The sequence below is a fragment of the Benincasa hispida genome, chromosome 11 (assembly GCF_027475165.1).
Source record: "Benincasa hispida cultivar pf3 chromosome 11, pf3_genome.v1.1, whole genome shotgun sequence".
In the NCBI taxonomy this organism is placed as follows: Eukaryota; Viridiplantae; Streptophyta; class Magnoliopsida; order Cucurbitales; family Cucurbitaceae; genus Benincasa; species Benincasa hispida.
The window spans coordinates 3,473,380-3,536,598 of NC_143488.1; the positions used below are offsets into that span (position 1 = coordinate 3,473,380).

Consider the following 63,219-nt stretch of genomic DNA (forward strand, 5'->3'; position numbering starts at 1 on the left):
GTTTCCATCTTTGAAATTATTTTGTTTCTATAAAATAAATGAAATTGGGATCCAATCATCCTTCTGTAGGGTTTTCACAAACACTCAAGGATAACTTTTTGGGGTATCTTGCCTGTAAACTTTGATCTCTTGCCATCAATTTGCTAGCTTAGACTAGCTTCGACTTATTTCTCTATTTTGGTCTTCTTTTGTGTCCCACGTCAGTTTTGATATAAGAGCAAAGAGTTAGCTCGGTGTAGATGGTTGGTGCTAGTAATCCACATAAAAAAGTTGAGTCTGAGAAAATTATTCCTACTATATGGGTGGCAATTAGCAACCTAGAGCAAACAAAGGGAAGAAATGTTAGAATCGCTTACTCAAGAAATTACACAAATGTTATCTAATATTGGACGGTCAATAAGTCCACTGAAAGTAAACCCATTGTTAGGTGCTCGAGGTGAAGCCTCATTCCAACGAGATCACCAGGGGAATAGAAAAAAATGCAAGAATAATTCAATAATTAAGTCTCTAGAATTTAGAAAAGAAAATGTTCCATTTTAATCCCTTATTTAAATTTTAATTAATTAAATTCATTCGAATTAATTAATAGTCATTGATCCTCAGGATCAAAATGTAGTATCTAGTAAATATGAAAGTCAGTATAATTTTTAAATTGTGACATTAAATGGAAATAAAACTAAAATTCAAGAATAAAAATATATCATTTGAATCAAAATCTAATGTTCAAATAAAAAATAGACTCAAAATCTTCGAACTAAAAAAGAGTATTTTCTTTAGAATTCAAGAATGTTGCAATAAAATACATAATACTCTACAAAAAAAAAAAATAATAATAATTAGATATAAAATCTCTATTAGAAAAGATTTTTACATAAAAAGTCATCTTGAGTCATATATTTCATGAGAATCTTTACATTTGAATTTTTCAAAGGAGACTCTTAGGGTTAATTTCGGACAATTCTGCCATTTTTTCATTTATTTATATTCGTTTGTTAATATTCTTTTTCATATGTGTCAAGCTCACTTAATGTTGGGGAAAGATTATGCATTTATTATGGAGAGAGAAAATATATTTTATATAATTTTTCTCATTTTCAATTGAAGAAAGAAAAGACAGTTAATATGATTTATTTCTATTTTAAATTGGAAAGAGAAAATGTTTTATTATAATTTTATTTTCCATTTCGTTTTTCATATTTGATTTTTTATATTATGCGATATATTTTGTTGTTTGTTTTGAGTATTATTTGTTTTCGTGTAATATATTCTATTGTTTATTTGGTGTATATATTTAGATATTCTGATATGTATGCATTTCTAATTAGGTATTGCTTGTGTGTGTAATATGTTCCTTTGGTGTTCTTATATGTTTGACAATATATTCCATTGTTTACTTTGTGTATATATCCCAAGTATTCTGATATTTATGCACTGTTTGTGCCTATATTATATCCTCCGATGTTCTGATATGTATGTCAATACACCTTAGAATATTGTCTTAGATGTGTATATTTCAATCAAAATATGAAATATACAGGTAAGATTGACTACACGTTCAACACAAATTACCGTATATATTATAAATTCCATTTATATGATAATATATATAAGTGTATATATCATTAATCAGGAAATCTAAATATATAAGTGAATATATATATCGCAACATGTATCGATAAATTGAAGAAGACTATGTATATCATCAAACCAAACCAAAGTGGTCTTACTGGACCGACCAAACCACGACGACGAGATCTGAAAAAGAAACCCACAACAACAAGATCTGAGGAAGAAATTTCTTTTTTTTTTTAAAAAAAAAAAGAGAAAAAATGGATAGAGGTTGCTCCTGACGCCGTTTCTTACCAAGACCTGTCGGTTGGTGGATGATCCTGCCACCGATGAACGTGTGTCGTGTGGCCACTGGTGTAGACAGGAACAATGGCGAGATTTGGGTGAGATTAAAATGACTACGAGATCAATGGTAAGATTAGTGCGGGAACGATGACGAGATATGGCTTTGGCCGGAAAGATGAGAGAGGGAGTTGAGAGAGAGGGTTTTGAGAGAGATTGAAGAAGAAGATGGAAGAGCCTAGGGTTTTGAGAGAGAGAATGAACATTATTGTACAGAGCCCTAAGCTATGTATGAGGGAGAGATACACAAAATCTAGGTATTTTTTCTAACATTTTATTTTACAAAAATCATGGATGAGACTTTAACGGTAAATAGACACTAACATTAGTAAAAATTTATAGTGGATTGAGCTATTTTTTAAATAAATCGAAGGTATAAGATAATAATATAATATAGGCCTGTAAAAACAAATGCTTTGGGCTGGGCTAACCCATTACCTTCAAAAGCCCACAAATCTTCCACTTCGCTCCTCTATCTTCGGCTTCTTCGTTTCAGATTATCGCTCTGCTTCAAGGTTTTCCAGCCATGGAGGTCGCCACCACTGCCTCCAGCTTCGCGCTTACCAAGCGAATATCGCCATTAATTACTTCTTCCCATGATAGAAAATCGAACCGGGCCTTGTCCTTGTCGTCCTCCTCTCTCAGAACGCCTCCGCTTTCCACTAATTTTCTCATCCCATTCGCCGGTGGCAGCGTCTCCGGGGACTTTTCCGGCGTGAAACTCCGGCCGTCATCGCTTAATACGGATTCTTCCCCTGGATCCAAGGGCAAACGGGGTGTTGTTACTATGGTAAATGCCTGAACTTTTCTGCTCTTCCGGTGTTATTGGAATATTGGTTTGAAGTTTTGTTGCTAGTTGTTCTTTCAAGTACTTGGGTTAACTAAATTGTAATTTTTGAGTCTTCTTAGGTGAAATATTGCGGATATTAGTTTGAAATTTTGCTGCTTATTTGTTCATAAAAAATATATTTAAAAAAAAAAAAAAAAAAAAAACTCTCAAAGTGGTTCACTTATAATGTACATCTCTTTATATATGTCTTGGTGCACATGAATCTTCGTAACTCTTTTGATTTGGGCATATGCCCTTCTTTTGTAAATTCATACATCACTTAAATTTGTTTCTTATAAAAAAAAATTGTTGCTTATTTGTTCTTTTACTACTTTGGTTCACTATATTGTAGTTTCATAGTCCTATTTTGGAGAATTTGTGCTATGCTTTGTGGAAACGTGATAGCTGTTTACTTAGTGGTGTGCTTAAATACTTACAAATGAAAGACTCTCAATCTCAAATAGGCCGGGAGTTTATAATGGAGTCTAAAAAGCAGACCCTTTTGGGAAAATTAATTTGTGACTTCAGCTACCTACAAAGTATATGTGGGCTTGAATGAGCTTACTCCTTTTTAAATTTAAGCGATGTTTCTTACAGTTAACGGCCTCCCTTTAACTTTATATGTTCTTTTTCAGAACCACTCCCCTTTCCTGCTCGCCTCCTGTGTCTTATCTACCTGATTTCTTTCAACAGGTTATTCCATTTTCAAGGGGAAGTGCATGGGAGCAACCTCCTCCAGATTTGGCATCTTATTTATACAAGAATCGAATTGTATACTTGGGCATGTCTCTTGTCCCTTCTGTCACAGAGTTGATACTTGCTGAATTTCTTTACCTTCAGTATGAGGATGAAGCAAAGCCTATTTATCTTTACATTAACTCCACGGGGACAACAAAGGTTAACTGTGTTTTAAAGTTTTATGTAGATTAACGTCGTTTTGCTCTCTCATTTTATATAGCTTGAACTTTAAGGCGGTTTTTTAATGATCGCGATGTCAACAACTGGCAGAGGCCTTTGTTGTGTTAATCACTTGTGTTAACTGTCTATTGTGATGAAAATAACATAAGGAGTAGGAAAAGTTACAATTTTTCATAGCCATTCTAATAGTAAAGCAGCGCCTCAGCTTTTTTCTTGACCCGGAAAAAAAAGAAAAAGAAAGAAAGAAAGAGAAAACACCCATAGTCTCTTCATCCTCCCCTTCCTCTTTTCTATTTTCTTATTAAAAATAAAACATCTAAAATTCGATGTAGCATGCCATTTTGAAGGAAAATGTTTGTCGACTTCAACATGCAGAAAAATGATTATTAACCTTGTGACCTTTTCCATGTGATGGTAGATCATAATGAAGTGCTTGCATTTTCCAGGGTGGCGAGAAGTTGGGCTATGAGACTGAAGCATTTGCTATATATGATGTTATGAGGTTGTGATGTGGATGTTTATTTATAATTGGTTTGGTGTTCTGTTCTTTAGAATCTCATTCTTTTGTTGTGCATTCAAGAGATGTTGAGGACTTGTTTAATGTTCATCACTTTGTATTCTTTTCGACTGCAGGTATGTTAAACCTCCTATATTCACATTATGCGTTGGTAACGCTTGGGGAGAAGCAGCACTTCTTTTGGCAGCTGGTGCTCAGGGAAACCGTTCTGCATTGCCCTCATCAACAATAATGATAAAGCAGGTATTCTATCATCAACAGATATCTTTACAATTTTTTTCCTCGTTATTCTTCTACTCATTTCCTAAACTTCAGAAAGTTATTTGTGTCTTGCGTAGATTTGTCTCACTACATGTAAGGTGGCTTTTTGTTACTTTTATGGAGTTATAGAAATTTTTTGTTTTTTTATCTTTCGATCTGCAGCCAATTGCAAGGTTTCAGGGTCAAGCGACAGACATTGAGCTTGCTAGAAAAGAAGTACGGAATGTGAAGGCAGAACTGGTAAGATCATGATTGAAATTTGTCTACTGGATTTGCCTTCTCTTCATTCCCGTACTCGTCTTTGTTTTCTTCCTTCCTGAAATGAGAGGTAGGGAAGTGCATTTGCTATTGTACACTGGAGTTCTCAAATGGCTGGGATTTATTTTTGATAAGGAACCAAAACCATGTACAAAATAAAGATAGAGCTGATAACCACTTTGGTTCAAGCTATGGTGGCAGTCTACCCACGAGTTATCTTAGTAACTAGACATAGAGCTGGGCAAGTCTTGTGAGAATTATTGAGGTGCGTGTGAGCTGGCTCAAGCCCTTGTTCATATAGAAATTTTAAAGTAAATAAATAAAGATGAGACTATAGAAAGGGGAAGGATAGGGAGGTGTCTTTCTAGTTCAAATTAGGATTTACAGGCAGAAAGTTTCCCTATTTAGATTGCCAAGAAAAGGTAGTTACAAAAATGCTGTCAGGAGATGCAAGAAGAATTGGCTACAAAAATTGAACAAACCAAAAAATCCTCTCAACTTCTAGATTAGTGTTGAAAAGTAATACATATTTCTAGCATAAATTCCATGACAAGCTCACATTCCACCAAAGAACAGACAGCATGGTTTCAGGAGTGTACCATCAATGCCTTCGAAATTTGAAAAGAAGTAATTATTGGTGTATTTGAAATTTTACATTGTTCTCTCGAGGTAACTGAACTCATAGTTCTTTACTTTTTAAAATCGATATTGAAGGTCAAGCTTTATGCCAAGCATATTGGAAAGTCGACTGAGGAGATTGAAGCTGATATCAGGCGGCCAAAATATTTTAGTCCCAGCGAAGCAGTTGAATATGGTATCATAGATAAGGTACCTGAATTTCAAACTGTATTAACTTATCATATGTTATTGTGGCTATGCATTAAACTGAATTTCATTTACTTTCATCAGGTACTATACAATGAAAGAACAACCGAAGACCGAGGAGTTGTATCTGACCTGAAAAAGGCACAACTTATTTAGTGTAGAAAAATGTGGGTTGGTAGAATATTACCAAGGTAAAGTTCAATTACAAGACATTGCCGATATATACCAGAAGTACTTCTACTTAATTAGTGATTATGCACTGCTTGTTCTGCTTGTTTATGTGCTGGTAAACATTAACTGTCAGTGGACTTGTTATTTGAGGACATGAACACCAAATCTTATAAATAAACCAAATCATCTAAAGAAACATTAACTACTCTCTCCTGTTCTAGCTTTTCTGTTGTAAAATTGTTAAAATCTTCATCTGGGAGTTTCATAGCCATCTATCTAATACATTGTTCTTACTTTCTCAGATTGAAGTTTGTGCAAATACTGGAATCTGAGAACTGAAATCTGGAATCCTCAAGCAGTATTAGTCGCGGACAGGAAAGTGATCTGTGAGTTTATTGCAAGCGTATCAACTACCAGTATTTGAGGAACTTCCTGAATTATATTACAACTTTAGAACAATGTTACAAAAAGGAAAACTGATAACATTGTTGATGTTCAACTTCATTCTGTTTTGCTCTCTTCAACCAGGAAACTCTAAAATTTCCCCAATGTGCAGTGAAAATTCTTCCTTCTTGTGTAGAGGAACAATCTTTTCAAATTTATTAACTTGAACACATGGTTTATACAATGAATTTATTCAGTCATTTCTAAAATGTTGAGATCTCAATTTTACAAAAATGTTAGATAAGATTATCAATAAAATGTCTAATGGATGTGTAGAAAAATTTTAAAAACGAAATATTCTATGCTTTTATAAGCAAGTTAAAAGTTAAAAGGTTTATTATTTTATTATAGTTTTCTTTATATGGTTGCAATTTTCAAAGTAAGTTATATTGAAATAAAATCAACTTGCCATTTTCCCGATCAAGGTCTTAAATTCAGGAACAATAACTAAATTAACAACTAAACATTTGTTTTTTTATTAATAGTATCACATTAATTAATTTAATGACAATTACTAGCATTTTATATATTTCCATGGTATTATGATATTAAAAAGAAATATCCACACTTTTTTTTTTAAGTATCTTGTTTCTTAGCTTATTAATATACATGCCAAAGGTATACATGTTACCTTTTATAATAGTACTGATATATCATAATAAGCATAACTCAATTAACTTTTCATCTCCTTAATATGTGAAGTTAGAAAATTGAACATCTGACTTCAAAGTTGATAGTGTAACTTGCACTAGAGAAAAATTATCATATAAAGGCCAAGGTACCTAAAGGCTCAAGGTCAAAATCCTTCCCAGTATTTTTCATTAAACAGAAAATTCAACTCATACTTTGCAACTCCAAAATTGTTACATGGCAATGCAAATCTGTGTAATTCCAAACTAAAATCTTTGAAAACAGATGAGTTAGATACATCCTCAATGACATCGGAGCTCCACCCTCTCGTCGCAGTCATGCCTGCCTGCAACTTCAACTCAAAATGGCACAGGCTGGCAACTCCTGCCTCTTAAGACATCTCTATTCTGTCGTCAAAAGCAGGCTGAAGCAACAGCTACTCATCAAAAAATAGCAAGCTTCCAAACAATTCTTCTACCTGTGGAGAGAATATCACATCTCGGTCATCACATGGAGGTTCATGCACAATAACATCCCGTAGGTGAACAAGGACAAAATCACTATTAATTTGTTTGTGTGCATATTTTGACTTATTATGAACATTCAATGCTTTTAACGTAAATTTCTACCCTAGACATCAAAAGAATATTCGATATAATTCATTAAAAGAACAAGAGACGAAAAGATGAAAACTGAGAAACAATAAGCCTAGAAAATTAAGAGACTGTAAAAGGCAGATGCCGCAAAGTGCCGGTGCTCGATGCATGCAAACCAGTGAGGAATCGGCTTTTCTCATAGAGGTAGCTGAGAAATCCTGATATTGAAGCTGGATGGATTTTGCTGAAAAACTCTAATGTTTGAAGGGGCCAAAATACTGTATTGGGATTGACTTACCCAATAGGTCAAAAAGGATGATAGATTATATGGGCTAGGGAAAGATGTAATTTGCATCAAGTCATAGCAAGAAATATAATATGATAATATATATATATATATATATATATCAAAAGTGCTTCCCTTGTTGAAGAGGCGATTGTTTTATTCATTCTAAATGTTCAATAAAAAAACCTTCATAAGGTGCATCCACATTGATCTTTTAACATCGGTGAGTGGGTGGCTTGTGAGGGTGTATGTAGGAGGTTGATAATCTTGTTAAAAATCTATCAGCAAAATGGCATCTGATAAACAAATGGCTTGGTGTTTCATGGGCGGTCGTACATGAAGTGGAACAATGGGGGAAAGGATCATGTGGGAAGAAACACTGAACCTTATCACAAGTACTAATAGCTCCGTGACTAATTTCTCAAAGGAAAATTTTGGCTTTTCCGGGATAAAGGTAAGTCTAAATCTCCTTGTGTAGAGGGGTAATATGATCCACAATGGTTGGGCTCATAACAAGGGCAAGAATCTTGGTGGAAAATATACCCTTTGGATCTAGTTTCCAAATTCGACAGTCTTTGTGAGATGTTAAATGAATCCCATCAATGCTATCCATGTGATTAATCCATTCTTCGACCTCAATGTCATTAAAATTTCTTCTAAAACGGAAAATCCAGCCCTGTTAGTCATCCCAGGAATCTGTATGGACGAATTTTTGTTAACAGCCAGTGCATAAAGGCAAGGGAATTGTTAAGCAAGAGAAGTCCCCCTCAGCCACCGGTCATGCCCAAAGTGAGTGTGGGCTACATTCCCATCTTTAAAAGTAAATCTATCATGAATAAGGTTCAAGTGCATCAATATGGCTCGCCACGAGCATCTTATATGGTTAGGATTAGGAAAGGTGCTATTCGGTCATGCTTATTGTGTCTACTTTTTCAGTTAAAGCCTTCACCTTTTGGCAATTTGATTACTTCTCGACTCTTCCATGGATTCGTCACAATAAGGAAGTGTTGGGAGATTGTCCTTGGGGTGGGAATTTCAACCCCTTCGTCAGTTTCAGTTGTGTTATTATTGGAAGCATACACAGTTTTTTTGCCGAGCCATTTCAAATTCTCTCGTCGAGAGCTTTGATACACGATACCAAAACTGTAGCCAAGTTTTGGTGATTTCTTGAAATGAATCTTTATTCGATGTTTTGTTAATTACAACTTAGGGATTTCTATTTAAAGGCTCTTTGAACATCTAAACAACTTGAGGTGAACTTGTTTTAACGGTAACAATTAAAAGGACTGCAGTAAAGTAAAAAACTTAAAAATGAAAGCTGAGGCAAAACTTAAAATAACACCACCAATACTCTTACAAAACTAGACGTGGTCCATTAGGATGTATGGTCATTTGTTAGGTTTGTCTCTTTGAACTTGGAGGCTTTTTGCAACTATCCTAATTTTTTTTTTCCTTGATTGGAGCCCCTTTATATTTTAGTTTTCCTCGTTTTCAATTGAGGTCTTATTTTTGCATGTCATTGTATTCTTTCATTTATTCTTAGTGACCATTCACAAGTGTGAAATTTGTATATTATTGAATAGGAACCCTTGTATTCGGTTCAAGCAATAAATATTTTCAAAAATGTCTCTCTCCCCTCCCGTCCAACCCAGCCTCTTATCCCCTCCTCTTTCCATCCCGCCGGAACTCACCCTGCCTCCTCACCTTAATCGTGTCTCTCCCTCCCGCTTCCCCCTCCTCCTCCCGATCACCCTCCGGCTCTTTTCCTCCCTTCGGCTCTCATTGCCTTTTTTGTACGTTTCTCTGTCATGGAGCTTAAAAGCTGTAGCATTCTCGACCACTTCTTCTGTATGTGGCAAGAAGGTTCGGGTTTCTTTTTAGAAGACCTAAAGAGAGGTCAATCCATTTTCCTATCCTTGACATCAACCCAATGGCTTCAAGAGAGCTTCCATAGACTATTGATTGGTTCAACTTTTGAATTTTTCTTACTAAAGGAATGAGTGGATCAGAGCTTCAGAATGTGCTGTTTCGAGCAAAAGATGTGTGGTTTGTAGAATGTGCTATTTGGCCACTCTCTGGAGGAAGGAAGAACATTCACATTCCATTTGGTGATGATAAATCAGGATGGCAAGAATTCAAGGACATGATTGATGTCTGCATACACAACTTCAAAGAGCCCCCTGTTCAACAGGTTTGTCCTCCTTCAAAAAACCTTCCCCCAAACAGGCTCTGGCCAGTAACTTTAGTTTTGTACTTCTACCTCGTGATTCTCATGAAAAAAGTTTTCCAGTGTTAAAAGCCCCTAAGCCCCATATTTTCAATACCCTACCTCACCCACTGTCCCCTGATCCAAACTTGAAAAAACAGAGTAAGCATTCTTTCTGGATTCAGAAGAATCATGAAGTTTTTAATGAAGATTTTAGTAAATTATGGATCATTTCAAGATTGTTAGTCTCAAATGGGTGGAAGGAAATTGCTCGAGAACTTAGTAAGGCATTCAACACCAACGTTATTATCAATCCCCTGTTTGCAGAAAAGGCTTTAATCAAAGGTTAGTCAAGGTGATTTAAAACGATTGGGTGTTAACTCAGGGCAAATGGAAGCTATATGGCCTTTATCATCTGTTATTCGAAAAATGGAATCCCTTTAGACATGGCAGGCCATCAGTAATGAAAGGTTTTGGGGGCTGGGTGTCAATCACGAGCCTACTCCACCCTTCCCCTGCCTCTCCACGAGTAATCCGTCTTCCCCTGTTTCGCCAAAACAGTTGGCTCCTCTGCCACTGTTAGTCTCAGTGCCGAATTCGAGCAACCCTACCCCCTCTCTCGTGCCTTCCCCTCCCCCCTGCTTTAAACCAATACCTAGACCCTGCCCAGAGCACGTCACTCCTCATGCCTCTTTAAATCATTCCCGAAGCACTTCATTAGAAGAAAATATCTGAAGGAGCATTCTAAGAGCACTTGCCTCAGAACAAAGACAGTGGTTGTTCATATTCCAGACTTTATTGAGGCTAGAAGCACTTCATCCCAAAAACAGCCTCATTTTAACATTCAAGATCTCTATTAGACCATTTCTTTATATCTAAAGCATGGGATGAGTTGTTTGAAAATTCTAGAGCAAATAGACAAGCCTGAATCTTCTCAGATCATTATCCAATACTACTAGAAGCCGGTTCCTTAGCTGGTGTCCCTCCCCCTTCAAGTTTTGCAACAATTGGCTGCTCAACAAAGAATGTGTTCAAATCCTTGAGACAGCCTGGCTAAATAGCAAGGTTCATGGTTGGGCTGGTTTTGCCCTTAGTCAGAAGTTAAAATAAGTCAAAACAGCAGTCAAAAAGTGGCATTCTAAATTCAACGAAGACCAAAAAAAGAAGGAAGAGAGGCTGCTAGAAGAAATTGAAAAGTGGGATGCCCTTGCCGATATTTCCCCCCTCTTTAACAGTGAATATTCAATTAGATCCTCTCTGAAATCAGATTTAATGTAGAAAAGTAAGTTAAATTGGCTTAAGCTGGAAGATGAGAACACAAGTTTCTTCCATAGATTCTTAGCAGCAAAAAAGAGAGGAAATTTCATAAATGAGTTAGTTGACGAGCAAGGGGTGTCAACTAAGTCTAGTTCAGAAATTGAAGACCTAATCCTCAACTTCTACAGCAACTTATTTTTAAATCCCTAAGGAGGAGACACATCCCTCTAAATTTAGATTGGCCATGCATCAACCAAATCAGAATTTGTCCTTACAAGCCAAGTTTTCAGCTACAGAAATTTATTTAGCTATAAAAAAACCTTGGCAAAAGTAAAGCCCCAGGCCCTGATGGTTTCACAATAGAGTTTTCGTTGAAATTTTGGAACCTTCTCAAATCAAACTTTCAAGACACCTTTGAGGAATTCTACAAGAATGGTAAGCTCAACGCTTGTTTAAAAGAAAACTTCATCTGCTTAAATCAAAAGAAGAAATTAGCAACAAAGGTCAGTGGCTTTAGGCAAATCAGCTTAACTTCCTTAATATATAAAGTCATTGCAATGGTGTTGGCCGAGAGACTGAAATTGGTAATGCCTAGTATCATTGCTCCTTCCCAAAGTGCTTTCACAGAAGGAAGACAAATTTTAGATCCCATTCTTATTGCCAACGAAGCAGTAGAAGATTATCGTGTGAAAAAGAAAAAAGGGTGGATCCTTAAGCTCGACATGGAAAAGGCTTTCAACCGTGTTGACTGGGATTTTTTAGAAAAGGTGTTAAGAAACAAGAACTTCAGCCAGAAATTGATAGAATGGATTATGGGATGTGTCAAAAACCCAATGTTTTCAGTCTTCATTGTAGACCAAGGGGGAGAGTGGCTGCTACAAGAGGCATAAGACAAGGTGACCCCCTTTCTCCTTTCCTTTTCCTTCTTGTCAGTGAAGTGTTAAGTGCGCTGATTTCCAAACTTATCCAATCCGGCATTGTTGAAGGATTTTTAGTTGGCAAAGAAAACATTCAAGTCTCCATACTCCAATTTGCGGATGATACTTTATTATTTTGTAAGTATGACAACTCCATGCTTGCAAAACTTAAACAAACAGTGGAGTTCTTTGAATGGTGTTCAAAGCAGAAAGTTAACTCAGAAAAATCGGTCCTTTATGGTATCAAGATGGACGAAAATGAATTGTTTTACACAGCAGCCTCTCTGAATTGTGAGGCTAACCGCCTCCCCTTCTCTTATCTAGGGTTGCCGCTAGGTGGCTATCCGAAAAGTGCTTCCTTTTGGCAGCCGGTTTTAGAAAAATTTCAAGCTAAACTAGATAAATGGAAAAGATTCAACCTCTCTAGAGGGGGAAGAGCCACCTTATGCTAGTCAATTCTTTCAAATCTTCCAACTCATTATTCGTCCATCTTCCTCATGCCCGAAGGAGTAATCTCTAGAATGGAAAGGATAACAAGAAACTTCTTTTGGGAAGGACACTCCGTCAGCAAGTTGAATCACTTGGCAAAATGGGATTTGGTTCAAAAAACCCTAGCAGATGGAGGCCTTGGCCTTGGTGGCTTCAGATCAATGAATGTAGCACTCCTAGCTAAATGGGGGTGGAGATACTTTAATGAGGATGATTCCTTCTGGGACAAAGTAATCAGAAGTATACATGGCAAAGACTCTTTTGATTGGCACACAATAGGGAAAGGTGGTAGAAGTTTGAGAAGCCCTCGGGTTAGCATCTCGAAGACTTGGCTTAAGGTTGAATCTTTGGCCAAATTCAAGCTTGGTAATGGTTGCCGGATTGATTTTTGGTTAGATCCTTGGGAAGGAATGACCCCCTTTAGTAGCCTGTTTCCATGTCTTTTCAGATATCACCTTGCTCCCAAATGGTTCAGTTGCTAATCATTGGGACACCCGCTTAGCTTCTTGGTCAATTTCCTTCCGTAGATTGCTTAAAGATGAAGAGGTGTTGGTTTTCCAAGAGCTATTGGGGAAAATTGCAGCAAGAAGCTTAATTGAGTCTTTTGATAAAAGGGTGTGGTCTATTTCAGCCTCCGGTTCTTACATGGTCAACTCCCTTAGAATCCACCTTTCCCCTTTTTCCCCTTTGGATAAGTCTCTATATTCGACCCTTTGGAAGACAAAAAGCCCTCGAAGAGTTAACATTCTCATTTGGATAATGTTAACCGGTCAGCTGAATGTAGCCTCGGTTCTACCAAGAAAACAGCCTTCCAAATCCCTTTCCCCCTCAGTCTGCTTGTTGTGCCTCCACCATAGCAAGGATTCACTTCACCTCTTCTTTACATACCCCTATTCAGTTTGGTGTTGGGAAAAACTGTTGTTCTTCAACTTCTCATGGGTTATGTGCAATGACTTTAAAGGAAATGTGCTGCAGCTTCTTGCTGGAAAAAATCTCCATAATCCCAGCCGTCTTCTTTGGTGTAATGCAGTTAAAGCTCTCTTGGCAGACCTATGGTTTGAAAGGAATCAAAGAGTTCTCTTGGGTGTCAAGATCGCCTCGATTCTGCCCGTCGTCAAGCTTCTTCATGGAGTATCCTCTCTAAACTATTCAATGGTTATAGCCTAATGGATTTCAACCTCAATTGGGAAGCTATCATCTCCACTCCCATTGGTGGATAGTAGTCTTTGTTTCTTCATTATCTAGTTTAGTTAGTCTTCTCTAAATGTCTCCCCCCCCCCCCCCTTTTATTCGGCCATTGTTTGAGCTTAGTAACTTTGTTTTGTCCCATGCTTTGTTTTTTTCTTTATTATTTCTCTCTATATTTTGTTCCCTTGGATGTGATGAGGGTGCTAAGGGGGTGTCAACCTAGTTGAGATGCTCGAGTGCGCCTACTGACTTAAACTTAATCTTTGCTTTGCTCATTGTATAACCCTCTTGTACTTTGGGGTTTAGCTCATTTCTCTATAATATAATAAATCATTTCTTTTTCAAATAAAAAAACTATATTATTAAATAAATCAGAGGATAATTTAGAGCACATAATCAACCTTCTACAAGGTGAATAAATAGACATAAAAAAACCGACAAAAGAAAATACATTAATTGCTGGAAAGATTTCCTTAATTGCTTCTACACCTCTTGGGTCTTCGATAATTCTTTTAGAAGCAATGTGCAACAACTACTTTCCAGTCCATCTCTAAAGAAATACTCTAATTTACTATGGATTAATGGGGTGAAAGTAATGCTAGTTGAAATCTGGTTTGAAAGAAACCATAGAGTGTTCAATGGGAAGGAAACTCCTTGGTTTGCTCGTTTTGAGGCGACAAAACTCAACGCTTCTCTTTGGTGCTCCCTTTCTAAATGTTTTGAAGCCTATTCCTTGCAAGACATAAGCTTAAATTGGCAGGCGACTTGCAATTGGAAGCTTAGTTGAAGATCCGCTGGAAGTGGCAGCAGCTTATTTTTCCTTTGTATTCTCAACTGTTTTAATTTCCTTAATGTATTTTAGCTCTTTGTAGCTTAGTTCGTTGCAACTTCTGTTTGTGAAGCTTTTCCTTGTCTTTTCTCATTAGTATTATCTTTTTGCTAGCCTTTAAAGGCTATTCATTTTTGTTGGATGTGATGAGGGTGCTATGGGGGTGTCAACCTAATTGAGATGCCCGGGTGCGCCTACTGATCCTTTGGTTTCTTGCTTGGTTCTTTGTATTCGCCTTTATTTTCAAGTACACATCTCTTGTACTAAATCTTATTGATTAATAAAGGTCGTTTCCTGTTCAAAAAAAAGAAAAATACCAAAAAGGAAATAATAATTAAGAATAACGAATTTAGTAATAGATCCTAATTTCCTTTTAACGCCCTCCCTCAAACTCAAGGTGGTAGATTGATGAACAACTTGAGTTTGCAAAGATGACTTCCGAAACAAATCAACAAATCTGGGATGGAAACAGAAACCCATGAAGAACCAAAACATGAAGAACTTCTAGGCTAAAACAGAAACCCACGAAGAGAGAACCAAGAACCTTCAGGGCTAGAAATATAGATCCTCGTATAGAGATCTATAACAAAACCTACGAAGAACGAACAAGAACTTCTGGGTTTAAACAAAGATCCTCACGAAAATCTTCAACAAAATCCACGAACAGCCGAATTGAAAATGGAACAAAGACCTTTATGCAAAAGAAGATTTTCCATAATCGCAAATAAACCAAATTGAACCAACTTAAATCACACCAAACTGAGTGAACCAAAACTAATAAAATTGAACCGAACCAAGCTTAATTAACTAAACCAAAATATGCATACTGAACCAAACCCATTGATTAAAATTGAACCAGCCTTACTGAATCGAACCGGGTTGGCTGAAACTAAATCGGTCTATGTGTGAAAAAATCACACCTTCACGAATGATACCCATCCTTTGCAAAATGGTCTGAGGCGACATATTCAAAACTGGTCTGAGGAGCAACACACAGGACTGATCTGGGCAACACAAGTTCTAAACAACGATTCTAAGAAATAGGAGCGTCAGATCTACAGACGGAAGTAGGAGCAAATGTAGCAGATCTGAAACGATAACTGGACTGACAAATCTGAAACGACAAGTCTGTGCGCGACAGAGATGGTTTCACAATCAATTGGACTATGGCAAGTGAGGAAGTGCATCTGGACTAACAGAGGACTCACGAACAATTTCAGAGACCTACGAACTGAGATAGATCTAACATTTAGAGACGACAAAATTGTGGAGATGCTGAGGTGAGCGACAATGCGGACTGGTCAACTGCAGGGGAGTGTTTGACTCAAACGGATGAACATGTTGCAGCAAAGCTTGGCGAAGCGAGTCTGAGCGGATCTTCAACGGGGACGAAGCTAGATCCGTGCGGTTGGGCTGACCGAAGATGGGCAGAGGGAAAATGGTGTGCGGTACACGAATAGACATATCTGGCAGATCTATGCAATCCTTTACTAAAATCCTAATGGGCGATTGGTGTGCCTTCATCGATATAGAAGGAGGCGAACGAACAGGCCTTTAGCAGCTAGGGTTCAATAAGACTAAACCTAATGCTCTGATACCATGTTAAATTTGTATATTGTTTAATAAATCAAGATAATTTAGAGTTACATAATCAACCTTTACAAGGTGAATAAATAACATCAAGAAACTAATAAAGGAAAATACATAAATGGAAAATACCGAAAAGAAAATAATAATTAAGAATAAACTAATTTAGTAATAAACTCTAATTACATTTTAACAAGAACTATTATTTTTCTTTCTTTGAAATCATCGATTGACCAAAAAGATTAAGCATAGAGTTATGGTGAATTTAATTATATCATCACTTTAACACTTCCCCTTGTTTGTGGGCTTGAAAATTTGTAGAAGACCTAATAAGTAGAAATCAACATTAAGTGGAGAGGAATGACATTACAGGAGTTTGAACATAGAAATTCCTACACTGATATCATGTTAAAATACTAATTGACCCAAAAGCTTGTTTAATCAATAAGTGGAAATCAATATTAATTGGGTTACGGTAAATTTAATTATATCAACACTTTAACACGTTCCTCTTGTTTAATCACCACGGTAAAACCCAAAGTCAATGGATAGTTTTTTAGGTTGAATTATACAAATTACACCTTAAAAGACTTCGGAGTTTGATTTGGAAGAATCCATAATCTTGAAAGTTGAATATATATATATATATATAAGAAAAAGGCTTTCCATTAGTTTTATTATTGTTATTATTTTAATGAGATAGAATCGAGAGGAAACTGGGTTTCCCTTTTGGTCAATGGACTAAAATTAGCCCTTAGGGCTAAGGCTTGAACAGAGGCTACATACACACTTTTACCCTTTTATAAAACTCTAAACTACAACTCAGTTGCCATCAGACAACTTTATCTTCAAAGATTATTTTAGAAGACAATTTTAAAGGTTAAAATGAAACTCGTGGACTTTGAGCATAGCTCAACTAGTTAAAGTATACTCTCTTTTTTTGTTTTTGAAAGGAAACAAGACATTTCATTGATAAAATGAAAAAAGACTAATTCTCAAAATACTATGAAACAAAATATAGCAATTACAACTAGTACGGCCAATTACATCCAACAAAAGAAGACAACTTTAATCAATCTCAAACTAAAAACAAAAAGAGCAACTACACTTCAAAGGCTCGAAGAATTTTTCTAAAGAGAAACTCGCGAACTCCATTAGTGAAACAAAAACAGAGGAAAAGTTTCAAAAAGCCAAACCAAACAAGAAACTATTGGCCTTAACCGACCTATTGAAAATCACTGAAAATGAAGAAAGGTGAAACAACGCCCAAAACTACACCACCCACGGAAACTCTCTGAAATGACAAAAAATTGAAGAATAACAAGTCAACTTAAATCCAAAATCCATACCCCAAATCCATAGTTAGATTTTAATTTGTAGTGATTGAGGCCTGATTTCTATCATCTGTATACCACACCCTCAATTAAGGAATGAAATTTGGAAAGAATGGAGGAAGGAATTACGGAATACTTTTTCGCCTATGCTACTGAAAGCAGAGCCTCATCAGAAACCTTGCCAACACCAATTGAGATGAGATTATCAAAAGCTTCTGCGAAAGAGTCTTAAACAAGAAGATCCGTCTAACAGAGTATTTGCAAACTTCTCTTCGACCTCCTCACTGCTCAACCTCAGATGCAAAATCAAAATCCCCATAATGAATAGATTAAATGGAGGTAAATTCCTTCGTAGTGGAAGAGGACAAAAACCTTTGATAAACACAACATTTGATCCTGAATGAGTGAACTTTGTAATATTGAATGATTCTTAAGGAAGTGAAGGAGGTCGAGATTGCTTTGGTGATGAACCGATGATTCGAGTACAAGCTTCCTCCAAAATATCTACATTAATCTCTGATTTTCTAGGAAAGCCACAGCAAGTAAACTTTCTAGTATAAAAGAAAAGGTAGGGTTCAATAAGCCGAGAAGTCAAAATAGGTCTTGAATTGTAGAGTTGAGACATGGCTATGAAGAATGACCATAATCTGAATAAGAGCAAATAGCCTAAAGGTCATCTTGAAAATACTAGTTAAGGTATCTTGACCAAAAGATCAATGGCTTGGATCCACGTACTGATGTTTTAAAGAGGAAAAAAAAATTAAGATGAAACATCATACAACTCTATCTTTGTTTTGAAGAGAAAGCTAATGAAAAAGCAATTTAAAGGCTAAAGATTAAAATGTAACATATAAAAACACTGAAGCATCTAGTATAAGTTATTATAAGCCTTCTTTTGTAAATTTCTTACATCAATGAAATTTATTTTATATATAAAAAAAAATAAAGAAAAGAAAAACAATGTTTGTTCAGCCCATTCGCAACCCAGCAAGGAAACAACACGATGCAACCCTTCCACCCTGAAACAGCATCCGATAGGTGCAAGAAGGCAACAAGAACATGCAATAAACTTTCCTCCGCCTGTTGACAACCAAAGTCTAGAATACTAATATACTTGTGGGAGGAGCTTAAGTTTTATAAAAAGCCACTTCAATGATTGGCAAGAAAACCTCAAACTCCTAAAATGCATTCCCACCTATCAAACTTCCAGAACCATGATTTGATGATCCAAGATTTCAAGGTTATGATAGCTCGAGTGAGGATGAAGATCCGAATTTGAGGGGAAACTGTTAACATCCCAAAGGGGAAGAGGCTAACATCATCAACCCAACAAAATTATGATTACAAAATGAAAATATACCACAAAACATTCAATGAGAAGTTTGATGCGGGAACATTTCCAGATTGGGTCAAAGAAGTGGAATCCTCTTTTAATTACACCAATACCCAGGAAGACAAAAATGTGGAATTGGTGACCTATGAATACGTGTTTGGGAGTAATTTTAAAAGGTTAAATTCACTTTGTCATGATCAAAAGCACATTGAATACACCTTTAATCACTCAAAATTAATTCAATATCTAATTTTACACTTTTAAACAATTTTCATACTACTAAAATTGAATTTGAATGATTAAAAGCATTTTTAGAGTGATTGAAAATAACAAAAGTGATTTAACCATTTCAAAATCACTCACGTACATGTCATAAGTTGAAATGAGGGGCTTCTACAGGGAGGGATCAAGTACAAATCAATAAAAGGAGATATTGTAGAAGACCTATTAGGTTTTGGCCAAAGATGATGGAGTTGATGAGCCAGATTCTTTCAGTGAACACAAGCATCTACCATATAATCAATATCAACATTGCACCCAAGGAAACTAGTCAATTGTTGACTACTTTGAGCAGTTCCACAAGTTTGTGCATGAAATAATTTGGTCAAGTCCGAACGAGAATTGCTCGTTTCATTAATGGTCCAAGAGAGGATGTCAAGAAGAAGTATTGAGGTTGTGGCTTTCGCATGAAATCTAGATGATAGTAGAGCCGAGAAGCAAAAAGGAGAAACAAAAAGATCACCTTCAGATAAAGGATACTATTAGAGTGTTGATATAATATTAAATTTATTTTCCCATCAACTTAAGTTTTTTGGTCCATCGATGAGTTAATATGGTATCAAAGTATAGAGTCCTATGTTCAAACTCCTACAATGGTATTTTCTCCCCAGTTAATATTGATTACCACTTGTTGAGTTTTCTATATATTTCAATCTCACAAATTAGGGGGAGTATTAGAATGTTGATATAATATTAAATTAATCTTCACCCATTAACTTAAGCTTTTGGGTCAATCGGTGAGTAAACAGATGTAAAGGTTTTAAAAGAAGCACCACCAAGGTGCAAAAGAACTAGAAATTTTATTCCTAGTATCAAGCTGACAACAAGAGATCAACCACGCAAGAAAATCAGAAAACCACACAGAGGACACAGCAAAATCCTCTAAGAGCCTAGTCATAAGCAATCCGATGAACCACGCAAGAAAATCAGAAAACCACACAGAGGACACAGCAAAATCCTCTAAGAGCCTAGTCATAAGCAATCCGATTCCATTCACAACGCACTAAGCAAAAACTGATAAAAAAAAATGAATTCATTAGCTGCCAAATATCGTCAAGAAGAAAGCAAACATCCAAATAAGGCTCCATCAACCTATTGAGTAAATCAACCAACACCTCACAATCAGGAAAAATTGTACAACAAGCAGTTACTCCAGCATGTTCTGTAACATTCAAACCCTCAATGTAAGTCAATTCCTAAGTTAATCCCTTTTACCCTTATTTCTGTATTAATCCCTTATAAATAGGGGGTCTATCTGATGTATTTGACACCATTAGATTGTTAATAAAGATTCTAGAGTTTGATTCTTTAAAGAATTTGTCCTTTTATCTCTTAGGCTACACTAATTTGGTATCAAAGTAGTTGTTCGGGTCAACGTTGGCTGCCATTGGTAGAAAACCAAGAAACTCTTGGCAACACAAATCGCAAGCGGGAGTTTTGTGAGTTGTGCTCGTTGCCAAACAACGTAAACATAATTAGGGAAACCCTTTAAATTCAAGGAGGAGGAGAAGAAATTCAAAGACCATCCAAGAATGGAGTACTACAGTGCTAAAAGAACGTTCAAAACCAGAAAATACTCTCAAGAAAGCCTATTCACAAACACCTAAGAATTGTCTCTATTCCAATTCAGTGGCCGAAACATTTTCAAGATGCAACCAAACTCGAATGAAAACAGGAGATGGGAGGAATTTTGGAAGGAAATGGATGAAATATACCAACTTTTGGGCAATATATCCAAACGACATGAACAACAAAAAGCTAGAATGCCAACCATCAAATGCAAAAGTGAAGAAAATCATTGTTGAAGTGGGAATATGGGTGGGAAAAAAAATCCTAAATATAAGAAATTATGCATTTAGTCTTAGTAAATTTTATTTTTTTAGTTAATAAAGAATGAAAAACCCTAGTTATCACTATTGTAAAAATAATGAAAAAGCCCCAAGGCCCAAGGCTTCGGACTTGGGGCTTCACCAAAGGCACGTGCCTAGGAAGGCTTTTTTAAAATACTGTGAAGGCCAATGATAGAAAGCATTTATCTCGAGTCATTCTCACTCCTTGCATCAACAATTGACTACCATCCACAATGGCATGCCCTCTTTAGAACACAGTGGTGCACTATCGATGCATAATCGTTGACAGTGGGAGTAGTGAGAACATTATCTCACACAAGGCCGTCCAAAATCTTCATTTGAAAACCAATCCTTGATGACATGAAACCCTTAAAAAAAAGTTCAATCCAAAAGGGTAGGGAAGCCCAAATCAATGAGATTTGCATCAGTCCTTTATCTATAGGGAAGGATTATAGGGATCAAATTATTTTTTATGTGAAACAAAAGGGTGGGGAAGCCCAAATCGATGAGATTTGCATCATTCCTTTATCTATAGGGAAGGATTATAGGGATCAAATTATTTTTTATGTGAAACAGATGCATGTCATGTTCTTTTGGAATGATGTACAAACCTCTTCACATAGAGCAAGAGGATACTTATGAGGTTCCTTTCAATGGAGGATAGTTCTCATTCCACTTGTGTTTTGGGGCTAAAGAATTTGGCCAATGATTGGCAAGGAAGCTTGAGTTATTATGCAAGATAGAGAGGCAAAACCCATGGGGCAAATTGACCCGTCTATCGTTGAGATTTTTCAATCCTTTCCAAATTTAGCAAACAACCCATGCACTCTACCTCCGCTTTGAGAAATAACACACCAAATTGATCTCACTCCAAGTTTTACCTTTTTTATATTAAAAAAAAAAGAGAGACTTTTTTTATTGAAATGATGAAAAGAGATTAGTGCTCAAAAGTACATTAATCCTCATTCCGAGTTCTACTTGGGAGGTGGGAGGAAACAAAGGAGTATAAAATCCTTCAAGAACCCCTATATAAGGGTCACATCCAACTGAGTGTTAGCCCGCGTCTATCCTTTTTTTTTCCAAGAAACAAAACATTTCATTGAATTAATGAAAAGAGGTTAATGCTCCAAAGATACAAACTCCACTTGGGAGGAAACAAAGTAAACGAAACAAAAATAAACAAGTCATTGAAGCATTGAAAGGACAAACTACTGAAATGACAATACAATCATAAGCGAACAAAATAAAACAAGGAAGGATATATGAAAGCATTCCAATTGAGACAAATATCTTATAATGAGAACTCCACAAAAGGCTTGGCTAGTAAACACTAAGATGAAACCTTCAACTGAGCTAATTCAAAAAGATGAATCCAAGGAAGAGACTTGACATGAAATATTTTCTTTGATTTCTTTTTAGCCGCAACTCTGATAAAATCGCTTTGACTCCATTAATCCAAAGCTCATGAGACTTGGAACTATCAAAGGACCCGAAAGTAGCTGGAAGACATTGCTTCAAAAGACATTGGTAAAAGCCCAATGTAGATTGCAAACAATTTACCATTGACTCCAAAGAAGGATGGGACGAGGTGAATGTATAAACAGTAGAGCCGTCAATAAGATTATGGTCAAGTAAAGGTTTTTTGCCCCTTGATTACCTAATTTAATTGATCAAGACAAATGTCGAACTCTTTCAATGATTGGTTATGCATTTTGGGCTCTCGAATGTCCTAAGCACTTTCATGAGATTAATGAATCAGGTGCCTCATCCTTTTCTAGATAAATGTGTGGCATGATGACATTTTGATATATACTAGGTCCAAATGAACACTAAGAACACCTTCAAGCACTCTTTGCCACTTTGGAAAAATACCTACCATACATCAACCTTACAAAATGTTATTTTTAAAAATCAAAGTTACATGTGTTAGGTTTTATCATTGGTAGTAACACGATTTATATGGATCTTAACAAAGGACTTTAGCACCATTCTCACCCCTTTAGCAGAATGTGTGAGGCAGGGTAAGTTTTGTCAGACAACTTAGACTAATAAACAAGATGATAATTTTGCAACCTTAAATAACAAATTGTGTACAGCCCCGGCTTGGCTTTACCCACCTTTAATAAATTTTTGAGAGGGATGTAAAATTGTAGATACTTATCATGTAGAAATTGTTGCTCTCTCATCACAAGAAAATCACTCCATTAAGTATTATAGTGACAAAAGTTAGTGATTCTAGGCAAAAATGGAGTAATTATGAATAAGAACATTATTCTTTGGTCTGAACACTTAAACAATGAGAGGATTTCTTACTAGGAAAAGAAGTCAAATTTCTAATAACCCAAATGCGTGTTAGATGGACAGTCTTATACAAAAATTTGATCCTCCTCCACACCAAGATTGCATCAACTACCTCATAGCTTACCATGCTCCAGATGATTTTCAATTGGCTTCTAGACTTACAGTCATTCGGTTCCTTTCTTTCCAGAGCAGCCAAACCAAAGCTCCTTTCTTAACCTTTATCTTCAAAAATCCTTCGGTTCCTTTCTTTCCAAAGCAGCCAAACCAAAGCTCCACACTGCCACAAAAACTTACTCTATTCTTAAAGAAAATGCCCGCCAAACATTCCATCATCCAACCATCAATGCTGTTCGGAACGCATCCAACAAGGCCAAATTCCCCCAGAAACCAGAGCCAACCGGTTAATAAATTTGTGGAAATATACTTTTTAACAATTATTTTAGTCTATAGCCAATCAGAAAAAGAGAACTCAGAAAACCTAAAACGGCTATTTCAAGCATTAAAACAGCATGAATTGTTTTTTCTAGGCCAGCCTTGGCAGTACAATAATCAAACCATCCATAAAGGACCTTGGTAATGGCATTCAAAGAAGAAGAGGACGCTTGCCTTGGCAATAGCATTCGAAGAAGAAGAGGACGCTTCCCATGTTTTTCTAGGCCAGCCTTGGCAATGCAGTACAATAATCAAACCATCCATAAAGAACCTTCGCAACAGCATTCAAAAATCACCAACAACCGGCAAGAAGACAAGGAATTTCTTATGTAGACAGCCCAAGAAACCTCCAAGGAATTTCTTATGTTGACGGCCCAAGAAAGGCTTCAAGAACACCCAATCAATCTTGAGTCTGAATCTTCTAGTGATGAAGATTTCGCACCTAGACCCCCAAATCTCCAACCAATCATGTAAGAACCAAGGTGTCAAGAAGAAGAGCAAACCATTCGGGAGAACTCTAACTTCAAGATGAAAATTGACCTAGCTTCAATGGTAGGATGAATATTGAAAACTTTCTTGAATGAATCAAAGTTCAAACGGTGGGATGGAAAAGAAACTAAACCTTGTGGTGTTGAAACTCAAAGGTGGTGCATCTGTTAGGTAGGACCAACTTCAAACAATATAAGATATGAAAAGCAACCCATCCGAAGTTGGCCATAGATGGAAGAATCGATTCTTAACTATCAACAACGAACAACTACTAGACAATCAATACCAGCAAACAGTAAGGTCAGTTGAAGCCGAACAACACTGAGGAATTTCATCAACTAAATGCAGGAAACAATTTGGCTGAGTGAGAATCAACAAATTGCAAGTTACATTGACGGACTTACAGAGGAAATCATATAAAGCTCCAGCCCATGACTTACCTTGCTGAAGCAATCTGTTATAAAGCAACAATTGAGGAAGACAAGGAGCAGTAGGATAAAAGATGGACCAATCACAGAATTCCATAGGATAGACAACCATCTTCCTACAAAAAGACTAACACCGAAGGATCAAAGAACTATACAGGACCTAGTACATCCAATACGAAGCCTAAAGAATCCACTCCTTCCAAGAATCAAATCAAATCCAGAGGAAATTAAGGAAACTTATACCCATTACCAACCCCTACGATCATCCAAATCTAGGCATAAACAATTTGGAAGAGCTATGTATCCAAACTTTATATGTACGTTAGATGCTAAAATTGAGTAAAGAAGAGTTATCCAAGGAGGGAAAATAAAGTTGCGCCAAGGGAGATGATGGGAAGAGAGAAAAGTGAGAGGGATGCCAAGGAAATGACATGCAAAAGGACCTCATGCCACATCATGAGATAATTCATCTCAGTGTCTTTAGATTCAGGGTTCAAACGGTAGAATCCCTACTTAGCGTACTAAATATACCTCATAAAATCTCCCATGTCAAATGTTATGCAATCACAAGATTCTCCTTGAGATCAGTCCATATGCATAGCAAAAGCGGTCAACTTCCCTTCCTTAACATACATTCCCAGAATTTCTAGTCATTCCCAAAATCTAAAGTATTTCGAAAACAATCGGGAACAATTGTTTTCCCTCTTTATGGAGCATGAACCAGGACATATCCAAATTCTTTCCAAATTGTTGTTTACTATGCTCTCCCATTTGCATTAATAACTAGGATATTTTGGTATTCTATACCCAAAAAAAAAAAATGTAATCTTGTGAGAAACAGTCTGATTTGGAACAAAGAAGATCAAATTAGGACAACTAACCAAGGGAGATGGTGGGGGACCTCAAGAAAAGTTCCCACAGATGACAGAACATATATAAAATCTGAATTTAATAGCAATGGAATCATGTCAATAGCTTGAGAAAACATTCAATTGAGCTAATGAGCCAGGTATGCATCTATACCAAGACCATAAAAATAAAACATAGAAATGAGGAAAAGATAGGATTATAAACAAAGGGATTATTGAAATTGAAACATACCTAAGAAGAAACATATGGTCCTCTTGATTGATTGAAACATCTTGGTCAAACCTCAATACATCCAACCAGTACATTCTGCAGAACCACAATGACATCTCTTCTTTTTAATATTTCCATCGGAATCACGAACTTGATCCATCATATAGTTGTAATGGTAAGACAGTTCTTGTAAAGGAGGAATATTCTCAGCGGCAAAGAGCATAATATGCGGAATTCTCTTATCCTCATGATCATAAAGCACATTTTGGGCATAAAGATTGGGTGAGCAACTATGGTTGATAAATCTCCCAATATTACCATAAGTTGCCGCATCAATGGTAAAACCGCCATCCTCCACAATATCACAAGCATTCGCCTGTGCATCAGGCAAGAGGGTTGAAAGTCCGTCCCAAAGAGAATTGTCACTATAGTTATTCCCAATATCAAACAAATACTCATCGTTACCAGTTCTTTGGTCTGCTTCCTTGTCCTCGAGAAGCTCCCCTATATACTCACAAATAAAGCTTCCTGAGGGGATTGAATTTAGGGATCTCACACCCCATCCTCTTGATCTGGTTTTAAAAACCTCTAATTGAAATTTGATACCATGTTGACTAACTCGATTATGACAAGAAGGAGGACACTTGCATGAAGGACCACACTCGTAGACAAGAGCCTTTGCCTCAACAATTGCCCCATTATGATTAAATGGGATCTCTCCTCCATTTAGAACCGCACAATAACATCTCTCAGAATCTGAGCACCCGTTTGTACAATCACAACCCTTGAGAGGAAGTGGGCGACACCAATCAGGATATATCACTTTAGTGATGTAATTAAATGGTGGTGGCTTCTCATTATCTATGATGTTCACTGCACAAATAGGAATTGATTCTTTCCCTTGAGAAATATCGTCTACGCAAAGGCCTTCTCTTACTTTGAACTTTTTAGACCTCTTTATTTCTTTCCAAGCAAGTTCAGGTTGACCTGGTATTCGACACAACTGAAACTTGAATATAAGCTTACCATGAGGACCCATATCTTGCCACCATTTCTCCACCAAATATAGCCCATCATACACATATGTTCTTCCATCAGATGACTCAGAGCCACGAATCACTCTAACAGGACTTCTTTCATCAAAACTATTCTTCAATGCAAGGTTTCCTCGTTCCAGCTTTTGGTCTTCAGGTATTTTGTCTGAATGCATCATATTTCCTCCTTGTCCTATGTAAATCAAGACATCTGAGTTATCGAGGTTATTAACATAGCCCCCCGAAGCAACAATACTTGTAGCAAGGATCTTTTGACCACACTTCACATAATCTATACCACCCTGAATTTGGCGATGAAGTCCTATAATATTAAGTTCTATCCTATATCGGAACTCATCACCAACTTCAACTCCTGGGACTGGTCCTAAAATTTGTTTGCACACATTAACATGCTTTCCTTTATCCTTAAGAATTTTTGCTGCTATAAAATCAATCCTCCTAGGTGCACTTCCTTGGACCTTTCTTCCTGCTTCTTCTTCTTGCAAGAGCTTCCTACATACAGCTTGGAAAAGTCGCAATGTCTCCCTTACTCTAGTCCTAGTACCTTTAGAATCGCTCCCTTGCTCATTTCCACTATCATTAATTTGAGAGAATGGAATAAGGCTCACATCAGTATTATTGGATCTATAATTCATAAGAGAATTGTTATTTTCATCGTCGTTGATAGTTATGTCCATGCTACCTGCAATAACTAGCTGATGCATTTCCCCATTAACATCTTTTTCAACAGCAGATGTCTTCTTTGAAGATTTTTTCTGATACTCTTTTCCATCCTCCTTTCTTAAAATTGATTTCGTTTTCTCTAGTTGCCTCGAGTCACGTTTCTTCACTTTTCTCCCACTTGAGACACCTCCTGGAGAGGGCTTGAGGTTTGATTTACCTTGCCTCCAAGGACAAATCGATGAAGCCATGAGACCTAACACAATAGGTCTCTCACCTACAAAAGTTTGCTCGTAGGGTACAAGTTTCAATTGCTTTTGATGGGAGGGCCTATCTGAAATATTTTCTTTCGAAGGTGCCTCTCCTGTGTAAACCACAATTTCCTTCACCAAATTTTCCTCCATGGTTTGCTTCACTTCATCTAGAGTACTCTTACACTTGTTATCAAACTTGAATTGATCACTATGAGAAGTTTTTGTGCATTTTTCTAATGTACATTTATTTTCTGAACCACATTTATCGTCCATCTTTGTTGCTTTAATAGGTTCCACCATCAAATCAGTACAAATTTTATCCACAGTTAACTTGGTCACATCCTCTACCAATTCAATATTGTGTTTTTCTTTGTGAGCATTATCTCCCACACATTCTACATCCTTATCCAAATTTGATAGCTTATAATGATGCTCGAAATTATTCTGAGAGACAATCACAAGGGAACCCTCCTCTTTGGATAAAGGATGGGCATTTTGGCCGCAAAAGGGTGGGAAATCTCTAATAGCCGAAACTTTTCTTCTAGGAGGGTATTTTCTAACCACAACTTTTTTCACGTCCTTTCCATTAGAAACAAAGGTAGTGTAATCAACAAGGCTTAACTTATTGGGCTTAATTACCTCTTCTCTTATGCCAGAAGAAACCACTCCATGCAATTCTTTCAAAGAAGGTTCATCTCCAATAGAATTTTTTATATTTTTAAACGATTCATCTTTGCCTTCCAAATCCTCATTCAACAATGATGATTCAGCATTCACTGTATTGTGCCCATCTTCTAGACACGAAATATTAGTTCTTTTTGCCGTAGTTTCTAAAGCTGTATTTGCATTTGACATCTCTGTGCTTCCCAACACTTCATGATGCACTGAGAGAGGACTCTCAATTATATCACCTATTACACCTTTTATTGGGGTTGAATTATTTTGCAAAAAACTTCGACCACAGCCAGGAGGGAAATCTCGAACAACAGGGACTTTACGTCTTTTATATTTAAGTAGCCCCGAATGTGGAAAAGAATCGCCATTTTCAATATTCAACCTTTGAATTCTCTCCATGGAATCATTACATGTTGACATAGTTGCTCTTGAAGATTTGGAATTAGCTGGATTTGGAACTAATGTGCAATGTAATGGAAGTCTGTAACGGCTGAAGGCACATTGAGGGCTTTGTCTTCAAGAAGAAATCCAGAAGCCTCGAGCTAAAACATGGCATGAGCCTTGATCATAATAGAAAAAATAATCAATAAAGAATATTAAAGAGAGAGAGAAGAGGGGGAAAAAAGATATGACTAAAAACATAATGTACTAATAAAAGGAGCAATTACGATTGAAACATTAAAATCACATAATGAGTAAGTGGCTTAATGACTCATACTTTACTAAGAAAATTTATTAGACCACCCTTAATACTTTATTATCTTTTAAATCATCACCCCTCTAAAGGACAACGAAAAGGTGAGCTCTCTCACCTTTGTTGTAGTTGTTTGCTTTAGTAGGCTTATGGCACAAGAAGCTTCCAAAGGTTTGATAAAGGGCTTTGAGATGGGAAAAGATCATATATATTCATCATTTTCAATTCACAAATGACACTGTCCTTTTCACCTCTCATGAAGAATAGGTTATAGAAAATATCCAGAAACAACACCATCCTTCCACCTCCCATGAAGTAAGGTGACCACTCACCCGAGATCCAATTTATAAAAGCATTTACTAGGAATTCGGTTGATATCATTGATAATACATATGGTGGTAAATTGGATCTTGGACATGGTGGTAAATTGGATATTGGCCAAATTACTACCTTGGCCTCCCTTTCAATGGTAAGCTTAGATCTTTATCTTTTAGGATCCAACCATAGAGATGATTGAGAGGAAGATACATACACAAAAGGCTCGCTCTTATCGAGGCCATTTCAACTAACCTTCCTACCACTTCTCTCTCTTTCAAATGCCTCGCAAAGTGGTCAAAGCTATTGAAAGATGATTTTAAAAAAAATCCTTCCTTTGGATCAGAAACAATGACAAAACTAGAATTCATCTTGTCAAATGGGAAAAAGTAACTCTTATTGATAGAGGTGGCCTTGGCCTTGTCAATTTAAAGAATGAAAATCCAGCGTTACCAAACAGAGAAGTCGCATTACGGAAGAGGAGGGCATCGTTGGTGCAATGAATGGAACCTCTCCCCTAAAAAAAATAAATAAAACTGGAATTTTGACCCTAAATACAGCCCATGAACCATGGAAGAACGTTGGGAAGCATTAAAACTTAGCTCGTGAGCATATGATATCGATATCCCAAGTAAACAATGGAGCATCTACATCTTTCTGGAATGACCATTGGCTTCCATGATTTTATCACCCATTGGTGCGTTCTTTGTAAAAAAAAACATTAAATAAAAAAGGAATCACAAGAAGAAGAAGAAAAAAATCTCTATTTGTTCTTTCCCATCAACATTTTTTTGAAGGTTCTCCAACCTTTTAGAAGTTGGAAAGGCCTTCTATGAATGCACATGGTTCGAGCTTTATGTATGTTTACAAGGAGAAACGTCACCGTTGCTACAAGGATAATTAATTTATAAATTCAAGCACTACTTTCATTGCAGAAATCCAAACATTCAATCAAAACAAAAGAACTTCAAGAAAACGGGGCTAAGAGGTTAGAATTAGACCAACCCAGAACAGAAAGAGGAAAAAAAAACAGAGATAATTACCTGATTTACGCACCCACAAGGCACGAACGAAGGAACCCAGCAAGCAAAAGGACACTGCCGGAATACCCAACTCCTCTACTCGTGGGTTTTACCAGATTTAATTCCAGATTCCTCTCCTATGGGGTAACAGCTGATTTTGCTCTCTGTTTCCCTGTGAGACGATAACCTAATCCAATCAAAACGAAAGCGAATTGAAGCCTGAAGGGTGCTGGGATTTCATCCGTCTTCTCCTTTTATCAACTCTCGGACGACAGAGAGTCGCGAACTCCATTCAGTTACGAGCACAAATCGAGTCGGGTCGATCGGGTGCGGGCGGATTTTTTTTTTTTTTTTTAATATTACTTTGGTCCCAATAATTTTGACTTTGGTTGATTTTTGTTCGATTCTTTTAATATATTCATTATAGTTCCTTCCCTATAAACTTTCAATTATTTTGGTCCCTAAACATTTAAAATACTTATTTTGTTCTTTACATTTTCAATTTTGATTCATTTTTGTCTTTAAATTTTCAAAAAAGTAATTAGTTTAACTCCTTTAAAGTGAAGTGAAAATGAAAATGATAGGACCAAAATAGTTATTTTTTTAATGTACAAGAACCAAAATAAGTATTTTGAAAGCATAGAGACGAAAATGAACTAAAATTGAAATTATAGATATTAAAATAAATATTTTGAAAGTGTGAGGACCAAAATAACATTTAAACTCTTCTTTTTCCTCCTTTTAGTATAAGAATTGTGGGATCGAAACCTTCTAGCCTTCCCGTCATGCTAATTATAGCAATTTGGCAGGTGAAAGTTTTATATTAATCAACATCCGTATCAGATTGGGTTTAAGCACATAAAATAATTTAGGTTAAAAATTCCTTTTAATTCCTAATATTTAAGGGTGTGTTTGGCTTGGTTTAATTTGAGTTGATAATAATTGCCTATGGATAATAATTGTTTATATTTGGAGTGCAGAATTGAATTAGTTTAGGAAGTCTGTGTTTAGAATGTAGAGTTGAATTGCATTAAGTTATGAATATCTTATGCAATTTTTTGTAACCTATTTTTTTTTTTTCAAATATAGACAAATAAACCAAAATATTTATAAAGAATAGCAAAATATCACAGTCTATCTTTAGGATAGACACATATAATGGTTTATCGTTGTCTATCGTGGTCTATGACAGACGAATTGTGATATTGTACTATCAGTGCACAAAAAGTGTAACAATTTGGGTACTGTCTCAGAGAGAAAGGTTGTTAATATTTTTAGCAGTTTTGTCATTTAAAATAATTTTCCTTTTTGTTATCATTGTTTGTTTTTATTTTTCATTAACTTTTAATTCCACTATTCGACTACACGTATTCTCCCAATTTCTTAAACACATTGGAGTTGTGAAGTTAATAAATAAAATATATTATTCATTAAAATAGTCAGGCGAGTTCATCCTATCAAACAGACGTAAACAATACCTCTTCCTAGATTGTGATGGAACTGTTAGAAAACAATCGATTTTTTGAATGTATGTGAAAAGTAGGATGACTCAATCATCCTCAGACAATACTTCAATATCAAATTACTATAAAAGACAACTATTAAAAGATATAAACTAATAATTTCAAAATCTTACTTGAAAACACTTTCATCAGTTGAGATTTTTTGTTTTAATTTTGTTTTTGTTTTTTCTTTTAGTATGATTGGTCGAGTTGGTCAGTAGAGTTAAGTCATTGAAAATTGATGACAAAGTTGATGGTTGGGGTTAGTTGCCTAAGGTGATCAACGGAGTTGAGCACTGGAGGTGGTTGTCGTCGGAGTTATTCATTGGAGGTTGTCTTTCACAGGAGTTGGTCACCTAAGGTGAATGTTGGTGTTGGTCATCAAAGGTAGTCGTTATCGAATGTGTTCTTTACCGTAGTTATCATCGGAGGTGGTTTTCGAAGCCCGAAGTTGGTCACTAAAGTTGGTCGTGGGAGGTGATCGTCGGAGTTAGTCTCTAAAGTGTGGTCGTGGTAATCATCGGCGAGGATAGACAATGGAACCATTGAAAACATTGAAGGGAGGGAGAGTTGGGGTGAGTTGGTAAAAATAATCAACTCAACTCCACCTACATCTAAAGTTGGTGGGCCAAACAATGAGTTAGTAATTTGTATCGACTCAACCCAACTCATGTTGATGAGCAGAACATCCCCTCGTAGAAGTAACAACTTAATCCCTAAATGATTATTTGTAATAATTTAGCTCCTAAAGTTTATGTAATGATTTGATTGTTGTACTTTAATTTTTGTAACGATTTAGTTCATATTTTAGATATTAGTGTTAACGTTTAGTGATATTTCATGCATAAATATATTAATCAACTAATTAAAGACTCAATATTTTTATAAAATATAACGTCAACATCATAAATATTAAAAATTGACATCTAATTTTTTATGGATTTCTTTTTACACTAAGGACTAAATTGTTACAATTTGAAAGTAGAGTGACGAAATTATTACATAGTAAAGTTGACGTGGGGATATTTGGGAAAATGCTATAATCTTCCAATTGTATTAATTTGTAATTATAATTTGTTTTTCATTTTAGTGTGAAAACACTCTTCCCTTTGAGCCTATTTAAAAGGGATTTAGGTTTAAATTAATGATGTAGTTAGGTGTGAAACAATCATTTCACTTTGGATCTATTTAAAAGTGATCATTATCAACATTTTATGTTATTGAATAATATTTCTACTTTCTACAAGAATTAAGCTACACCAAAACTGATATCATAGTAGTCACGAAGTTGGGCCTGATGATTGGGAAAAAATCCAACAAAGCCACTAATTCTTACCTACCAATTGATGCGGAAGCATCCAACCCTTAATAATCGATCAACCACCAGATGAATCAAGTTGAAGACGCCATAAGAACCTTAATCAACAAATTCATTTTGATGTAGACATCCATGATAGAGATGCAACAGACCCTAAACTTCCTTGTAAAGGAAAACAACAAATCCAACAAGGCCAAAACCAATATTCAAGAGGAATAAGAGAAAGGCCAAGAACAACATGAAAATAGAGGAATTCAACACCAGAATGTAACTAGAGGAACTCAAGTGCATCAAGAAATCATATGTAACCACCAAACAAGAAGATTCTTTGATGGACAAAACCTTGGCCCTCCAAGAACTCAAGAACATCTAAAATTTCCTTCAAGATTCATGCACCTAAAAGGGTTCAACCAAAGGAGACTACAGCTAAGGCCACAAAAGCAACCCATACAAATGCCACAAAACCTTTTAAGGTATGATTCTGATTCTTCGGATGATGAAACACAACTGGGAGCACATACCAGCCAACAAACTGGGAGCACATACTAGCCGACCAACCACATACGTAAAGATACAATCATCAAAGCCAAGATTATCAAGATTTCCAAAAGTATGATCAAGATTTGAAACAATATTGGCTTGAGTATATGGAAATGTAAAGAGGACCACTATAGAGACAAGATTTTGAATATAAAATAAAGATCAACCTCCCTACATCCAATGGACAGATGAATGTTGAAGTTTTCCTCAATTAGGATAAAGAGGTGGAAAGCTTCTTTGACTACATGGGTACCCCAGAGGATCGAAAGGTACTTGTGTCTTTTAAGCTAAAAAGTGAGGCATCCGCGTGGTGGAACCAGCTCCAAGAAAATAGGAAAATATATGGAAAGTCTTCAATCCAACACTGGCCGAAATTGCTCAAACTCACAAAAGAGATATTCCTTCTACTCAACTATGAAAGATTGTTATACAATCAATTCCAACATTGTAAACAAGAAACAAGAAGCATGGAATAGTACATGCAAGAGTTCCAAAAGTTGAGTGCCAGAGACAACTTAGCAGAGAGTGAAAACTAACAAATAGCTCAGTTTTTTTATGGTATTTAATAGGATTTACGAGAAAAGGCACACCTCCATTCCATAACATGCCTTTCAAAAGCAATTTCAATAGCCACGACCAATGAAAAAGATGAAATTCAAAAGCATAAACGATGGGCAACAAGAAAGACCAATTGGGAAAAAAAACAAATGGTGGTTCAAAAAGGCCAATTTTGGATACCAACACAAGAACTCTTCTTCAATTAAAGTAAATGGCAACATTTAACAACAAGATCCGAATGCAAAGGGAAGTACTTCTACTATTCCAAGTAAAAGTAATAACCCCTATAACAGACCTAATCTTGAAAAATGTTTCAGGTGTAGAAAAATGGGATATTTATCAAATGATTACCCAAAGAGAAGAACCTTTACAATCCAAGAAACAAATTCAGATGATGAGGATGAACTAGAAGAAGGGGATGATATAGCTCTAACAAATCCGGATGTTGGAGATGAATTATCTTATGTCATGAGACATTCACTATTTCGAACAAAATGTACCATACAAGGTAGAGTGTGCATGATTATCATAGATAGTGGGAGTAGTGAGAATATGGTATAAAAAAAAAAGCTAATCCAAAATTTAAAAGCTGAAGTTGATCCACATCCACATCCATATAAGGTTAGATGGATTAAAAAAAGGTGGTGAAACTATGAACAATGAAACTTGCACAGTGGCTTTGCCCATTAGGAATCATTACAAAGGTCAGATCTTATATGATGTTATAGAAATGGAAGCTTGCCACCTACTTCTTGGCCGACCTTGGTAGTATGACATAAAAGCTATCTATAAATGCCATGAAAATACATATGAGTTTGATTGGTTAGGCAAGAAGATTGTTTTCTTACCTATCAAAGATCTTCCGACAACTTCCTCTTCCAATTTGGGAAGAGATAAAGGCAATCTCTTTTCAATTTTGTCTAACCATAAAGTATTAGAGGAAGCATCCACTTTGACTTTATCCTTAATGGTTAAAAATCTCTCCATTTCTCCTTTTTTTATCAACCCTTGTAGACAGCAGGATTGAAAATTTTCTTGGCAATTTCCCCAACTTCACCAAACCTCTAGAATACTTACCTCAATTTTCGGATATCCAACACAACATTGATTTTATACCTGATGCTACACTTCCACATTACAAGATGAGCCATCTGAATACAAAACACTCTACGAGATAATCAAAAACCTCCTAAAAAAATAATAAATACAACCTAGCCTAAGCTTGTATGTCGTTCCTACTCTATTAGCCCCAAAAAGGATGTAGTTGGCACCTATATATTGATAGTAGAGTTATAAATAAGATCACCATCAAATACCGGTTCCCTATTTCGAGAATATGTATTGAAAGTTTTTTTTTTTTTTTTTTAGTTTTCAAAATTTGGCTTGGTTTTTAAACCATTGGTAAAAAGTAGATAACAAAAGAATTTGGAAGTAGAAAACAGTGTTGATAGACTTATTTTTCAAAAATAAAAAGCAAAGGATTACAAAATGGGACCTTAGCAATTATGTTCTATACTTTCAGAAAATTTTGTGACAATCTAAATCTCTACCATTAAAAAAAAAAAATCTATCAAAATTAAGTGTTAGTTTTTATTATATAACTTGTACTTGTAGTTTATAAACATAGTTGGTTCCTAATGAGATCAAAGTATATGAGATTTTAATAATTCTTCGTACTAACTATTACAATTGGGGTGGGGAGGAACTAAGCCACGGACCTCATAATTACTAGCAACCCGGATGCCAATTGAACTATGCTTGATTTAGATAATTCTCCGTAGTATTGTTCACAATAGGGACTAAATCATTATAGACATATAAAAATACAAAAATTAAATTGCTACATATTAAAGGAGTAAATTGTTGCAAAATAAAGTATATGAATTAACTTGTTACTTTTATAAAAGTTTAAGAATCAAAAAGTATTTTTAAACCAATAATTTCCTACAAATTAAAAACTACTCAGATATATTTAAGTTTAGTTTTTATTTTGTTCTTTGTTTTATTATAAGAAAAATACATTTTTGTCTTTGAATTTTGAGGAATAGATGCATTTAGTCCCTCAGGTTTTAAATTGATCAATTTAATCCTTGAATACTCAAGTTTAAAAGGTCCTTATACTAAAAAAAAATAATTAAATTTGGAAAAAAAAAAAGTTGACTTAATAGTCGAAGGGAAGATGGGTTGGAAAAAACTTATTTTTTAATCCTTATCGATATCTCTTCTTCCCCTCTCCCCTTGGTTCTCTCGTTTTCCTCTCTCATTCTCTTCTCTCTTCTTTCTCTCTCCTCTTCGTCTTCCTTCTTTTCTCTCGTTTTCTTCTCTCCTATTCTCTCACATCCCTCCTGTTAGGTTAAAATCTCAAGTGCAGCGGAAAAAATTTCATACCATTTTCAAATTTTAATAACAAATTAACAGAATAAATAAAATTTAGAATCCCTTATTTTCGCTGACAACTCTGGAGGGTTCACCAACTTTTTGGAACTACGATCTTGATTCCTCCGCTGCAAATCAAGTGAGCATCACCAAAATGGTTTCACCAGTATTCTCTTTGGCCTAGTGAGGTAGAAGAAGGTCAAATACTTTGAGGAAATTTTCTACCAACAAAATCAGAAAATGCCAAAAAGCAGAAAGAACAAATTAATTATGTAATCCTGACAAAACTATTTTGAGAGAGAGTGGGAGTTTAGGAAGATCTCTTCCCACTCCCACATACCCACCGGGTTTATTATAACAAATTTTTTATTTATTTAAAGTCATTATTTATGTAATTAATAAATTATATCAAATTTATTTTATTTAATTAAAGAATAATAAATTCATTTAATTTAAAAATAAATCAAATCAAATTTTAATTTATTAAAATAAATCAAATAATTATCAATCAATAAAATCAACTAATAATAATTAAATATCTCATATTTAATTAAATATGCTTTAGAACCATAGTCTAATACATCCCTCTCTCATAACCTATAGTTTTAATTAATTAATTTAATTTAATCAAATTTAATTAAATTATATAATTAATTAATTTTTCAATTAATTAATCAAATAAAATATCTCATATTTGATTTAACTTTATAATTGAATCACATTCAATTATTTTTCTCTCATATTACCTATAGTTTTAATGTGCATCTAATGCACAATAATTTTAACCTATTATTTTAATATGAATTATATTCATGTTAATTTAATATTTGAACTCCTTCAAATATTTAATTCTCCCATAAATTAATTTTGAATCAAATTGAAAATAAATTTATATTATAAAGTTTAATGAAAATGTAAATTTTATAATATATTACCACACATTATATTATTTTCTCTAGTAAATTTGAACATTCAAATTACTTTAATTACCTTAATGCCCTTTATGAGCTACCAGTGGGACCTAATGGACCTATAGATAAGAAGATCCAACGATATAGATTAATTGACTAACTCATTAACCAAGTTAATAAATATTCGTTAACTATGGGTACATTCCACTATAGGCCCACATTTGCACTCTTCTCACTACAGATTTATTTTTGTGTCCACGGATATTAACCAATAGCAGCAGATTAGTCCTTCGTGAGTGTTCGCAACACTAGTTGGGTCAAATTACCATTTTACCCTATGTTACCTCTACATCTTTAAGTATCAGTGCTTCTCTATTGAACACCTTATTTGTGGTCCAATCATCAAATAGAAAACCCTCTCGACCAGTTAGAGGGTAGGACCCTTTTGTTCCGGAGACACCACTTAAAGGAACACTAATCTACATACCCTTAAAGTCGAAAAGGAGCGAATTCCATCTTGTGGAATTATGTTCCCAGCTCCCAACTCGGTCTTGTCCCCAAAATGGCAGACTTATTGAGTCGACAAGCTGGCCACTCTTACCCATGCAAATCAAAGGACAATCTCTTGTGAACAGAAGTCCATAATCCGCCAAGGATTGAGGCTAAGTTGCCTAGGTCATCCTAGTAAAATAGAAACCTGACTAGTCAACAAAGTAACATTTGGTGGTTAATTTTTCGTGGTCCGATCTTATGCAAACTCATTGCATATGATACCCTCACTCACATGTCTCTTACACGAATGCGTTGGATCATTGCATTTATATCAAATACAAAGTGGGTCGTATCCTTGGTGTCATCAGGATAAGATACTTAACCTTATCAATATACTATAAACCCTTTAGGTTGTATATAAAACACTGGTATGCATATGTCTCCACATACAACTCAAGACTCATATAACAGTCTAGGATGTTAGTTTATTGGATTATTTATTTAGGCAAGATAAATACAAGATAAGCAATAACTATTTATTGTAATAAAGATTAATAACACTTTATTAATGATCGGTTAAATGCGACATTTACTATCTACGAGTTTTAAGGCATAAAACCCACTTCCCTCCTCCATTGTTAACCCCTTGTTTGGAACCCTTGGATTTTGTACAATTTCAAATCAGAATAAAATTGAAATCATTTTTGGTGTTTGAAGTGAATAAAAAGAAACATATTTAAAATTTAAAATGATTTGAAATCTTATTGATCCAAAAAAATTTCAACGAAAATAACTTGAATTCGGCAAGATTTTAAATTAAAATGGTTTAGATTCCATATTTCCCCTCTCTTGTAATAGAGAATAGCAAAAAAAAAAAAAAAAAAAAAAAAAAAAAAAACTTTGTCATGACGATAAACCTCGAGATGGAAGCATTGACGATTGCAGTAGAAAGTGAGACGAGAGAAAGAGATAAAGAAAATAACTATAAAGGTGTGCAAAAATGACCAACAATGGCAATGAAATCAAGGACAAAGAACTTGTTTGTGGGTGAGTGGCTTACATTGAAGGCCTACTCGATTAGTTGGTTATGTCTTTTGGATTATCAAACGCACCTACCACCTTCATGAGACTCATGAATCAAATATCTTACCATTTTTAAATAAATTTATTATTATTTACTTTATTGACATCCTAATTTATAACAAGATTTCAAAGGTGATGGAACAAACACATGTGCGATGGAAGAAATAAAGGATCTAAAGTACTATAATCATGTTAATTTCAAAAGAATAAGCATGCAATTTAAATTAACAGAAAGTGATAAAGAATACAACCTTTGTAGTCTTAATTCTTCTTTCAATCTGCTCCAATTTCCTCATGAACGGTTCGTAGACCACCACGAGAGTCTTCCCGACTATCCTCCTACCTTAGAACAAGATGGTGGAATCCGATGAGTGAACAATTTGGAGAAATGGTTAAGGGTTTGAGAGAGAGTTAGGTTTAAATATTTCAAAATCTCATGAAATTCCAATTTTGCCAAGAAGAATAAAAATCATATAACTTTTTTATTTATAGGAAAAAACATGCACATCATGTAATTTTGAGTTAATGAAAAACAATCCATTAACTCATTAGTAGGAATTAGTGGGATTTGTGTCTTCAAGTGAAATTAACACCTAGCAACAATAAATGTTGAATTTTTCCACTAAAAATTGTTGGATTTTTCTATTACCTTGGTCAAAGGTTAATCTTTGACTTTAAAAGTCCAAGTCAACAATTTGACTTTTTTACTCTCAAAGTCTGAAGTCAACATCATGACTTTTGTTGCAATTTGACCTAATCAACAATTTTGACTTTTATTGCAATTTTGACCAATTCCATTAAATTTTAAAATTAAAAGTAATTAATTAAATAATTTAATTAACTTAATTTAATATTAAATCCAACGAGTTCCTATTCATAGTCTTGATATTTAAATCTTATTTAAATATCTCATATTCTCTCTCTTTGTGTTTAATTCACAATTAAATATAAATATATTTAACCTTAAAATTTAATTGTGAATTAACCTTATATCAAATATATTTAACCTTTACTCTAAAAATCAAATTTGAACACTTCAAATTCGTTTGTCACAATGTTTTAAGATTTAGTCTTACATGAGCTAGTAGGGGGACCTCATGGACCTACAGATCATGGGCTCCAACAATCTGAGATTAACCGACTAAACTCTTTAACTCAATTAACCAATGTTCCTTAACTACCGGGTCACTCCACTAAAGCCCAGTAATTGCACTCTTCTCACTGTAGATATATTTCTATCCATTCGGTATAACCATAATCAGTAAGTCAACCCTTCATAGGTTGTTCGTAATAACGACTAGGTCAAAAGTTGTTTTATCCCTGAGATTACATCTTGCTTCTTAAGTCTCATTGATCATCTAATGAACAATTGGTTTGCGATCTAATCACTAAACTAAGTCTCCCCAGGGCAATGAGAGGGTGAGTCCCCTTGTTCAAGACCTAGAGTCAAGACTCAAAGGAACAACCTCCTTACTATCCTTAAAAGTGGGTAGGAGTGAATTCCATCTTGCATCCTATGTCCTTAGCTATCTACTAGATCTTACCCCTAAAATAGGAGGTTTATTGAGCCGGCGCTGTTGAGCCAACTCTCACCCTTGCAAATCTAAGGATAATCTCGAATAAACATGAGTTCATAGTTAGCTCAAGATTAAGGTCAAGTTACCTAGGTCATCGTTTTGAAATAGTCAGTCTTAAACATTAAACAACATTATAAAGTAAGAATGACTTGTTTCTTGGTCTAGTCTAATACAAACTCTTTGCACAGGACACTCCCACTCACATGTCTCCACGTGAACAATTTAGGATCACATCGTTTGTACTAAATATAAAGTGAGTCGCATCTGATAGTGTCCCCAAGATAAGATAGCCAACCTTATCCGTATACTATAAACTGTTTAGATTATTTACTTGAACTTGATCCAAATTTATATTAATGCATAAAGTCCAAGTATTCATGTTATATCCATGGATCTTAGTTTATTAGATTTAGGGTTTTCTAAAACAAAAAGAATAATTCATATATTTAATAACAACTTTACTGAATAAACCTCAATAACAACTTTATTGTAAATAGAATAAGTTTGAAGATTACAAACTGTGAATTTTAGGACAGACATACAACCCAATAAAAGTGGAAGATTGCAAACTGTGAATATTACGTTTACAGAATGTCTTTTCTACTCTTGACACTCACAAATTAGTCATTAATATCAAGAAATTTGCCTTCTTAACTAACAAAATTTCTTTCCTTGGTTTTCTTTTTAGCTGAAAAGGAATTCAAGCAGACCCTTTAATGATTGAAACTATAAAAAATTGGTCATACCATCTATGGTCAATGAGGTACAATTGTTCCTTGTGTTAGCTTCATTCTATAGAAAATTCATTAAGCATTTTAGCATATTAGCAGCTCTATTAACCAATTGTCTACAAAAGGGGAAGTTTAATTGGAATAAATAAATACTAGATAGCTTTAATGTGTTAAAAGCTAAACTAGCAACACCCCCTGTTTTAGCCTTACCAATCTTTTGTAAACCTTTTGAAGATGTAGTAGATGCTAGTGGTGTTGAAATACGAGCAGTCTCATCTCAAGAATCACATCCTATACAATAATTTAGTAAGAAATTAAGTGAACCTCGACAGAAATGGACTACATATGAATAGGAGTTGTATGCTTTAGTAAGAGTCTTACAATATTGGGAACACTACCTTATAGGTAAAGAATTCATTCTATTAACTGATAATTATGCACTCAAATTTTTGCACTCACAAAAACATATTAGTAGAATGCATGCTAGATGGATAACATTTATCCAAAAATTTGATTTTGTTATAAAGCATACCTCAGGTAGTACTAATAAAATAGTTGAGGCTTTAAGTAGAAAATCATCTCTACTAACTCTTCTTCAAGACACTATTACAACTTTTGATTACCTACCCACTTGTTATGAACTTTACCTTGATTTTCATACAATTTAGCAACAATGTAGTACAAATTCTAGTCAACGATTATCATTTGTTAGATAACATGCTATGTATCCCTCAAGGTTCTCTTAGAGAAGCCATCATAAATGAATCCCATTCTAGTGTATTAGCAGGTCATTTCATTGGAGATAAGACCTATATAATGCTTTCTGATAAATTTTTCTGGCTATAACTCAGAAAAGATGTAAATAATTTTGTGAAACGTTGCTTTGTCTGCCAAACAACAAAAGGCAATCACAAAATATTGACCTCTATACTTCAATTCCAATACTTCAAAACATGTAGGATGATCTTTCTACGGACTTCCTTGGACTTCATGCAAAGAGGATTTGATTCTATTTTTGTTATTGTTGATGGATTCAGCAAGATGGCTCACTTTGTTCCTCACAAGAAAACCCCCGATGCTTTAAATGTTGCTCAATTTTTTAAAAGAAAATCGTACGCTTACATAGAATCCCTAAATAAATAGTATGTAAAAGAGATATTGATTCATTATTATTATTATTATTTTTTGAACTCACTTAAAGTTCAGTTCAATAAGTCATCCTCAAACAAATGGTCAAACCGAGATGATAAACAGAACATAGAAAATCTACCTCGATGCATTTGTGGAGAACAACAAAAAAAGTGGGATCTTGTACTTTCACAAGTTGAATTTGCATACAACGACATACAAAATAGATCAATAGGGAAGCATCCCTTTGAAGTTGTTTATAGTCATCCTCCAAAAGTTGAGAGACTAAATTGTTACAAAATTGAAAGTATATGACTAAATCATTACTAATCAAAGTTCGTAGACTAAATTGTTACATTTATGAAAGTTTAGGAAAGTACTTTAACTAATAATCTATCATTTTCAAATTAATATATAGACAAGATTATTAGTATTTTTAGATTCAAACTAAAATTTTAGGTTCGAGAAAAAAAAACCTAAAAATTTAGGCTAAAGCTAAATTTTTTCCAAATGATAACCATTTGGTTTTTTGTTTTTGTTTTTGAAAATTAAGCCTATTTCATCCACATTTCTTACAATAATTTGCATCATTCTTAAGTACAATGGTTGAATTCTTAGCCAAATTCCAAAAACAAATACAACTTTTTAAAAGCTACTTTTTTTAGTTCTAAAAAATTGGCTTGGTTTTTTAAACCATTGGTGAAAAGTAGATAACAAATGCAAATTTAGAGGTGGGAGTAGTGTCTATAGGCTTAATTTTAAAAAAATAAAATAAAATAAAATGATTATCAGACGAAGCCTAAATAATTGGATATAATTTGATTTGAATCTAAATCCTCGATATAAATCCATATTCATTAGGAGTGTTAACAATTGCACCATTAATTTTGGGTTTTGTACACATATAACTTAAATAAATATATCTGATATCACAAATGTCCAAGGGGGTGTTTGACTCACCAACATGAGTTGAGTTGAGTTGGTATAAATATATCAACTCATTGTTTGGTCCACCAACTTAAATGTTGGTGGAGTTGAGTTGGTATATTTTACCAACTCACTCAAATTCTCCATTCTTCTCATATTTTCAATGGCTCCACCCATCACCCCGATAACTAACTCTGGGCTCCAACAACCACCTCTGATGACAACTCCGACGATCAATTTCGAACTATGACAACCATCTCTAATGACAACTTCGGCGACCAACTCTGGGCTTCGACAATCACTTCTGATGATAATTCTGACGACAAAATTCAGACTCCGACAACCACCTCTGATGACAGCTCCGACGAACAATTTCGAGCTCTGACAAACTTCACATGACCAACTCTAACAACCACCTCCAACCCAACTCCGACGACCAATTAGCTCCGACAATAAACTCTGATGACCAACTCCGGCAACCACCTTCCTAGGCTTCAAAAACCACCTCCGACTACAAACTTTGATGAAGATCACCTTCGATGATCACCTTTGAGCGAGCAACTCCGAGGACCAATGCAAGGCTTCGACAACCACCTTCGACGACAAAACTCCGACAACCAACTCTAATACCACCTTCATGCGACTAACTTTGGGCTCCTACAGTCACCTCCGACTATAATCTCCAGTGAAAATCATATTTGATGATCAACTTCGACGACCACTTTCACCCGACCAACTCTGGGATTCAAAAACCACTTTCAATGAAAAACTTCGACAACCAACTCGAATACACCTTCATGTGACTAACTTCAGGCTCCGACAACCACATCCTGCTACAAATTCCAACAAAATCATCTTCGATAATCAACTTCAACAACCACTTCCGACTACTATAAGACTGATGACTATTAAAGTATATTGTAGGGTTGTTGACTATATATATATATATATATATATATATATATATATATATTACTTTGTCTACATTGAGTGCAATATTTATACGTAATGAATTCACATATCTGATGAGTGTTAAGAATATTCAGATGAAAAGTATGTAACATATAACAAAAAAAACCATAAAATGAAAAAAAAAAAAATCCTGAAAAATTTTCCAACAAGAATTAGTGAAAGTTAGAGATTTGTTCTCTGATGATCCTCTGGATTTAGCGGAAATGAAAGTGAAACTGTTGAAGAAATGTGCTGACATTCCATTGGTTGTTACGATGACGAAGGAGATTTAATTAAAAAAAAATATATGACATAGTAAAAATACAGATCAGCAATAGGAAGAAAAAGAAAAGGAAGAAGATGATAATGAAATTCATGAAAAAATTGGCTTGAAAGTTTTGATTTCGCTTTAGCTTCTCATTTTATTTAACCATATTTTACAATAAATGTAATGGGTTAATTGTTATTCATTGCCCAAAAGAGAAAGAAATAAAAGTTCTAAAAATTAAAAGAAAAAATTACAATCCATATTTTATTCAAACAAAAATGGGTAGAATTATTGAATAAAAGAATTTCAAAACAAAAATAATAATCATAAAAGCATATTATTTAGAGTTCAAAAAACTACATCAGGTTCACAGACATAAGAACTCAACTTTGCACCCCATATATGAACTCAGACTAAATAACTCTACATAGACATATAAACTCCACAGATATATGAACTTCATACATCCTATCTCAACTCAGCGTCCCAAACAACCACTCAAATTTTCCTTTTCTTACGATAATAACCTAATAAACTATTATTTTACATCAAATTTTGGCCCCATTTACCTTTTCAGTTCTTCTTACCAAAACATTTTAAAAATATATGTTAATATTTCTGGATAAGAATATATATAATAATATTGATATAAAAAAACCATATAAGAAATTTTTTTGGCAATTATGAACTTCCCAAAATGGTTTTTTTCCCTCCAAAACTTATACAAATAAGGAAAGTTTCTCTATACATTCGAAAATTTTTGCCATCGTAAACGAAAACAAGAATCGACAAAATACTTCAAAGGAAAAACAAGGTATTTTTGATATATACAAACTACGTATTTAGATTTTATAGAAATAAACTAAGGTATATTTGATAAATGCATAAAAAAGACAAACTGTTCAACATATCGTCTTGTATACCGAGCAATATATATATACATTTTTCAGTATATTTGTAAGCACACACCGAAAAATAAACCATGACATATGCAATACATATTTACATTTTTCAATATATACTAGTACATTCAACATATAATCCAATCTCAATGGAAGAGTGATCAATTTCAGCTAAAAATATGAAATAAAGTAAACAAAATCCAATAAAATGAAGGAAACATTAATTTGGCATATCCTGCATCAAATGAATATCAACTGAAATTAAAAAATAATAAAAACAAAGTAAAAATTTGAAAATAATATTAATAAAAAAAATTAAATATTTAAAAAATTGATCGATGAGAGATAATGTAGTTAAAGATATTTCAAAAAATAAATTTTTTATATAATTAATAATAAACAGGAAAATGGTATATATATATATATAGACACACACACATTATACTATAGCATACAAATATATATATATATAGAGAGAGAGAGAAAATCTATCAAAAAGGTTAAAAATGTCTCAAAATGTTATAGAAATCCAATTATGAAATATTACTTAGATTTTTGGATATTTGTAAAATATTATTTATGCAGTATACTAACTCTTTAAATATTTTTTTCAGTTGTAAAAATTAAAATTCTCAACCTTTAAAAAGAGTAAAAAAAAAAAAAAAACCCTAAAATTTTGTGTGTAAAAATTAAACCCTAAAAATATGACTATTATAAAAATAAATATATGTATTGTATGTGTATTTTAGACGAAGGAGATAGATCCATTTATGAAACTAATTCAATTATTAGGAGTTATTTGGATCGTAGTGTTGGTTATTATAATCTATGTAGTTTGTGTTGTGGGTGCAAATTATTTTAGTATAATCGTGATAGTTTGTATCGGGGTGTAGGTCTAAGTTCATGCTTTTCTACTATTTTTTTATTATGCATTATATTTTGTCAACCACGTAAATTAATCAAACTTATTTCTTAATGTTTACATAGCTCAACCAATGAAAGGATATATTTATAATTAAGATATTCAAACTTATACAATTATTAAAATTGGACTCCAAAACTTACAAATTTATTGAATGCTGGCCCAAATATTTAATTAGTTACATAATTGTTAAAATACGTGGTTCTTTTTATTGAAAATTTTGTTTGTGCCATAATTTATTTTCTTATTCCATAGAATTAGGGGAAAAATTTTAAAATAAAAAACAATTGTTTCGCTACACTTTTATACTTTCTCATACAGGTTTGAGGTCAAGTTTTAACCACTACAATATATTAGTTTGAGGATTTATTTAATTTCTTTGATTTCATTTTATTTTTCGTTTATGAATTAAACTGAAGGAAGAATAGAGAGTCAAAGACCGAAAAAAAAACCTTTTTGGTCCATATAATCTGAGTCTAGTTTTTTATTTGGTCTATGTTTAAAAATGTTACATAAGTTGGTCTAAAAAATGTCTTTACACACAAGTTTGTTTGATTTGTTATACTCATGAGGTTTTTATCAATGCAAAATTACTATAAAAAATTATTAAACACCATGAATTGGTAATTGGAGTTGGCCACCAGAGAGAATCGTTTGAGCTAGTCACATGAAGGTGGTCGGTGATCTTTGTTGAAATTAGACAGTGGAGATAACTTTGGCTGGAGTTGATTGCTATAATGTTTTTCAAAGTTACTTACTAAATGATCGTCAAAGGTGATAGTTGGAATTGACTATTAAATACACAAGAGAGTCAATGAACCAAGTTATTGTCAAAATTGAGGTTAGAAGTGGATTTCCAACCACCAGAGTCATCCACCAATTCCCATGTTTGTTTCATAGTTAGATTATAATTAGTATGATGTTCATTAAATGCATTAATTGGTTAGTTTCATAGTTAAATTATAATTAGTATGATGTTCATTAAATACATTAATTGGTTAATTTTAATTATAAAATTATTAAAATATTGAATACTTATAATCTTTTCATGCTTAATTCAGCTTAGTGTTAGATTTAAATTTGCCAAAAAAGAAAGAAAAAACCGCCCACCGTGGGGTTCGAACCCACGACCACAAGGTTAAGAGCCTTGCGCTCTACCGACTGAGCTAGACGGGCTGCTTGACAAACTGTTACAACTTATTTAATATATTCATAAACAATATCATAAATTCAAAATCAAAACCCTAAATTCTACCCGACGTGGATTTCTGTTTCTGTTGATCGTCGTCTTTCGTCTCAAAATGAATGGATATGAAGACGGCGATCCCATCACTTCCGGCCCGCCGGAAAATGTCCTCCGTCGCTGCCCCTTCACCGATGACGACCACTCTGACTCTGATTCATCGGATTCCGAAGCGCTCCGTGTGGAGTCCACCGGCATTTTCATGCTTTCCCTTCCTGATAGCATGGAAGACAAAGATGATAATCTCCCTCATTCGTACCAGACCGCACCGGCAGAGTTCGCACCCTCCGGCCCCGATGAACGGCGGTCTGCAGCGGCGGACACCATTCGTGCAGAGGTGAGCGTTGAATATGTTGACGATGGGAAGGCTGTTGATTTGGGGAGGGATACGGATGTAGGGCTGTACTCGGAAGTTCAATCGACAACGGAAACAGTCGAGAAGAATAAACCGATCGAAGTTATTGGTGTTTGTAGAAGCCATAGTTCTGAAGCGAAGAAATCAGGACTTCCGATTGAAGAATCGGCGGTCTCGTTGGGTGAATCCTCATTGAAAAAGTTGAGGTTATCCGAGGAAGCTTTGGATTTGAGCTCTTGTGCAATAAATTTTGTAGATAAATTTCCGGTTGATTCGACAAATTCCAGTGGAGGATCAAAAGTTAGTGCAGATCATTCCAACGAAGACTCCAGTGGAAAATGTAAGTTAAAAGGATCGGATGATGGGAAGGTTTCCAATGGCGAGAATGGCGAAAATCAATGCAATCACGAAGAGAAATCTACAGAGAAGGAATTGAAGGAGAGTGTGAAGAACACTCAATCTCATCAGCCGAGCGAGCTTCAAGAACAAATTGCCAATGGCCACCGATCTTCTTCTAGGGTGCTGCCACCTTCAATCAGTGGAGTGAGGAAAAATGCAGCTGAGGAAAGGTCTGCTACCTCTGAAGATCATCCTAGAGAGGTCACCCTTTTGAAAATCTTAATGATTCTCAAAGAAGGACAAGACAGCGAGAGCAAATTCGACGACGAGACTTTGTCGAAGCTCAGCATTCTGGACATCGTTGAGCGCCGTGGAATGACATTTCCCCGCCCAGAGTGGTGGCCGCCGGAGTACTGAGAAGTTTCAGGGAAAGGAGAATGTGTAGAATAGTGAACAATGGAGAAGATCAGCATTGAACTACCGGAAGATGTCTTCTTCCTGCAAGCTATTGGTAATTGAGTTATTAAACCCAACATCAATGATGAAAGCGATTATTAGTTAGGGGAATTGGAAAATGCTTTTGGAATCTACACAAATGGTGTATTGATTTTTTTAAGATGGATCATTCTCCATTGTTTTTGTTGTGGAAAAAGGAAAAGGAGAATCCTTTTGCCTCTCATTTTGTAAATGTATCGATTTGCCATTAATGGTTTATGAAGATATGATGAACATATTTTGTGTTGTTTGTTCTCTGTCTAGTTTGTTACTTTGAAATCGTTTGTCTTATTATGACAAAATTTGAAAAACTATCAGAAATTATTGTGTAACTGTGAGAGTTTATCATTCTATCTTTATTCTTTCATTACTTGCCACAGGAATAGAATCTAAGAATTAGGATGATGTGTCAAATTATAAATGAATAGTGGATATTCCCTAGAATATCTAGTTAAAACCAATGAACTCATAGGCCAAGTCATATGTGGTTAACAGATGAGCACTCATTTTACACGACTCGTCGTTAAATGAATGATATGTTATTTTATTTTATGACCTCTCAACATTTTTTGGACAAACAACCAAATGGAAGTAGTTTGATAACTTTTTCTCCTACTACATAAATACTAGAAATTATTTTTACAATTTTGGTTTTGTTTAGGCTGATTGTGTATCAACACTAGATGAGTGATGCACAAAAGATACTTGCAAAAATAAAAGTTGATAGACATTGGTGTTGTGTGGGTGTAGGATGGATACCACTTCTAACTCATTATGCAACGACATTTTATTGGCTGCATATTTTATTTTCCTTTTTATATCTATAAGTGTAGAGATTAGCTTGTCTTACATTATGTTACCAAATGCCAATGTAACTCCTAAAATATTAAATCCTAGATAAGTATTCATCATAGGTTAAACTTGATCCACTTAGTCCCTTTATTACTTACATGATCATATTTTACCACTAAGCTAACCCCTACACTTACCCATATAGAGGGCGTGACCATGTTGGATCGTATACCCTCTCAAGTCTCTTAAAATTGTTTAATGCCCTACTTTAGAAGTCAACAATATATAGGAGTGAAGACTGAACCAAAATATTTCAATCAGTGTATATGTTTTAACTGGCAAATCGTTTAATACTTTGAGCTAACAATTTTGAAGGCATACATGGGCTGGATTGCAAGCACAATAGACTTGCTTGAGCTTAGTATCTTCTTAGCCTCATGTTGGTTGGGTGAATCACTGTCTGATCTAAGCATCTAAGTTAGCAAGAATTATTGTAACCACAAAATGAGTCTCTTAATCCTCATTTGTAATTTTCCTTTTGAATGTTCTTCCCTTCTATCAGCATATTCCTTTAACATTACATGTTAGAAATGATAAATAAAGTATATTCCTATATAGAAGGATTTTTCTATCCTCTGTGTATGATGTCTTATTTCCCAGAATCCCAAACAATATATAAATCTCTCTTAATCTCTAAACTCCTGTTTATCCTAATCTTTCCAATCATCTATATATTCCTTCAACATTATACTTTATACATGATATATATAAACAAGACACCAAATACCATTTCAAAAGTTGATAGTTCAATCCTCTACCCTACAATTGTTGAACTAGAAAAATGAGATATGGATGTAGGAGAAAGCAAAAGCAAAAAGAAAAAGAAAATGCATGCTTTGTTCATAATAGAACTTTTGGATCTGGTTGTTTCTAAGTTAAAGCGTTGAAAATTGTGTAATAGACATGGCTTTAGCTTGTCCAGGGCATTCCCACACAACAAACCTCCAACTAAAAGATCCTTTGCCTAAATATATCTCTCACATGTAAGTTTATATCAGTTTTGATTTTAAGAAATGACATGCCATAAATTCAACTCGGAATCTTCGACCCTTTTTACTACGATAAATCCAAAGGCTCCAAAGATTAAGGTCATATATAGAGAATAAACTTCAACTTTTTCCACTGTTTAACAAAGAGATGCTTGATTTATCATTGTTACCCCTGAAAAAAGAAAAAAAAAAAGAGTTGTGCATTCCATGCCAGAAGAAAAACAAAACATTATTATGCAAGTAAAAAATGTACTACCCATGTACAAAAATCTAAACCTTATAACTTCTGAGATGGGAGCTATCTATTACAGTCAGCTGTTGCATTTACAAAAAAAAAAGCCTACCCAAATCCCCCCTTATAGCCGCAAGTTTATAAGGGTGATTGAAGGGTAAAGAAGAGAAATCAACCATAACCCACATTCAGACCATTTTCATTTCCAGTTTCATCCAGCAAGAGAAAGAAATATACTTTGTTTAAGTTATGAAACTGTGGTGGTTATCCGAAATTGTCAGTGATGCATAAGTCGAAGATTTACCGAGCTACTACTATTGCTTGCCTGTTGAGCACCAAAACTCAGGGCTGGATGAAGAAGCTCTGCTTGTGGAAAGGAGCTGTTTGACCTCACATCCAGCAGGAGATCCTGGTCAGAACTATCCTCATCAAAATGCAGAGATTCCAGTGTGAAGGAACCTCCATCAGAAGGCAAAGCAAATAAACTTCTTGGACTGAAGCAAGAACCGTCGCTGTCAACAAGTTCCTTGCTTTCCACGCTTGTCTTCGTCATCACCCTTTTGGGACTCTTCATTGCAGTCCTTGTTTCTGAAGATGAATATGTTTCTAATTAGTTCCAAAAACAAATAATGTAAGCTTGTGCAGACATTCAAAAGATTATGGGAGAGTAAAAGTCAAAGTTGTCTACTTCCCGATCAAAATGGTTCAAGAAAGATTTGCAGTTGGAAACTATCCCAACTAGTGTTTCTGTGTACTGCTTATTCTGTTTGCTGATTTTGTTTTCCCTATGGTTTTTGTACTTCTTTTTGTTTTCTTTCCTCTTAGAATTTGTATCATTCTCTTTTCATTTCCTTAAGAAAAATTTGGTATCTTGCCCAAAAGAAACAAGATTGTATGTGTAGAGATAGGCCTAAAGATAAGCATGGACACTAAAAAATGCAATTTAGGTAGATGGTAAATTTTAGAGATACGCCTAAAGAGAGGTCGAATTGAAATGCTCTGTTGCTGAAGATTTAGCAAAGAAGGTAGCATGCTAGCGGTCGAATTGAAAAAAGAAGCCAATGATGAATGAAGAGAAAGATCTCCTTGGAACTAACTTGGTTCTTGCAGACATTAAGAAAATTGTTGAAAGGTTCCATTACTTCGAAGTTAATTAGACAAAGAGTCACTAAATAACGTATTCAGTTTTACCAGACTCCTCATTTCTTTCGTAATTTGATGAACAATGCAATTCTTCTTGCAAAGGTTTGTTGGATCTATCTTGAACTCTTAGTCTTAGGTAATGGTAGGGTGTCCATGGTTATCTTTGTTATCCCCCTTTTCGGCTCTCTCTATATTTCTAAAGATGAAAGATCTTGCAAAAATTCAAAAGATTATGGGGAGAACAAGATTTAAAAGACGTTTACTACTTGTTTTAGACTGCAGAAGATAATTGCTCAGAAATGAACTGATGGACCAACCATAAAGATGACTTCATATTTCTACAGAATCTCTCGATCAGGATTGTTTAAGAGCAGTTGAAAAGTGATTTTTTATCCGGAAAGAATTCAATTTAGATGCAGCTCTCATGAAATCTTCTTTAACTCAACGATGTAAGATGGAATCGCCCAAGTTTTGAGCTTTTCAAACTCTACCTATAGTTCACTATTGGCTCCAGAGATATACAAATATAAGATTTTCTTTTTCAAGAGAGTGCATTGCCATTTTTATTTTTTGGTGTAGAAGATCAGATACTATTTCCTTCTGTCAACTGTTGCAACACAAATACCTAAAGAGCAGATTGTTTATCACAGCGCGGTCATTACGTTTGTTTGATTTAGACAAAATGGGGTGAAAGGTAAACTTAGGTTAGAGTTCAAGAGTCATAACAATTCACTTCTTTAAGGGAAGAACTGAAGGTGTTTTTAAGGGAACCATGGACGTCCAAGATGGACAGGTCAAGAGGACAGGATAGTTGAGGGTACAGAAGAAAATGTGGGGACTTGTGTTGATTAGTTTGAGCCGTCGTAAACATCCATGAAACGGGAAGAAATTTTAAGCCGATCAAACAATAGTGACTCATAGTAATGCTAGGGAGCCTCTAGAGATTTAGAAACATGCGAGACTCTATTCTGATATCTGAAACATGTGTTTGATACTAATGAAGGGACCACATGCAAAGTATTCACCAACCTGAAAGCTTTTTGTTTTGGCCATCAAGCACTCTCTTGCCATTCATAAAGCTACTTGATGCAGCAGCAAAACCTTGAACAGACTCTTCACTACTACATTTCTGCAGCCCATAGAAAAGTTTAGTCACTATTATTATCACTCTTCACAACAAGTTCATCAGGAGATAGCCATGAGTCCCCATAAGATCTTACCTTGAGTGAATGATATCGTTCCACCCATTTTGATTTTGACAAATCCAACAACACCAGCCTACTCAAAGTCTTGCAGTCTTCTCTTTTTGCATCCGGAAAGGAGAAATCAAAGACTCCTTCAGTGAGCAGCTGCTTAAAAGAATTCAAATTCTCCTTGAATTGAGGGCTTTCAAACATGTTATTCAAGCTGCCATATTAAAGAATACAAACGGTAAGCTATTGACGCATCTGTCTTCTGAATCACCCCATTCAAAATAGATAAAACCACAGGATTAAAGGATGTGGCACATGCTCCTTTAAAAATGTCTGCTTAGACCGATACAACATGTCCTGATAAAAAACATAAGATGTTTTTGTTTTCTATGAAATAAAATTTTGCATAAAGATTAACCTGTCCGGAAGCTCTTCAGTATCAACAGAAGGCAGATACTTCATTAATTCTTGCTGATTTTCACTCGTCAATTGCTTCGTAAACTCTCTGAAGTTTAGAATGTCCTATACCAAACATGGGCCACAATTATTACATGGATAAAAGAATTTTAAAAAAATGGAGATGGTTATATTTCAACAAATGCATATACCAAACAGTAAAGCACCTCATGCATGCATATGTTCATCATCATTAACAGATTAATAGGACGATCATTTTGACCATATTTCAGAACTCGCGTTAAATAGATATACATAAGATCCCTGCCTTATGAGCTAATGTCAAGTTAAAATCATAAGAATGCAACTTACAGTTAGATCTATTTTACAGAGAGGCGAATTATGATTTCCAAGTGCTTGCATTCTTTCTGATTGAGGCCTGTCCCTGGGATTACAAGCAGGAAAAATATTAGCTCTCATGATCTTAGGTAAAATACTCAAAAGTTCTCCTCTAAAGTGGAGATGTAGATTTTTTAAACAATTACACTAATTTTAAACTATAAGCCAACGTCTGCTTAATTCATATCACATAATGATGAGTGAACTAGGTTTAGCGGTGATTGAATTTGCTGCCACTACCAGGCAGACCGTGGCAGAGATAAACAAGTAATGTTGTTCTCTGACAAAATCACACAGCAAGGACAATCTTCAAACTTCGGAATATAGATACACGTGCGTGCAAATACATATACAAATCAGAAGCTCCTATTAACTTTATCCTTGATCAACTTGAGTTTAAATTCCAAGCTATACAGTCAATTTGAACTATCTTTCAGGTGATAAACCAGCCAATTCTGAATGAAAATACTTGAATTCAGTTTGGTCCGAAGTTTACCTTTTAATTTGCTCTTGCACGAACCCCTGTCCAATAGAGTGCTTTCTCCCAATTCCAAGAGTAGAAAAATTTACAACCTTGTTCTGAGTTTCATAATGTACAGGAAGGATGGACGACTCTGAATGAACTTCATTTACAGAGAATTGTTTATTATCAACTGAAATTGAGCTCGCTTCTGACTCCTCTTCTCGAGCAATTGAACTCGGATGCCTCATGAGAACGCTTCCATGTCCTATCTCTACGGAGACCATCGGAGTTTCATTCTCGAAAAGCAAATCCTCCTCGGAAGATCCAGAGAAGTAAGACTGCTGTTCACGTAAAATGGTGTATAGATCTTTAGTGAGTTTCTCAACTGCAGTAGACTTTGGACGACCAACACAGGTCCTCTTTCTAGAAGGCACCATTGCCTCCCACGCTGTTGACTGTGAGGGACCTGGAGATAAAATAGAAATAAGCAAACAGATAAAATAGAAATAAGCAAACAGATAAAATAGAAATAAGCAAACAGATAAAATAGAAATAAGCAAATTTAAATGTAATGTACACATTATATTTCTACGAAAGAAGCTTTTATATGGGACCAAATAAGTTATTCCACAAAGAAAGAATAAGAAATGTGCTAGCAACAAGTGTCTGATATAAAATCATTAAATTTCTAGTTGGTTCTTTACAAATTGAATCATCATTGACAGTTATTTGCTAAAATTTAACTGTTGTACCAAGTTAAAACTAACATACGAGACACTCCACAAATACGACAATGTTAGCGTAACTTGTTGATAGAGTAGTTGCATTATTCATAAGAAAGGAAAGCAAGGTCCAAAAAACTGACATGTAAACACTGCTACTTTATGACATAAGTGTCCAATTGAGAGATAATTGGACTAAAATTTTATTTTTAGTCTAAAAATGAGGATTTTAAATATCAAATCCAAGGAAAGCATTAAATGGCTTAACCATTGAGCTATGCACATGGTGAGAAGACAATTGGACTTGTTCACGACCATTGAACACACAGGTCTACCATTTGATCTTTCTTACTGTTCTACCCTAACTTCAGCCAACACACAAACTAGTTGTACAAGAACAATAATTAAAACATTTCTCATCTCATCTTCAATCAGAAGCTTTCATCAAATATAGATTCTAACAGAATCATTGTTTTATGATTTGACCGAAGTAGGTATTTTAAATTGTCGATGATTCTAGCTTCTATTATCTGTCAATCGTATAATCAACCAACCTGTTAGATCACTTGCATCTGCACCACCAAATTGTGCACAGCTCTCAGAGTTCGATATGGCTGATCCAGAACTTGATCTATTACTTGTATCTTCATCCACTGCCTTGTGAAAGCTCTGAGCATGATCAGGGATAACCTCAACCACAACTCCATTATCTTGACAGTGTTTTCTTTTAAGCAGTTTCACTTCTTTGTTCTTACACATTGACAAGTTCTTCCACCTAGACATCCTTTTATCCTCATACTCATCAGGATCCGCCCGAGCATGAAGAGGGGTATAGTTTGCAAGAGTTCCCTTCGTCCTCCATCGAGATCCACAGGCATTGCACAATACTGGCTTATCAGGAGGCCCATTACGCCAAAGTGGTGTGCCTGTTTCAGTTCTTGCCTTTAGGATCTACTATTAAAGAAATAACTAATGCAACAATGGCAACATGGAAATTTTGCAACAAAACATGCAAACTACAATCAAGGCGACGCTGTCGGGTTTGGAGAAAATCCATAAAATCAATGGAGAAGCAATGATTATGCATGGCATACAAATTTATCAGCATAAAAGTTAATGAATATAAAGTGGTTTTAATACCTTGCCAATTCAACTTAGAAGGGAAATGTGCATTGCAACTGCATTTGCAGTTTATTCAGAAAACATTACAGCCAAATAGAATTGAATTTTGAGGACTAGTATCACAGTTACACCAATCACTGATAAGTTCTATGTCAGAAAGAACGGCCTAGGAGCAGCTCTAAAACATGGAAATGGCTTATGGCCATTACAATGACATAATTCAGACCTCTCGAATAAATCACAGCTCAACTGAGTTACTGAAACTAAACATCGATGTATGTTTAGGCTAGGTTGTAGTCTCAAAATAAGGGATGAAAGAATCCAAAAGTTAATGACTATAATGAAGATGATGCAACTTTCCACTGAAACTCTAAGTGGAATACACAGAATCAGAACTTGTCATTCATATCCTTTGGCCAAACTTGTTTGTTTCCAATCCAATGAAAGTGTGCTTGTGTTCGTACTTTAATTGTCTAAAACAATTTGATGAAAGAAACAACTCTGCTGACCAGTTCTCTGTCTGCTTCATTGCCATTTCACTCTTTGACCTCAGAAAGTAAAGCAGGCTTTGATATGAAATAGCAACTATAAAATCGGAACAAGCTCTTGGTGCAACTATACTTCGATTAAAGAAGATATCCATCAATGCACTCAAACTTCTGCAAGAACAGCCATCCTCAACTCTTATAGGCCGAGTTTCAACTTTCTATACAAGCAACCTCGATGCTTTCAGGCATCTGAAACTTATTGGAAGAATCCTTGCTTGCTGCTATCAGCAATATAATGACGATCTCCACACTTTGAGGATTGTGCAAGTGAATTATAAATTCTAAAACATACGCTGCAATCCAGGAGGGTAGGGGTGCATATTTAACAGCTTGAGAGCCTATCAGTGACACAAAGGCATAAAAGTTAATTCATGTTTTGAAGTGAATACATAAAAGGTTTAAGCTAAGGTAAGCTTTCATCTGTGCTTTCAAATTGATACTCCAATTAATCATGACATCAAGATGGGTAGCTTAAAAGTATCCAATTAAAATTGTTGCACTGACAGATATTCCCATGGGAAATGCCGAGTGGAGACAGCTGACAACAAATTCAAGCACAAATCTTCTCATGGAGACGGTAATTCAAAACCAAAACATGGCAGCGTTACAAAGGGATACAATGTGGACTTCACTAAACGAGAGTTTTCTTGGATGTCATTGGGGAATTAATACAACCATTACATAGCGTCAAACTTCATATTTAGGTTCATTAACACCTCAACAGAAATGGCAACATGATGGAATTGAAACTTAGACTCAATATGTTGTGCATTATATTTTGAAAAACTTGCAGCTATGACAGAGGTTAGAACATTAAAAGGTGTCATCAAGGGAAGAAAAATGACAACAATCATATAAGTTGTTTGGAGAGGTAAAAATCATCAAATATCACTGGGTAACTAAGATTTGAGCTGTTTATATCAAAATGAGAAACAATTATATTGAAAATTTCGACATATGTATAGAAAATCAAAAGGTAAGCACAATTTTGAATTTCATTACTGATTTAAGGAGATTGTTTCTCGCTCGTTCATGGTTGTGTTCCTTCCATAACCAAATTACATAAAAAGCAAGACGTAAGACAATTTTTCAAAACGTCTATGGAATAAACAGTATTAATAGAATCCAGTTTCAATCCTTCCTTGCAAATAGAACAGGGCAAAAAGGAAAACCAAAAACTGGAGAAACAAGAACTCACTTGTAACTCCACAGTGATAGCAAGGCCCTTGCTTGCCCATGTCCTTCTCTTCCTTTTAAAAATTTCTCCTCAAGTAGATAAAGAAAATTACAAAAGAAAAACTGGGTAAAAAACTAATTTATTCACAAAAATGATACAAAAATATATATATGATTGGTTTTTTCTTCAAGCTACTGGGCACAAAACCCTTTTCTGCAAAAAAACCCAGAAAAGGGAAATTGCAGAAACAATCAATAGCTGAAAGACCCAGAAGAGTTTTGCCTCAAAAAACCCAAAAAAGAGAAATGAAAACAGAAGAAGAAGAAGAAGAAAAAGGGAAAATCAAGGGGAAAAAAAATCCCAAAATCAATCAGAATTCAGAAGTGAAGGGATTAAGATGGGTTATTAATTGGGAATCTGTACAATCCAGTGGAAGAGAAAAGACCACTGCAAGAATCTCACAAATGGGTGTGGAAGAAAATAAAGAAAAAAAGGAAAAAAAAGGCAAAGGAAGGTGAAATGGTGGGAGAGGTGTGGGTGTCTGTGTGTGACCTCTTCCTTCTTGTATTGTATATGAAGTAAATGTTCAACTTTCCTTTGCTTTATTTAATTTTGGTGGGTTATTAAAAACATCTTCTTTTTTTTCACCTAAACTTATTTTTAATAACAATTTATAATCTCAATCAAGAAAAAGAAAATTCAATTTTTTTAAGCTTATAATGGCAAGTGAGGTGTGGAGGAATATTATTATTATCAATTATTATTCTCGAGTATGTACTTGTTGACTATAGATTTCTCTATTTCACGTCTTTTTCTTTATTTTCCTAACACACCACAAAAAATTCCAACCCAATTAAATAAATTTAAAAACAAATTATTTTAAGTTTTTTAATAAAAAAAAAATTGAGAATTAAAACTAGAGAAGACTAAATGGGGATTGTAACTAATTGGGATATCACATAAGATTTGGATCCTAGTTTCTAAGCATTTGAAATTGTAATTAGTTGATATAATGTATTTTATCCGATGAGATTTAGATTTGTCTTATTCTAACTTGTTAAATCATAAAGATAAATTTATAGATATTTCTTAATTCTCTAGATATTGATGTCTTATCTAAGAGATATAGTTGAACTTCGATTTAACCATGAACCTTTGATGACTTCTTAATCCAACATGTGTTTTAATCGATTGAGTTATAATCAAGTTGATATTTTCAAATTTAAACTGTATAGTTATGCATCTAATAAATATGGTGCATTGAGTTAATATTTAAGTGAAGTGTTGATGGTGTGATGGAATATGTGATGCTAAATAGACTAATTTCAAGAGAACATGAGTTCAAGTCCAATGTTCACCCCTCACCCGAATTGCCACTTCTTTTTACTAAATATATAGAAGAACAATTTAAAGAAATTTGGTGGCAATTTAAACATAGTTTTGTAGATACATTAAAAGGTTGATGGTTCGACCTTCACACAGCAAACCGTTAACCTTGAAAAAAAATTTGATTATCTAAACATAAAATAATCTTACTTATATGCTTTTAAATTGTTATGTTATATTTTATAATCTCTAATCATTATAATCAAGCAATAAAATTAGTATACCAATAATTAAAAGAACATGTTAAACACAAAATTAAAAATTCGTCATCGTAAAGTTTATAAAATCTTAGGATCTAAAGAAAATTTGTTCAGATTAAATTTCTAGTCTAAACTATAATTATGTTCATAAAAAATGTGTCACTTTGAAAAACGAATCCAACTTCAATTTTTGCAAGTAGTTAAATGTTTAGGGAATAAAATAAATTTAGTGTGCAAAAGCTAATTGGTTTATTTTAAGAATGCTACGACTCTCAATTTTATTTTGTTTTGAGTTTATCTTAGTTTCTAAGAAAAAAAAAAAACTTAGCATAAATATTATACAATTAATTCGAATATTTGGTATAATACGTGCAACCTAAAATATAAGTATTCTCATATTACTTAAATTAAAAAGAAAAAAATAATATGTAGATTAAAAATTAATTAAGCTATCTAAATAAAATATTTATATAATGAAAAGTATAAGGACCGAAATTTTAAAATACGTAGAATATTAAAATTTATTTATTTATTTTTATTATAATATTATGGCTAAAAAACAAGAGAGAGAAATAAAAGAGAGTGAGAGAGAAAAAAAAAAGAAGGAAAAGAGTGATTGGCTTCTTCCTTCTAACTTCTTTCCCACTTTTAATTTTCACTTTCATTGCTTTGTCATACTTGTGTTTTTTTTCCCCCTTTATAAGAGAAGATTAAATGAGTTTTTTTAATGATTTTTTTTTTAAAAAAAAGTGGGATCAAATTAATGTCACCAGGCGTTTACCAGATCCAAGTTACAGCCTCATTTATCACCGTTGATTGAGGAAGATTTTGAATCATAAATTGCTTTCAAGTAATTTAACTTTAGTACGTAAATTTATTATTTTTAGTAGTCTTAACAAATATGGGTAAAATATCATTTTGGTATCTATAATTTGGTTTAATTTCAATTCCAAATTTTTAATTGTTTAATTTTAGTCTCATCTTTTCAGTAAATATTAAATTTAGTCTCTATTGTTAGTTTATTGTTGATTTTTAATTTTTTTTGTTATATATTAGCATTTTTACTATTAATTTTGAAAACGTACTTACCATTATATTTCCTTGCATGAAACTTATTGTTATTATTTAATCAATTTTGATACGTTATAATTTTGAGGGATTATATTTAACATTTGTTGAAAATACATAGATTAAAATTAGACAATTAAAAATTTGGGAACTAAAATAAATCAATTTTAAAATATAGGGACCAAAATGATTTTAAAAAATATATGTATTTTAATATTCATATCTCGTTAATTAATTTTTTCGACATTAAAACGATTAAATTATTTAATAAAGAAAAATTATTTTAAATGAAAAAACTGCTAAAAATATTTTAAGATGTAACTATCTATTAGTTTCTACCACTGGTAGATAGTAAAATTTTGTTGTATTTATAAATAAGTTGTCTCATTTTCTTATGTTTGAAAATAATGTACTAATTTGATGAAACTTTTTTTATTTGGATTTTGAATGTCAATATACCATTAAAAAGGTTTTCTCAATTAAAATTTAAGCTAAAGTATCATTGTGGTCCTTTGGAGTTTGTTCAATTTTAGCCGATATAATTTAAAATATCAAATTTTAGTTATTGTGATTTCAATAAATTTTAAATTTAATTTATATTATAGTTTATTGTTGATTTTCTTTATATATAAACATAGTTTTAATTTATCAACATTTTGACGTAAATTCCCTTACCTGAAACTATTATTATTATTATTATTTGACGATTTTATATAAAAATCGATTAAATATAAGATTTAATGAAAGTACGTAGATTAAAATTAAATATTTTTTTGTACAAATGTTGAAACTTATTGATCTCTTAAACACAACGAACTAAACTTGTATTTTAACTTAAAATTAGTCTAAATTCTGTCTATCCTTAAACTTCTCTATTAATTACGTTTTAGTCCTTAAATTCTAAAACAATTACTTAGTACTTTACTTTTAAATTAAAAATCATTTTAGTTTTTTTCTATTACATTTTAAATAAAAACATTTACAAGAAACTTTACATAAACACACCTTTTAAGTTTCCTCTTTTCGTGCCTATGATACTTTTTACATGGACAAATGTTAAAAATTGACCTACACTAGGTTAAACAGATTTAATTACGAATTTAATTACTAATCACTGGAGACTTGTTTGGTAATTTTTTTTTTTTGAAAGTCAAGTCTATGGATCCTATCACCATCTCCAAATTTCTTTATTTTTACCGATAGTTTTAAAAACCAAGTCAAATTTTGAATTAAAAAAAAAAAGTAACAAAAATCCAGCCAAATTTTGAGGAAAAAAAACTTTAAAAAGGTTGTTTTTGTTTCTTGAATCTAGCTAAGAATTTAACAATTATACTCAAGAAATATGCAAATCATTGTAAAAAATTTGGATGAAATAGACTTAATTTTCAAAAACAAAAACAAAAAAATCCAAATGGTTACCAAATGAGACCTAGATTAATGTATTTTCGGTTAATTAAATATATTAATCAAAATGAGCATATATGAACTTGTCAAAGACGTTTGAGATTCAATTGTTCTATTCGTTTTCTTAGTTTAGTTCTAACTGTTTTGAAAAATCTCAATTTTACCTTTCATGTACAACAATTTTCAATTAGATCATTTAATTAATAAATGTTAAAATTCGATAATAAACATTTGGTATGTTAGTAAATTATATTTTTATTAATATATTTAAACACGTGAATCTACAACTTAGGTACTTCTTGAGACATGAAATTTAATTGGTTCACTGGTAAAATATATTTCTTTCAATATATTTGAGTGAAAATATATATTAACAATAAGAACGCATCAACTTTTCGTTGACAAAATACAACTTATTTGTCTAAAAAATAACTTAATTAAAAGTTTCAAAAGATTAAAGAACTAAGAATATTAGTTCATGTATGATTCTTAACAAATGGAATATTAGAGCCAAAACGATACTAACACGATTGACATGAGATATATGTTAGCAACCAAAAGATTTGTGGTTCAATCTTCCAACCGTGCATAAAAAATGAAATATTAGACAAAAATAATCAATACTAAATTGATAGAAAGTAATATTTCAACCCCTTTTTTCCCCAATTTTTTAGTTACGATTTTTACACTTATCAAAGAAATACTACATGAATTTCTAATTAAATTATAAAATAAAAAATTTATTTTAAATTTAAAAATCTTGACTTAATTTTTAAAAATATTAATAAAAGGTAGATAATAAAACATAAAAATTTATGAATTAAAGTAGTATTTATAAAGCTTAATTTTTATAAATTAAAAAAAAAAACAAATTATCATAAACACCCCTACATAATGAAATTGCAAAAGAACTAATAACCACTTCCAAAATCCCATTAATCTCTCTATTAAATCAAAATATTTTTTTTTCTAACAAATGGGAAATAT

At 34.1% G+C, this 63,219-nt stretch overlaps 4 protein-coding genes and 1 non-coding gene across 10 annotated transcripts; 2 read left to right on the forward strand and 3 right to left on the reverse strand.

Moving 5' to 3' along the window:
- The first annotated feature begins 2,301 nt into the window (after positions 1-2,301).
- Positions 2,302-6,343, forward strand: CLPR4 (CLP protease R subunit 4). Of its 2 annotated transcripts, XM_039047041.2 has the most exons (8): positions 2,302-2,701; positions 3,434-3,637; positions 4,105-4,160; positions 4,292-4,418; positions 4,599-4,676; positions 5,409-5,522; positions 5,604-5,710; positions 5,993-6,343. In XM_039047041.2, exons 1-7 carry the CDS (start codon positions 2,438-2,440, stop codon positions 5,673-5,675), a joined length of 915 nt encoding a protein of 304 aa, XP_038902969.1. In that variant the 5' UTR covers positions 2,302-2,437; the 3' UTR covers positions 5,676-5,710; positions 5,993-6,343. The 2 variants fall into 2 exon arrangements, with proteins under 2 accessions (XP_038902969.1, XP_090163308.1); XM_090307182.1 differs by having other exon boundaries at positions 5,409-5,710.
- A 514-nt stretch (positions 6,344-6,857) lies between these two features.
- On the reverse strand, positions 6,858-30,646 carry LOC120090088 (histone-lysine N-methyltransferase, H3 lysine-9 specific SUVH6-like). 2 transcript variants are annotated; one of them, XM_039047577.2, is made up of 3 exons: positions 30,342-30,645; positions 25,667-28,849; positions 6,858-7,242 (listed from the first exon to the last, which is right to left on the reverse strand). In XM_039047577.2, exon 2 carries the CDS (start codon positions 28,707-28,709, stop codon positions 25,719-25,721), a length of 2,991 nt encoding a protein of 996 aa, XP_038903505.1. In that variant the 5' UTR covers positions 28,710-28,849; positions 30,342-30,645; the 3' UTR covers positions 6,858-7,242; positions 25,667-25,718. The 2 variants fall into 2 exon arrangements, 1 of the variants encoding a protein (XP_038903505.1); XR_016524558.1 differs by lacking the exon at positions 25,667-28,849 and having other exon boundaries at positions 30,342-30,646.
- A 16,963-nt stretch (positions 30,647-47,609) lies between these two features.
- On the reverse strand, positions 47,610-47,682 carry TRNAK-CUU (transfer RNA lysine (anticodon CUU)). The gene has a single exon. It is a non-coding gene; the product is annotated as a tRNA-Lys (tRNA).
- LOC150032323 (uncharacterized) lies at positions 47,679-49,188 on the forward strand. Its single transcript, XM_090307173.1, has one exon. It carries the CDS (start codon positions 47,808-47,810, stop codon positions 48,858-48,860), a length of 1,053 nt encoding a protein of 350 aa, XP_090163299.1. The 5' UTR covers positions 47,679-47,807; the 3' UTR covers positions 48,861-49,188.
- Positions 49,189-51,040: 1,852 nt separating this feature from the next.
- GATA26 (GATA transcription factor 26) lies at positions 51,041-58,773 on the reverse strand. Of its 4 annotated transcripts, none has more exons than XM_090307170.1 (9): positions 58,196-58,749; positions 56,468-57,335; positions 55,882-56,253; positions 54,639-55,071; positions 54,116-54,188; positions 53,766-53,869; positions 53,375-53,561; positions 53,184-53,283; positions 51,041-51,599 (listed from the first exon to the last, which is right to left on the reverse strand). In XM_090307170.1, the coding sequence occupies exons 3-9, from the start codon at positions 56,108-56,110 to the stop codon at positions 51,289-51,291; spliced, it is 1,437 nt and encodes a 478-aa protein (XP_090163296.1). In that variant the 5' UTR covers positions 56,111-56,253; positions 56,468-57,335; positions 58,196-58,749; the 3' UTR covers positions 51,041-51,288. The 4 variants fall into 4 exon arrangements, with proteins under 4 accessions (XP_090163296.1, XP_090163297.1, XP_038904512.1 ...); XM_090307171.1 differs by having other exon boundaries at positions 56,959-57,335; positions 58,196-58,542; XM_039048584.2 differs by lacking the exon at positions 56,468-57,335 and having other exon boundaries at positions 58,196-58,773.
- Between the last annotated feature and the right edge of the window lie 4,446 nt (positions 58,774-63,219).

Excerpts from the sequence above, each read along its gene's own strand:
- GATA26 (XM_039048584.2), bottom strand. The coding sequence starts at position 58,235 with ATGGGCAAGCAAGGGCCTTGCTATCACTGTGGAGTTACAA. Across the intron at positions 53,870-54,115 it reads TCTGTAAAATAGATCTAACT|GACATTCTAAACTTCAGAGA; the intron begins GTAAGTTGCATT and ends TGTTTGGTATAG. Across the intron at positions 53,284-53,374 it reads AACGATATCATTCACTCAAG|AAATGTAGTAGTGAAGAGTC; the intron begins GTAAGATCTTAT and ends TATGGGCTGCAG.
- LOC150032323 (XM_090307173.1), top strand. The coding sequence starts at position 47,808 with ATGAATGGATATGAAGACGGCGATCCCATCACTTCCGGCCCGCCGGAA.
- CLPR4 (XM_090307182.1), top strand. The coding sequence starts at position 2,438 with ATGGAGGTCGCCACCACTGCCTCCAGCTTCGCGCTTACCAAGCGAATA. Across the intron at positions 3,638-4,104 it reads ACTCCACGGGGACAACAAAG|GGTGGCGAGAAGTTGGGCTA; the intron begins GTTAACTGTGTT and ends TGCATTTTCCAG. Across the intron at positions 4,677-5,408 it reads GGAATGTGAAGGCAGAACTG|GTCAAGCTTTATGCCAAGCA; the intron begins GTAAGATCATGA and ends TCGATATTGAAG.
- LOC120090088 (XM_039047577.2), bottom strand. The coding sequence starts at position 28,709 with ATGTCAACATGTAATGATTCCATGGAGAGAATTCAAAGGTTGAATATT.